Below are 71,289 nucleotides of genomic sequence, written 5' to 3'. Positions count from 1 at the left end.
AAAGGACTGCACACAAAGACCCTTAAGAAGGAAAGAAGAAAGCTGTAAAACCCCCTACACGTGTTCTAGGTTTGAATACAATTTAGAGGCTCAGACTGTTTCCTTTCCCCACTTTTGTCCTCATTTCTATTATGCATCACTATACTTGCAGACATCACAGGAACGGCGACAGGGGGCACACAGATGGAAGAGGACAGGACTCCCAATCCTTCCCGTTCATTCTGGTCCTGAACAAGTTAGGGCATTCTGAACTTGGAAGAGAACTGAGAGACCGTTTGACTGAGATGGCTGCCCATGAGAGGGATGCTGTGGTTTGAAGGTGTGTGTCCACCCTAAAGTCATAGGTGGAAATCCTAATCCCCGAGGTGATTGTATTGGAAGGTGGGGCCTTTGGAAAGCGGTTCGGTCAGTGAGGGCTTAGCAGTCATGATTGGGGGATTAGTGCTCTTACAAAAGAGACCCCAGAGAGCTCCCTCATCCTCTTCTTCCATGTGAGAACAGAGCAAAAACACTGTGACCCAGAAGAGGGCCCTCACTTGACCATGCTGGCACCCTGAACTTGGACTTTCAGGCTCCAGAACTGGAGAAATAAATTTTTGTTGTTTATAAGCCACCCAGTCTGTGGTATTTCGTTACAGCAGTCCAGATGGACTAAGACAAAGGATCGCTGCCAGAGGCAGGCTCCTAGAGGGGGTGTGGTCAGCCAGGGCCTCCTGACTACTTCCTCACTGCCTTGCAGAAGGGATCAGGAATGATCACAGGCAAAAGTGAAGAAATGAGAGTTCTAGTCTTGCCTGCACTGCTGAGTGGCTACATGACTTCTCCTCTCTGGACCTCCATTTCTGCACATGTCAAATCACAGGGTTGGACTAATTGATAAGAATAATCTAGAAGTCATTGTTATTTGGGTGCTTTGCATGGACTAGATTCTGAGTTAAGTGTATCATATAAATGACCTGTTTTTATTCTCCCACCAACTCTAAGTTTCTTTTGAGAATCCAAGTGTCAATAAAGATCATATTAAATCTTAGGTCTTTTGTGTATCTGAAAGTTATTCTAGGCACACCTTTATATATTTGCAGACATCAGCCTTTTGATAAAGAACAAGGAATTTCCAATTAGATACACTATCAGTTAGGATTAGATGTTGCTGTGTGTGATGGAAATCCCAAACAGAGGCTTAAACACACAGAGTTTACTTTATTGCATAAAAGTCGTGCAGAGCTGGTATGGATGCTCCAGGAATTCATTAAGGACCCAGGTTCCTTCCATCTTTATGCTCTGCTGCACAAAGCTTCTGTCCTCAAGGCCACCAAATGGCCCAAGAAGACTCCTGGAGCTCCAATTCTCTTGTATTAGCATTGGCTTCATCACAGGCAGCTGGCTACAGTGGTTCCAGGAATCACAACCGGACTCAACAACTCCACTGGAGGCCCAAGAAGAAGAGAGGAAGGGCTGAAAGGTGTGTACTTTGGCTGAGTCAATGCCCTTTAGGCAGTCTTCCTGGAATGCTTACAATTTGCTTCCATTTGCACATCATTGGCCAGAACTCAGTCACGTGGTTACACCTACCTGCAAGGGGGGGATGGGAAATGTAGTCTTTTAACTGGGCACATTGCTACTCTGAATAAAGTGTGGGTTTTGTTTGCAAGGAAGAATGGGGGAAGGAACCTTGGCTGGCAAATGACAGCCTCGTTGCAGATCCTTATGTGCAAAGGATTGTATCACAAACCAAGTAGACTGTTTTGCAGATGTATTAATGTAGCTACTTAACATAAAATACCAATGTCTGTATCAGTTAGGATTCTTTTGATTGCACGTGATAGAAACCACATCTCTAACAGGCTTAAACAATAAGGACATTTATAATCCCACATATTTCACTTACAGAGGTAGGGTTAGCGTTGGGGTTGGTTGATTCAGCAGCTCAACAACATCATCAAGCCAGGGGTCTGTCCATCTATCATTTCTCTTATATTAGCATTGGCTTCATCAGAGGCAACTGGCTACAGTGGTTCCAGGAACCACATCGGGACTCAATAATATCCAGGCAAATACAAAGGCACATTATTTATAGTGACTCTCTCTTAGAAGTCAAAAAATGTCTCTCATGCCTCAGTGGCCAGCACTGGTTTATCATCTTCTCCTGGACAACTCATTGGCAAGGGAGAAAGGCAATTAAGCCACCTCTGGAGCTGGAATCAGCTTCCATGAAGCTCATGGCTACCTAGGGGTGTAGTAGATACCTGAATAAAATTGGGGCTCTATTTGTTGTAACCAAATACCACAGACTGGGTGGCTTATAAACAACAAAACAACAAAACTGTGGCCCCTACTAGGAGACTAGTAGGGGCCACAGAAGAAGCATGCTGGTAGGCAAGTGTCATCTCCATCTCCAGGCTCAGAGAGGTGAAAGAATTTGTTCAAAGTTCGACAGCCAGTGAGCAACAGAAAGAGAGAACCTGAGCCAGGGTGGTCGTCCACGGTTTAAGACGCTTAGCCTCCTGCTCTGCAACCAGAGAAGGGAGGGGTTCCAGAAGTCAGCTGCGTCGGTGCTTCCCGAACTTCAGCCATTTGGACAAATGCCACCACTTTTGTGGTTTCCCCCTCAGATTGACTCATACCCACATGATGATTTACTCAAAACTTTTTTATTTAGCGAAGATCGCCTTTATAATTTTCGTTAAGATAAACTCATGATTTTGGCATCAACGATTGCATTCAAAAAGGACAAAACCACTGACATACATGGGAAACTAGTCTTGCTTGACAGAAGTAGAAGATAAATCCTCAAAAGAAATACAAAGCAAACCGCCCTCTTCTCCTTTCCAGAGGGATGCCGTTACCTGACGGAATTCCGGAATTCCAAGTGTGCTCTGTCTCCCTTACGAGGAATGACCAGGAGCGCGGAATGCATTCGAGACTTACTGGCACCAAGCTCGCTCCTTGACGAAGTAAGGACTGACAGAGAAGGGGCAAAGCAGCCAGGCTTCCTTATGATGCAGTTCGGTGCCATGGAAGGCTCCTCCATGTCCGCCTGAAATCATCCCACGTATCCGCCTTGGAGGAACCTTACCTTAGATCGAAGCCCGAAAGCTTTGTGACTTCTGCACTGCACGTAACAACACAGTCTTGGCGGGGGGGTGCAGACAGCAGTAAGCATGCCTCCCAGAGATCGGTGGTTTCGTTGGCACTCAGCTGAGCCGGGTGAGGACTGACTAGGCGACCCTTCTGTCTAGTCGGGGACAGGGTTGGCAAACTCTTTCTGTAACAAGTCAGGAAGTGAATGTTGTAGGCTTTGCGGGTCACACAGTGTCGGGCGCAGTGACTCAAAGCTACTGTTGTGGTGTTTCAGCAGCTCAGACAAGATGTAAGTGGCTCAGTAGGGCTGTGTTTCATAAAACTTTAGGAGTGCTGAAATTTTAATTTCACATAATTTTCACACATCACGAAATAGTGTTCTCCTTTTGTTCGCCATTTAAATTTTTTTTCAAGATTTATTTATTTGAGAGAGAGAGAGAGACAGAGTGAGCAAACAGGGGGGAGGGGCAGGGGAGGGGGGAGAAGAGAATCTGAAGCCGACTCTGTGCTGAGCGCGGAGCCTGAAGCGGGGCTCGATCTCACGACCCCAAGATCACCAACAGAGCCTAAACCAAGAGTCAGACGCTTAACCAATGGTGCCACTCAGATGCCCCCTTTTCGACCACTTAAGAATGTAAACATATTCTTAGCTCTTGGGCCATTCCAAAAACAAGTGATAGGCCAGATTTGACCTGAGAACCATAGTTTGCTCACCCTGGCCTGAACCAAAAGCTGTCCCTGCCTCTGTCAGGGCTGGCGGCTTCCTAGGTGTGGGATCTGCTAGAATGCACGTGGTCCTGCACAAAGATGGGCCCCCACTTGGTTGAATGCTCCACTACAACCATCTTGAAAGCATGAATAATTTTTGAATAAGGGACCCTGCATTTTCATTTTGCGGTGGGACCTGCAAATTACGTAGCCAGTCCTGGTGTCTTCTCATAAGCTGTGTAGAGACATGGAGAATTATCCCCCAACAGTGGCCTTACTGGAGCATGTCCTCCTTATGGTGGTGGCAGAAGTACAAGAAGCTAAGTGGAAACACCTAGGTGTCTTAAGGCTTACGCCTGAAACAGGCTGACTGCCACTTCTTTTTGCCTTCTGCTGGCCAAAGCAGGTCATATGGCTGAGCCCAAAGTCAGGAAAATGGGAAACATACTCTGTTCTTTTAATGAGAGGGACTCTAATGTCACATGACAAAGGACTTGGATACGGGAAAAGGTGATGAATTGGGGCCAATAACGCCATCTATGACCAACTCTGTTATGGTCTGTTAATCATTCTGGCTGTTTGCATACCTCTAGTGTCAAAGAACTCATTATCTGGTCCTCTTGTCTGTAAGCTTTATTAGTCCCTTGTTCCATCTGCCCAGGCAGAGGCAAGGACAAAAGAGTTTTGTGTGTCCTGAGGTTGATTTCGGGGGGCAGCATTACACAGATAGTCTTCCTTCCCCCTCTACGGGATCAGAGAGACTGACAGCATGGAGACTAGAACTCGTTGGCATTTTGAATGTACAAACCAGCATGCCAGTCTCCTCCTAAACATTCAGGCAGCTCCCTTTCCTGGAAGAGTCCTCTTGGGGATCTCAGTAGCTTGACTAACACCTTCGTGCTGAAAACCTGGAGAAGAAAAATGGCTGGCTCATATTCTACTTGGTGAATTCTTTCTAGGTTTTAAACACATTTGAATAAACAGAGTGAGGCCACAAACACAGATCTGACTCTATCATTCCCCTGCTTGAAGTCCCTTCCGGGCTCCCGCAGCCCAGCTTGGCTTCACCGCACGGTCTTTGTGGCGCGGCCACAGCTGCCTACACAACTGCATTTCCCGCACATTCTGCTCACGATAAGCATCTAGACTCACTGGACATCTTCCACCTCTAGGCCTCTGCACCCACTGTCACAATCTTGGAGGTCACCGGTGAGATAAGCCATCTCTACTTTTAAACAAGAAATGGGAAATTGTTGGCACATGTAATTGAAAATCCAGCGGTGGAGGGAGTTTCAGGCATGCAGAGGTGCTTAAATCATGCTGTTTAGAATATGCTTTTCTCTTATTCACTCCATTCTCGGGCAGGCACTCCCCTCACCGTGATCAGTAGGAGTAGCTCAGGAGAAAAGAAGAGTCTCTTTTTTTGGGGCGCCTGGGTGGCTCAGTTGGTTGGGCGACTGCCTTCGGCTCAGGTCATGATCCTGGAGTCCCGGGATCGAGTCCCGCATCGGGCTCCCCCTGCTCGGCGGGGAGTCTGCTTCTCCCTCTGACCCTCCACCCTCTCATGCTCTCTGTCTCTCATTCTCTCTGTCTCAAATAAATAAATAAAATCTTAAAAAAAAAAAAAAGAGTCTCTTTTTTAGATATTCCAGCAAAGGTCCCAGGGCTGACTCTCATTGGCTGATTGGGGTCACGTGTCCATCATTGAACCAATGGCTGTGGGAGCTTGAGTGCACTGATTGGCCAGGCCTGGATCCTCAGCCTATTCCTGCATCTAGGAGAGTGGCATTAGCTCCACTTAAACCACAGGGACCCAGAGTGGGGATTTCCCAGGGGAAGATCAGGGGGTGGTTACCAAATGAAGTGCTGAACAGAGGCGGGGAAGCCGAGACAACAGACGTCTCCACCCTCTGGTTCCTCCATCTGAAATGCTTCCTTCTTCTCTGCGTAGCAAACTCCCACTCATCCTCCTAGCTCCACCTCTGGTGTCGTCCTTCTTGTAGACCCCTGAGCCCACCCTAGAATGAAGCCACTCCTTTCTCTGTGGGTCCCTCCCATCACTCAATGCTATGCTGCCAGGGGTCTCTTGGGTCAACTGCTTCTGGAAAATGTTGGTGAACTTGGCCAGACTCCTCAGTTTCAGAGGCTGTGCCAGTTCACGCCTTCCCTGATTTCCACGCGTCCTTGGCTTTCCTCCTCATGACACTCGGCTTCCACATCTGTGCGTGTCACCTCAGGTTGGCCACTGGTGTGCACTCCTCGACACCCTTGCCATCTCAACAACAACAAAATCCCATCACACCGGTGATTTTGTGAGGGTTCTAGCCTGACTGAAGACCTGAGGGTGACAGAGGGATCCCATGCCTCTCGCAGAGCCTTCTGCCGTTAGGTTGGCTTCCCACTTAGCCCCGCCCCCTTCTAAGAACACCCTTCTCCCCAGGGTGGCCCCCCACTGGGCCTGGCATTTACTCCTCCTGTCTCCCCTCCCCCAAGGCACAGACCTGTCAGTCTGGTCTGCACTTACCTACCCCCCTTCCTCTCTTCCCTGCTCCCCACTCCTAATTCTGGCGAATACTCTACATCGGGACAATTCCAGTGGTCTGTCCAGTCTCCCTTCTCCGCAGGATCTGAGCTCCTTGAGGGCCCAGGTCCAGGTCATCTCTACGTCTCCAGTGCCCAAGACAGGGCATGGCACCGAGTAGGGACTCAGTGGAGGCTAAATTCAAAAACTAGTTTCAACAAGAGGCTGCATTTAAAAAAATCAGCAAGAATTTCTTTGGCCGCTGCAGGAAGCACAGAGCGTGTGGGTGAGTGATGATTTCAGCAGAAATGCCACAGGACGCTCGGATTCTCAATTATTTATGGACCTAAGGAGACACGTTCCCGGAGCGCGGCAATATATTCTGAAGATGTCGGGGCAGAATGTGAGTGACTTTGTTCCTTAGAATCCCTGCAGCCCCACTCTGCACCTCCCAGGGAGGGGGGCTTTTAGCTTCTTTTTTTTGCAGCAATAAAGAACTGTTTTGGAACTCGGTTCTGCTCCTGCCCAGTTACTGTTTCTCAATGTGCTGGCAAAGATCGAGAGATGAGAGCAGGACAGCCTCTGGGAACAGAGGGGTCTGGGTTCGAGTCTCGTTCTGCCCTGGGTCACGCTATGCTGCCCCCTCTCTGGGAGGCCGTTTTCTCCTGTGTGCCGTGGAGACCAGCACTGCTTCCCTGCCAGGTGCCTGGGGGCCTTCAGCGAAACAGTAACCTGTAGGCCTACAGCCTGCCCTGGGTGCACACAGCAGGCGCTCATCTGATGCTGGTCCCATGCTCTGTCCTGGCTGAACTAGGTCCAGCTTCACCCTGTGTGGCTCTGAGTTCCTGGAGTCCCCCATCAGGGGCAGAGTTTGTGGATGGAACTTTAAAAAAGATTTACAAAGCATATGCTTTTCATTTGAACCAGGGAGTAGAGATGGTATAATTAGCTGCAAGGGATTTCTTATTTGTGGAAGGAAGAGTTGAAGGATTTCCAGGCCAGACTATTAGTGCTTTTCTCAAGAGCAGAGGGTATGTGAGTTCCAAGCACAGGAGGTGTGCTGATCCTGGAGACAGAGGGTGTGCTGGTCTTAGGGCCCAGGGGTGTGCTTGCCCTAAGGGCAGGTGCAGACTCTACAGTCAGACGGTCCTGAATTTTCACCTTGTGTTTGGTGACCCAGAAGTGAGTGGGGATGGAGGCAGCCTCTGGGGCCTCATCCCCATTGGTGCTGGCCCTGATTTTCACAATGGGTTTCCACTGCTGGCTACCTTCTATAATGTTCATATGGTGACCAACGGAGACTGTGATCATAGAGATTTCCTAGGGTCTGGTATTCCACAGGTGCTTAATGAATGATTGCTGAATGAACTGTTTGACGAGTTAATAGCCTCAGACTTGGGGTGAGATGGAGCTTGATACAAATTTTATGTGTTCCTGGTTAAGTGTCTATTTCCTCTGAACATCAATGTCTTCATGTGAGAAAGTGGGTGTAAAACCACCGACTAGGCTGGGCTTTTGAGGATGGAATGGATCACAGCTGGAGAAGCACCCAGCACATAGTTAGCACTCAGTCCATGATGGATTCTCCCTCTGAGTGCCCAGCTGCCTTCTTTAGAATTTCAGAAGTCTCCACTTTCCCCCCTTATTCGTCTCTAAATAAATAATTCTCTCCTTAAGTACTGCCTTCTAGATAAAGAAAACTCTCTTATTTAATTTGATTGTTTTCCTGTTTGTTTAATTACTACCATTAAAACGTTAATGTTTTCTTGTATTTTTTCATGGCAAATGTGATATTTTAACTCCACTTGGGGTTATTTTATTTGTCAAGCTTCTGCTGTTGCAAGTATCAGAAACCTGATTCGAAGGGGGACTTACGAAAAGGCAGACACTTACTGGTTTCTGTAATTAAATATCGTAGGGGGTTGCTTCAGCCAGAACAAGGCTGCTTGCAGACAGTCAGACGGCGGGTCAGGATGCGGTGTCTGGTTCTTGGCTCTGCTCTCCTGCGTCACCCTCACTCTGGGGCAGGCTTCGCCCCTGTCCTCTCCTCTCAACAGTGACATTGAAAGAGCTTTCCCTTCCCATTGGACACACCAAGCATCTTGGGACTTGGGTCCAAATGTTGCAGCTGGGGGACTGGCCAGCCCTGCTGGGTTCCATGCCTGGAGCTGGGGGTGGGAGCTTGGTCCCCTCCAAACCTCTTGGGCTGCGAGCGGCAGGGAGTGGGTCCCACAGGGAAGCCAGGGTGGTTTCTGCTCTCTGAGGCAGGGGACATCCATAAGGATTATTATCATTTCTATTTTACAAGTGAAGAAACAACCTATGTCTGCCACTATTTCATTAGCAGCTAATTCAACCCCCTCTAATAAACTTATTTCCTCTGAAAAATAGGACCTGGCTATCACATAGTCAACTTAAAAGACCCTTGTGGAACCAGGGTGCTTGTGTCGCCTTCTAGAGATGTCCGGGGCCACATGTGGGGCCTGGTTGCAGAGGAGCTCATGCGGAGTGCCAAAGAAGGTTGAGGGTGGCCTTTGTCATGGCCCCCCTTGGCGATCTTGTGTATGGCCTTTGTCATGGCCCCCTTTGACGATCTTGTGTAGGTCCCCATCCTGGATCTTCATTCCTTCATCTGTGAAATGGAAACAATCAACTCTATCCTCTCAGAGATGTTTGGAGGATGCGCTGGGGTGACGAGCATGGAGGACGCGCTCAGTGAACGCAGAGCTGGCTGTGAACCCGTGCCACCTAGGCCAGTCCCTCCGCCACCGGAGCCTGAGCATCTCTGTCTGCAGAATGGGACGATGACAATCTCACATCCAGGGTTGGGCAGGCAGGAGGCACTTAGTGAGTGTCTGGAGACTGAGAGGAGAGAGGACTTTGGGGACTATAAATTTCTACCAGGTTCCAGGCATCTTTACCCACATGACCTTGCTGGGACTAAGTCCCCTGCTATTCAGATGAGGAAACTGAGGCTCAGGGAGGCAAACTTCCTCCTCACACAGCTGAGGGGCAGAGCCAGACTTTTTTTTTTTTTTTTAAAGATTTTATATATTTATTTATCAGAGGGAGAGAGAGACTGAGAGCACAAGCAGGGGGAGTGGCAGGCAGAGGGAGAGGGAGAAGCAGACTCCCCACTGAGCAGGGAGCCTGATGCGGGGCTCGATCCCAGGAGCCTGGGATCATGACCTGAGCCGAAGGCAGATGCTTAACCGACTGAGCCACCCAGGCGCCCCCAGAGCCAGGCTTTGAACCCGTGTCTTACCACTGTGCCAGCTGCTTCTTGAAGAACTGGGGGGCTGCTTCCACATATAACCCTCATCCCTCACGGCCTGGCTAAGAAGGCCTCTCCTGTGTCTCCCCAGGGCTCCCCAGTCTGGGATAGGACCCTCCGTGGTTTCCCACAGCTCCCTAGGTCCCCATCACAGCTCTTCCTCCCTGGAAGTGCTTCTGTCTGTGTGTCTGTCTTCCTCCACCGGACCGGGGACCAGGCCTGAGGTGCCTCAGAGCCCCTGATGTGCCGCTGGGAGTGACGGGGGAGCCCCTAAGTTTGAACACAATGGCGTGGCCTAAAGAGCTTCCAGCTTCACCTGCAGCCCTCCCAGCCGGACCCTGAGCAGGGCGGAGAACCTCCCCGAGCCTCAGGTTTCTCCTCTTGTGAAATGGGAACACCGTCTAGCTGTGTGGTTGTCAGGAGGCAAGGAGTGCGACAACTGTAGCTAACGCTCTTTGAGGACTTCGTCATCTCATTCATTCCTTCCAACCATCTTTTCAGGCAGGACTAGACTCGAGCACATTTTACCGCCAAGAAACAGACTGAGAGACGAGAGCTGACTTGCCCGGAGCTGCGCGGCGGAACCCGCGGCCCGCACGGTGGGGGCTCATCGGTGGCGTCTGGAGGAATCACACGCGTTCACGGGCGCCCCGAGCGCACCGTCGCCCTGCCCGCCTTGCCCGCCCCGGCCGCCTGGGCCGCCTGGGCCGGGTTAAGTGCCGCGCCGTGTCCCCGCCCAGCTTGCTGGGGAGGAGAGGCCGGCCCTGCGCGCCAGGCCTGGAGCAGCTTCTGGAAGGTGGCCGGCTTGGGGCAGAACAGAGGCCTCGCCCAGCCTCGCCGAGAAGCAACTGGCCTCTCGAAGTGTCAGGTTCTGGTCGGGCAAGACGGCGGCGCGCCTCCCCCAGCCCCCACGTTCAGCGCGTCTTCCTCCCGCGGGAAGGGCTGTCGGGGCCGCGCGTTCTCCGCAGGGGCAGCCCCGGCAGCGCCGCGACATTGACAGGGAGCGCTCCTGTCCAGGAAGGGCGGAGGGGGCGCGGCGTGAGGCGGCACAGGACCCCCTGTCAGAGACAGAGAATGTGGGTGGAAATGTGGGTGGGGCCGTCAGTGGTGGGGGACCCGAGAGCCGCTCCTACTGCACAGCCAGTGAGTGTTGGGGCTGGGGCCAGCCCTGGAAAGTGGGGGGTCAAGGCCAGGCGGAGAGGTGCTCTGTCAGCTTTCCCAGAGGCCTGGAGGGAAGCAGGTTTAGAAGGCAGACTTGGACGCACTGTCCAGCAAGAGAATCATTGGCCAGAGAAGTGGTGAGCTTCCTGTCTCTGGAGGTATTCAAGTAGATACTCGAGCAGAGATATGGAAGGATTAGGGCACCGGGATCTCCAAGGACCCTTCCTGATTCTCTGTATCTGGGGGAAACGACTGATGATCTGACTGCTCCTCTGTTGCGGATGACCTTGGGCTTGCAGAGAAGACCTCAGGCTGAAGCTCTGAGCTGGCTCTTGGGGCCCTGTCAAGGACAGGGCACAGCAACCCTTGGCGAGGGACCAGTAATGCTTTTCTTTCCCTGCTCTCAAGGATGGCATCTGTTGATTCTCCTGCAGCTTAGCCTCTGGTTCTTCTAGATTGGTGGAAGGTCATGTTCCAGCAGATGTAAGTGACCAGAGGGCAGACAGGCAGCTCATCTTGAAGGCTGAAAGGACAGGGAAGGTCAAGGGGGCTACGGGAAGGCACCTGGGTGAGATGGCATCCGGAGAGGCTGGGATCCTATGGGGAGCATTCTAGGTATGGGCAGGTGAGCTGCGAGTGTGGAGAATCAGGGATGGCTTCCTTGCAAAGGTGGTGTGAAACAGTCTTGAAAGATGGGCAAGACTGGGGGAAAGGGGAGGGACATTGCAGGCAGTCCCTAAACCTGAGACTAGAGCCAGAAGCTGGGTTCGTCAATACCTATTTGGTTGTAATTGCTAGAAATGGAATTAAACCCAAATGGATTTTTTTTTTTTTTTTTTTTTGGTTCATGTAATTGAGAAGTCCAGAGGCAGCTTCAGGCATAGCTAGATCCAGATTCTCAAACAACGTCGTCCTCTCTTTCCATTACTCAAATCTGCTTTCCCCATGTATTGTCTCAGAGGGGCTCTCCCAAAGATGCTCACTGGCAGCACTTCTCTGCTAGCTCTGCATAAGTTCCAAGAACAGTCTCATTGCTCTGACTTGGCCATGCCCAGCCCTGAACCAGGCATGGAAGCCTGTGGCTCACTTCGACTGGGTCATGGTCCAACTCCTGGGTTAAGAAGGTGCAGAAGTATTTCCATAAGGAGAATTGGGGTCCCAGAAGAGGGACAGTGGATGGAGGTGAGGCAAAACCTGTCTGTGGCTGGGGCCTGATCCTGACGATGGGCTTCCTGCTGCCTTTCCTTCTGACTTCTGAGCACTCCTGGCTTCCTTATCATGATGCTGGGATCCTCTGCCCAGATGCTCTTTTTCTTGTCTGAACACTCTCTTGGTGATGGCCAGATGTCCACATCTTAACCCCCCAAGCCTGTGAAGATGTGAGCTTCTGTGGCAAAGAAGTGATGAAGTTAAGAGCCCTGAGACAAGGAGACAATCCTTAATTATCCGGGAGGGCTCCGGGTAATCACAAGCACCATTGTGCATGAGGGGAAGCTGGAGAGGCAGGAGGAGGGGATGTGAGGGCAGAAGGGAGATTGGAGGGATGCCATCACTGGCTGGGGGCCATGAGCCACAGGATACAGGCGGCCTCGAGAAGCTGAAAAAGCAAGGAACAGATTCTCCTCTGGAGCTTTCTTGAGACTTCTGGCCTCCAGGAATGGTCACTAATACATTTGTGTTGTTATAAGCCATGAAGTTTGTGGCAATTTGTTACAGTGGCCAGAGGAAACTGACACACCCCTGTGTACTTGGTATTTCACCTTCTGGATGCCTTGCTTTGCACTGGCCTCCCTCCATCATCCAGAGAAAGAGTCATCTCCAGGGAATCCCTGCTGAAGCAGGGTTGGGAGTCAGGTCCGCTCCTCTCAACTAACCCCGCACTGAGCCCCTCTCACCCAGGCTGGCTCCCTCGGGAATCCGTGGCATGGGTCTGCAGCAGAAGGCTGAACTCAGGTGGCTACAGGACTCCCAATGGGCCAGTCTGCAAAATGCAGACAGAGACAGAAAGGGCTCTGCTACTCCCAAATAAAAGGCCCTGGGCTTTTGCCACTGAAAACTAGAATTAGTTCCTGGGTCACCAAAGGCAAGGGCAAAGTTAACAACTTGGAAATAATTTCTTGTATTTGCTTAGTTCTATAATTTACAAAGTCCTCCCACATCTGTGATCTCATGGGATGTGCCAGACCTATGAGGAAGGTGTTATTCACATTTTTCAGCAGAAGGACACTGAAGCTTCAAGATTAATGACTTGCCCCGGGTCACACAGCTAATGAGCGAGGGAGCTAATTCAAGGCCAGCTTCCCATCTCTAGAAATTTGCTGTTGAATGACTGAGATGTGGAGGGGCCTCTTTAATCCTGGGGCCTGGTGAGCGTGTGTGTGTGTGTGTGTGTGTGTGTGTGTGTGTGTGTGGTCGAAGACAGGGGAGTCTTTGAATTTCTGTAGGCCTCAGTGATCCCAAGTGTACTGGGATTCTGCTGGACAGAGGGACCATGGAGGGCAGGTATGCTTGCCCAGAAAAATCTTTCCTGATGATACACCTGAGCCCCGCCAGGGAAGCCAGACGAGCTGTGATGAGCACCCAGGACTTAGGTCTGTAGTGAAGGCCTCTCTCTGTTACTCACTCGCTCTGCCCCGCCCTCCGTGGGCCTTGCCTCCTTGGCTGGCCCTCCTACACCCTGAAGGAGGAATTTCACCTGCCTCCCCCCACATCGCCACCTTTCCATGCCCTGGGCTGCAAGGCTGGGCTCTGGGAACTGAGGGGGAGTTCCAGGGGCTGGACTGCCAACCTGGACTCGCTCTATTGGTTTGCATTGTGGACTTTTGCTGGTCTTTGGCCCCCCAGCCTCCCCGCCCCCTTCACTGGGGAACCGTGGGCAGGGCTATCCTGGGGTTGTCTATGGAGGTGGCTGTGTTCTCCAGACCAGGCCAGGGGCGTGGCCTTACGCCACCGGTTTTGAATCATAGGGAGAGACCACCAGAGGTCATTCATCACAGTGGAGGCAGCCTGGCGGAGAGAAGAGTGTATCCCCAACCCCCCGCCCCACCCCGAGCTGCTCTGGCATTTGCTGAGCTCAATCCTTTGGCTTTCCCTTCATTTGGGGAGCTACCTGACATCCTTCCAGTAGATTAAGTTCCCTCACATCAGGGTTTAGGGCTTGCGGCCAAGGACTCTTGATGATGCAGACAGAAACCCAAGTAGATAGTAGGAAAGGAAATATTTTCTAAAGCCTTCTTTAGAGCAATGCAGTGCACATTTGTCGAGCACCAACGGTGTGCCAGCCCTTGTGCTGGGCACCCGGGCTCCAGAGAGGTCCGGATCTCCTTCACAGCCTGGAGGAGCTCATGGTTTGTGGCAGGGGACAGCGAAGGGACAGAAGCCAGTGTCAGCACGCTGCTGTGCCGTGTCTCCCACGTAATAAACTCCCAACTGCTAATTCAATTGGCACCCAGAAGGGTTTGCTCCTGCTTCCTCTCATTTCCCTTAAAAAAATCAATAAACTGCTCATAATGTCTTTTTTTTATTAGATTTTATTTATTTATTCGACAGATAGAGAGAGAGAGAGCACAAGTAGGCAGAGTGGCAGGCAGAGGGAGAGGGAGAAGCAGGCTTCCTGCCGGGCACGGAGCCCGATGCGGGGCTCGATCTTAGGACGCTGTGATCATGACCGGAGCCGAAGGCAGATGCCCAACCAACTGAGCCACCTAGGTGTCCCTCATAATGTCCTTAATAAAGACAAAATCAGAGCTTTTTATAACCTTATTATAGGGTTGGCATTTTCAGCATTTTCCCCCAAAACTGAAATCAAGTTAATGTGGCATCATCTGGGAATCAGACAGTGGACTGAGACAATTGTTTATGATAAATAAACCAATAACCAACCTGAGTTTGGCAGTTTACCATTTTCAGAGGCTCCCCTGGGCATCACAACAACCCAGAGGTTAGAAGACTAGCTCAGAGATGGGAAGGAACCTGCCAAAATTCACACAGTGAGATGGAAATGGTAGAGCTGGGGTTTGATCCTGGATCTGCCTGGCTCCTCAGCCCCGGTTTTCTTCTGTGAGCAGTGCGGATGAGTAGCTGGAACTGGGAGCTGCAGGATGGTGGGGCTGGGTGGAGAGGCTTTCTGCAGGGAGAAGGCTTGGCAAGGGCTGTTGCTGGCCGGTGCCGCGGCGTGAGCATCCATGTTGCCGCACTGCCCCCTGGTGGACTCCCCGAGCCTGGCCTCCGGGCTGTTGGAGGGTTGAGCTGGGAGTTTCAGGCTGATTGTAGCTATGGGTGGGCTTGGGGAAACCTTCCTGGTGGAATGGCCTCTGCTTTTGGATGGCTGAATGTTTAAGCCTTCCAGAAGAGATAACAGATGTTCATGTGTTGGCTTGTTTGTGTGAAAAGTGTTTATTCATGAATGCATTCAACCTGTCTCCAGAGACACCTGCCTACCCCTGCCCAAAAGTTGATGACTTGGCACCACCCTTGTGCTCAGGGTCAGGCCCACAGGTAGATGCCCATGATGCGGGGTGATGTGGAAACCGTGAAGCCATGCCCAGGGCATCCTGGGAACCCTAGGCTGGGCAGGAGTGGGGAGCGGTGGGAGGGGCGAGGGAAAGGTTGGTCAAAGAAGGTAACAGGTCGGGTGAGTGTGGAGGGGAGCTGAGCTAAGATGGGTACAGAGGGAGCAGTATGTCCTCTGTGAAGGGAATGGCTCTGATTTTATGCTGTAGTCATCGTTTTGTGTTCTTTTCCTTCAGGAGACCCAGCCCAGACTGTGTGAGCTGCAGGGGCTCCACCTTACCTGGCTCTGCCCCCAGGCCAAGGAGGAGCTGTGAGCTAGACCAGGCCAGGCTGGTGGTGTGGCCAGAGCCCTGGAGGAGGGCCTTGGGGCAGCGGGGGACTGCGGGAGGATAAAATGATAAGAGACAGAGAGTAGCCTGTTGGCTCAACTAGAAAATTCAGCTCTGTCCTGAGGGCAATGGGGTCCTATTAAGAGGTTCTGAGTAGGAGAGTGGCTGAGCTACCCCCAAGTTAGAAAATTTTTGACAGACCAGAGAGCTCTCCCAGAGCAACCCCCTGACCCAGGCAGAGGGACCCCCACCATGGTTCCCATGCTTTGGCAGACCCTGCCCTGGCCTTCCAGCCATGCCGTTCCCCAAAAGCAATGAGTCCCTGGGCCAGGAGGATGTGCCCACCTGGAGCCCACCCCCAGCCCCTCTTCCAAAATACACCTGGGGGAGCTGGGACCTGACTCCACAAACTGTGCAGGACTTGCCCAGCTCCAGCCTCCAGAGGGTGGGCCATGCTGATGGTGTGTGCATGGCTAGACCCAAAGACAGCCATTTTGGGAGTGTGGAGAGGGAGTTGGAGGGTGCCTGATGGAGGGTAGCAGGCAGCTGGAGGTGCTGCAGGGGAGCGGGGGAGGGCATGCCCATGTGGTCTCTCTTTGTTGCCCTTTGTTCCCTCCACAGAGACTTACAAGCACCTGCGTTGTGCCCTGTGTTGGGCTCACTAGGCCAGGCCCGGTGGTTTCCTGGGCCAGATGTACTCTGCAGGCCTGGGTATACTGCTGGAACGAGGTGCCAGGAAGGGGAATCCAGAGGCTGGTGGCTGCACACAGGCATGAGTGTGTTCTTCTTTGTGGGGCCAAGCTGAGGACAAATGTCAGGCCAAACAGGGAGACAGTCCCAGGGCTGATGCATGCCTGATGTAGTGACACATGGGGGAGGGAAGGGCAAGAGAGAGGGCTAAGGCCCAGATGCCAATGCCAGGAGCCCTCACTTCCTATTTCTTGGCTCTTGGTATGTAGCTCAGGAGTAGGTCAAGTGGCTTAAGAGTTCAGGGCTGGGGCAAAAACACAAGGGGGGGCCACTGGCAGGATTGGGGAGCCTTATCTTGGGGTTGGGGGCAGGTGGGGGCCTATCTCTGGCAATCTGGTCTCTGGGACACAGGCCAGACCTCCTGTTCCCTCCAGAACAGAATTCCCACCATGTCTGCAGCCCTCAGGAGGCAGCAGGAGGCTCCCCAAAGGCGGGGAGGAGGCACTAGTCTGGCCCAGCCTGGTAATTAGACCTTTCAATTGCAATTACTTTTGCAATTAGCTCAGCTGGTAATTGGAACAGGAGGTGGTAATTTCCATCCTTCATGGTAGCTCCCTCTGAACTGAGTTTTGCTCGTCTGTCCAGGGTACAGGGTAGAGCTCTGGGGAGAGTGCTGGGCTCTTGGGTGGGAGCAGTATGCACACAGCCTGTGGTGGGCTCAAAGTGAAGCATTTGGGTTCTCCCGACCCCTGCAGTGGGCCATTCAAGGCACAGCAAGTGGGTGCTTGGTGCTCTGCCCTTGAATGTGGGCTGGCCTAGTGACTTGCTTCTAACTAGTAGAATATGACAAGGGTGATGGATGTCCCTTCTACATAGATTACAGAAGATTGTGACTTCTGGTTTGCTAGCAGACTCTCTTTACTGCCTCTGACTGGCACACTCCAAGGAAGTCAGCTGCCATGTAGGAGAGGCCCGTGCAGGAAGGAACTGAATGCTGCCAACAACTGGCGAGTGAGCCTGGCAGCCAGTCCTTCCCCAGCTGAGCCTTCGGATGAGACCATAGACTCTGGGCTGACACACCTGATCACAACCTCTTGAGAGACTGTGAAACAGAACACCCAACTAAGCAGATCCCAGATTCCTGACCCTAGAAACAGGGAGACAATAATTGTGTGTTGTTTTAAGCTGCTCAGTTTTGGTCTAAGTTGTTATTCAGCAATAGGTAACTAGTACATGGACAAACTATTAAATTAAGTATGTTCTATCCTTTGACCTTGACAACGTATACTTTAAAAACTACCTGAGAGGTCAGGTTTAAATCTAGAATCTTTGGACTCCTTGGATTTCTGCACCAGAACTTGGTGGCGGGTGCGGGGGGGGGGGGGGGAGTGGACTATGGCATGAGGACACCCCCCTTCTCTTCACACCCTGGCTCTATCCCATACACCCCAGGGCTCATACACGTGAGAGGGTTAAAGCTCCATACACCAGCGCCCCCAACAACTAGCCAATTCTGGGCCCAGCCATGCTCACACCATTGTCACGGTCTGCCTCAAGAGGTTGGCTCTAGGGAAAAAGCCCATGCAGGCCCTAGAATTGGGCTTTAGCGCTATTTAGCCAAGGAAACCCAGGGTCTCAAGTGTGGTTTAGAAGGGAGGGTTGAGCTCCTGGTGGGCATATGCTCTTGGCCCCACAGACTCCTGACTCTGTGAGGTACAGCTGGAGGTCCAAGGCAGGACTGTCTGAAGCTCAGGAAACATAGTGGGGGCCCTTCTGGCCGGAGTCTGAGGGTCTCCCTGGGAGGGCCCTTGTTCCAGCCTTCTCAGGCAGTAGTGAAGCACCCCCAGGGATATGCCAGAACAAAAACGACCCTGGAGAGACAGGAAGGGGTGGGGGCTTTAAATAATACCGCTTCAGTTCTCACCAGGGTCCACTCTATGCCCAGCACTTGCCAGGCTCTGGCAACCAAAGATTTGAAGGACACAGCCTCTGCCTTTGCAGTTAGTAGGGGAGGGCATACCTCAAACCAGACCCAGTCCTTCTCCCCAAGCATACTGGTTCTTGAAAACCTATACATGGGAGAGGTTTTTTGTCTTACAGGCCTTCATTCAATTAGAATGGATTGAGTACCTATTACATGGCAGGAGCTGGGTATTAAGCAGGAGGGCTTTATTAGCATAGGGGTTATTAGGAAGCTCATAGATCCTTGCCAGAACTGGCTGCCCTCTGAAGCTGGCCCTGCCCACCAGCCTGATGCGCTGCTCCCTGAGCCCACCGCTTTCTGCAATGAGCTTATTTCTCAATTGAAGGTGCTTGTTGCCTGTGATCGGTTAAAGTCACACGTCTGTACCCGAAGGGCAATGAGGCCGGGAAATGCAGATGTTTGCATTCTATACTGGGCAGGAGGAGTTCACAGTAGAGGAAACCCTGGACAAGCGGGAGGGCGCCCGCAGGTGTGGGCAGCTGTGATTGATAGCTGCCTGCCTGGCAAGGGGCGCACGAGGACCGACCAGTTGTGCGGGAGGAAATCCAGCAGTGTTAACTTAGCAACTCACAACAGCGAAGCCTTAACGTTTCCTGCTAGTAACGTGCCACTTGTTTTTGGAGACCGCTGGTTTGAGGAAGAAGAATGGATCTGATCTTGCCAAATAAAGGATTTTCAATCCCTTCCAAATTTTTTTGCAAGTCACATTCTATTTAGATTTGGGGTAAATATTTAAACCACCCCACAGATGAATGCTCCCTATGGCAGTTGCTGCAGTTTATAACCTCTAGCTCGGGACTCCCTCCTCGTTCTCACAGGGTTGTCACCATCCCCCCTGTTTAGCTGTTGCCTGCATATTGCCAAAAAAAAAAAAAGTTGATTTCAGAATATAAAAATAAAAAAATAAGACTGCAAAATCAAAACCTATCAATGTTTATATTTAAACATATTCTGCAAGCGGTAATATTATGCTAGCTGGTGAACTGCAGGTGAATTCAACACTAGAGTCATTTAAGGTGGGGTCTGAAAACATTTTAATACGTGAAGATATGGGGTAAATCCTCCCAGATTAGCATATCTGTACAGGAAGGCCCTTCATCAAACTTCAAACTACATGATGTTTAAAAACTTGTAACTTCATTTGGTGACATGTAAAACAGTTATTTACTTTAAAATTGTAGGGCTTTTAAAGCAAATATTTATTAGGTATCGAGTAGGTGCTGGGCACTTTGTATATATTATCTCATTCAATCCTGATTTGATCCTTATACTCATGGTCACTCCCATTTCACGGATGAGGAAACCAAGGTACAAATGAATGAGTACCAGGCTTTCTTAGGACTTGAACTGGAGCCAGAATTCAGATCTTAGAGTTCTGAGATCAAGACAGGAGTGAGGGTCCTTCTCAGTAAAGGCCTCAAAACCTTGAGACCCACAATGTGCCTATTTGCTTTCTCCTCTTATCTTGGGTTAAAATAGAACCTGGCTTTGTTAACAATGATATGGTGGGCCTGACCACAGTTTCAGAGAAGTGAGGACAGGAGCTTAATCCCCACCCCATGGCCGTTAAGAGTGAGTTTCTTGGGCTTGAAACAGACAGTAATGCCATTTTGTAACCTCACTTGCTATCCCTGGTGGGTCAAAATCGATACTTCTAGATTATCGAAATCAAAATTAGGAGAGTTAAAAAGATCATTTGTACCTTGTGGACATGGAGATATGAAATCCCTGTTAAGACCTCTTCTTTGCCTGGAAGGGTTACCATGGATACAAACTGGTGAATTGATTACTTGGAAGACAGCTCAAACCAGAACATTCTTAGTATTTCTTAGTGCCAGGTCCTCACAGACTGCAGCAAGGAGTCCACGAAACCACAATGGTTGGGTGGCTGTTGTCACCAGGTAGGAGAAGGACACCCACATTAGTGTGCCTTCCCATGAAGTTCAGTGGGTCGAGCAGAAGGGTGATGGGTCTCCAGTTGCCCAGATCAATAGCTGACTGGCATCAAGGCCCAGGCCCACCCTACTGGTCCTAAAGCGTGACAAAGGACCACAGAGGCATAGAGTCTCGGGAATATAGGGCCGGAACTTTGCCCACCCTCTCCATCAGATTCTAGGGGGCCCCCGTGGGCTTGGCAGGTGGATCTGGGTTTCTGTAACAGAAACTGATCCCCTCTCAGAAATAGGGCATGTGGGAGAGGCTGCCTCTCCAAGAGAACGTCCCCAGGTACATAACTATCTTTATTTCCATTTTACACCTGGTGAAACCGACATAGAATATACCTTCCTCTTTTCTTGAGGGATTCCCAACATCAGAAATTGTGACCACTGAGAATACACCATATTAAAAATCATTTGTATGTAATCATGAGTCGAGCTGAGCTATGGTTGACAAGTTATACTTAGTAGACATCTAAAGTGTTGTATTTTGTAGTTATTTAACAAGCATTTGTTCATTTTTTTAAAAAGATTTTTTTGTTTATTTTTTAACAGAGAGAGAGAGACAGCGAGAGAGGGAACACAAGCAGGAGTGTGAGAGGGAGAAGCAGGCTTCCCGCCGAGCAGGGAGCCCGATGTGGGACTTGATCCCAGGACCCTGGGATCATGACCGGAGCCGAAGGCAGATGCCTAATGACTGAGCCACCCAGGCGCCCGCATTTGTTCATTTTTTTTAAGTTTACATTTTCTTATATTTTGGAAGCTCTGACTTTTTTTCAGTTCCCAAATATCTCTGGAGGTCTCGGAAAGTGTTTTTACAGTGTCTAATGGTTAGAGTAACCCTGCCAGCAGGGGGCACCCCTGCCCACTGCTGTGGTTAGAAAAACAAGATTTTTGTCGAAGCGTAATTTTCAAAAGATTAAAAACATAACTCGTACAAATGTATAGTCAACACGTGACAGAGTTTAATTTAGCCCATTCGTGGGGGAACAAGCAAGATGATAGAGCCGGCTCAAGGAAGTATCTGAGAGGCAGCTGTACATCTGGAAAGGAAGAATCTTGAAATAAGACTGCTGAGACATAAAACTGGTCGGTGTCCTACAGGACAATAAACTGTAACCTTCGGAGTTACCTTTTCTACTGAACAGAAATCATTTGCATTTCTATTGGGCCACAAGAAAATCATTTGCAACTTATCAGTCTTGTATAAATTAACATGTAACTGCAGAGTCTGGTCCCTGATCAATACTAAATAGTCAACAAAAGGACTTTCCGCTAGAGAACCATATAATACTGGTCGGGCCTGCTGGCTACACTCCCATATGACCCTCAGAGGACATGCCATCATCTTTAGCCCTATTTCCAAGTCTTAGATAAATTTTGTTAAGAACAGATAAGGGTTTTGGGGGGGGCAAGTCCTTGCCGGGGTCACGGCGGACTGTAGATGTGTGGCTCCCAGGGCAGATAAATAGTTTGGCACCCCTCCAGGTCTATGCCTCTCAATTTCTGTTCAACACTTAGTCAGTAGAGCCGAGGGAAAACGGATTTTTCTGTAACAAAAACTAGATACAGGAAGAAAGTCAACGCATTCACGCCTATGGTCCCAGCGAGTCAGTTCTGAAAATACTCCAGCAAAACATTTCCTGTTTTTTGGTGGTTATTTTTCCTTCTTTAGCCTTTCTTTGGGAAGATCCAAATCAAATAACTAGTGGGAGGCATAGTAAAGAGTTTTAATTTTAGATAATCCTTTTTTTTAAATTGGTAAGCAGCAGGAACGACTGGGTTTTGGAATTTCAGCAGCTGTCGCTGTGGACGCCAAGCTTGCTCTGACAGCACGTGTATGCAGCCAAATGTCCAGAACAGGCAAATCCATAGAAACAGAAAAGAGACTGGTGGTTGTCAGGGGCTGGGGGAGTGACTGCCGATGGGTAGGAAGTTTCTTTCCGGGATGATGGAAATGTTCCCAAATCAGACAGTGGTGATGGTTGCACGACTTTGTGGGTATACTAAAAGTGCTGAATTGTGTACTTTAAAGGATGAATTATATGGTCTGTGAATTATACCTTAATAAAAAAAATACCCACAGAAGGATCAGCACAGCAAGGTATTTTTAAAAATTCCACAATGGGGTGCCATTTTCTTTGTTGGAATTGTAGGGGTCAATGCACAATTTGCCAGCTACAATAGAAGAATGGTTCTGGAAACCTGAGTTAACATATTTGTAGTTATCTTCATGGTGTTTCAGGGCTCCTACTCTGGCTGGCTGGCTGGCTCAAGCCACAGTTCACCTTGGGCTGGGTCTATCTGTAGTGACATGTTTTAGGGGAGATGTAAGCACAGAGAACTTAGGAGATACCCCTCCTCCTCTACTCATTTGTGATATGAGTCAAAACTGTTCCAGACTGTTTGAAACACCTGCTTAGACCCACCCAGGGTTTAGCATTTTATGCTGTGGGAGACATGATCTTCAAACTGGAAGACCCTATCATGTTGTGTGTGGCATTTGTGAGACAACCATTTTCTGAGGATGTAACCATGAGGAAAATTCACCTGAAATAATCGTTGTCTCTGTGTATTCATCGGATGTCTTTATTGATCATATCTCTTAATCCTTAAACCTTAATCCTTAATCTTAAACCTCAACATGCAAGGTAGATTTTATTACCCCTGTGTAACCAAAATGACATATGGGGCCTCCCTATCCCTTGAGATCTGGACAAGGTTGTTTTGATACACCCCCCCACCCACCGCCCAGGAAGTCTACAGCCTTCCCGGAGACTCTGGTGCCTTCCCAAAGGGCTCAGATTCTCAAATTCTCCTCTGCTCCGGGCACCTGCTTCCTCTGGGACCCCTTCCATTATGTTCTTTGTGGACCCACATGTGAAACTCCACTCCCTTCCTAAATTCCCCCCAAAAGCCACTCACACAAAATATGCGTGAGTGCAGTGAACTTTCCTGGAGATTTCTTTTGTAGGAAGAGAGATGGAGAATGGTTTGCATCACATCAATGTGTACAACTATAAAATGAACACTAGGCATTCCCCTTTCCTCAAAATGGCATTTGAGAACGTGCCTGATTAACATCACCCTGTCCCCATTTTAGTGGCTCTTGTTTTTTTCCTCTTTTCCCATAGCTTCTCTTCACCATCTGCCACCCCAGACTGTGCCTCAGGAACTCCAAATTTTTTCCCCACTGTTATGCAGATAAATGCATTTTCAGATTCAACTAGGTGCTCAACAGAACAAAGGGGACCCATTTATCAATAAAGGGACCTTCTCTTGAAAAAGCAGTTAGGTTATAGATAGCATAAAGAAAAATGTCCCCAGTACCACCACTTCATGGATGAGAAAGTGAGGGTCAGAGAGGACTGTGTCTGTCACTCCCATTGCCTTGTCTGGCTCAGCCCCCCAGATCAGAGGCACACTGTTTCTCTGGGAGAAGAGTCTGGAGTAAAATCAGAATGAACCCTGTCCCTAAATCTCTATGAGACATTGGGTGCCCAGGACAGCCCTGACTTGGATCTTGCATCCTAGATTGAGCTCAGGGTATGTGAGGCTTCCCTTTCTCCTCCCTGTTGGGGCATGACATTTGGAAGTCAGTGCCAGGGCCCAGATTTGAGTCTTAGACATACTGTTGCAGGCCAGGGTAGAGAATGAACATAGGGTGTGTAAGAGACTGGAAGCAACTGTATTACTAGGGAGTAGGGAAGCTTAGAGAGCTCCCAGGAATTGCCAGGCACTAGGAGACCCATGTCTCCTCTATCTGAAAGGCCCTGGCTCTGCAGAGCTCTGGAGTTGGGCTGATTTCAGTTCCTATCTAGGCTCTGCCGCTGTGGTGGATTAGATGGTCATCTAGTAACACTCAACTCCACCTCTACCTCAATTCCATGGGAGGAGTAAATTTACTCGCTCTATCCACGACTTGGCCATGGGACTTGCTTTAGCTAAGGTGTTTGTAGACAAGATGCTTGGGAACTTGAAATGCACTTGTGCTGCTGGGCTTGCTGTCTTGTGTGCCCTTGCCATTTCCATGACAAGAACATGCCTAGGTGGGCCTACTGGTCCCAAGAGAGGATGGGAGGCATGTGGAACAAAGCTAAACCACTGAGCAGAACACATCCTAGATTAGCCAGCCTACAGATTCATGAGCTAAGTAAATGTTTATTGTCATTTTCTGGGAGAATTTGGGCATGCTTCTTATGAGCACTACTGTGGACATTGTGAGTTAATACAGTCTCTCACCAGCTGTGTGACTTGGGAAGGCTGGCTTCCTCCATGGAGACCCACAGGAGGAAAGCAAGATTTGGTAGAGCCCATAGAAAGCCTGGGGTGAGCCCAAGGAAAGTTCTGGGAATTTCTTCCAGTTAAATGTCCTGTCCTGCACTCGCTGGAGGTAAGGTATCTCTAGGAGGAATATTCTAACTTCTAGGGGATGAAAGAAGCCACAGCACATGATAGAAAAGACCCAGGTGGGTGGGGCTGTAGGGAGCCAGGCCCTCCACCTCCAAGGGTTGTTGGTGGGAGCTTGGATGATCTGTGCTTCTCTGAAGGACTACTGGGCAACATGTATACTCCATTTCCAGAATTACACCTGTCGGTATGCTAAACACATTCATACACCACCACCACCACCACCACCAAAACCTACTTGCATATGTGCACAAGGAAATCTTGTCAGACGATCAACATAGTATTGTTTAAACAGCTACAAGTTAGAAATGACTCAAATATTCCTGGCTAGGGGGACACCATGGCACACTCTCTGATGGTTAACAATAATGGAGGAGCCCTTTATGGGTTAATGTGGTTGAACCTTGAAGACACATTGCTGAATTCAGTTCGTAAAGTAGAGCATAACGTTTGTGTTGAGAAGCAAACAAAACGGAACCGAACACCACGCAGCCAACTGGATAGCAGTGGTTTCTCAAGGGGAAGTGCTAGGGAAAAGCACGGGAAGGGGTGGTCAAAGGGACTCTGGCTTTCTCTGTAGTGTTACAATTTTGAAGACAAGTGGGTCTGAATTGTAACCTCAGCTGTGTCATATAATTAGGTTTTTAACTCTGGGCACTTTGTGTTCCTCTTCAGGCCCCAGTTGGTGGGGATGTGAGCCTCTACCTGCCAGGGCTGACTGGTGGAAGAAATGAGCTGGTGTCTGTGGAGGGGCTGACATCATGTTTGGGCACAGGAAGGGTCTCATAAATGTCAGTTGAAAGCAAAGGATAGGGTCATCCGTGAGGCACACAGCCCAGGCTGCTGGTCCTTCTGGGGCTCTATTTCCTTGGGCATCCTGCCGGGACTACTAGGCACACAGAACCCTGGCCAGGCCCCGGCAAGTGAGGGCTCTGGTCCAGCCGGGCCCATGCTCGGACTTGTGCAGTGGCATCTCAGGGCATGAGAGAAGCCATGTTGTGTTGTGTGACCTCGAGTGGGGAGGTTGGGGACATGACACCAACATCTGCAATGATCCCCCCAAATAACAAATTATGAACGCCTTAGAGCTGCTGGCTGGGTGTAGGGGAGCTTCTCCCAGTCACCCTCCAAGCTGTTAGTGACCACTGAAGGCTCCTGAATTATCACTGGAATGCTTGGAATTCTGAGAGATGTGTGTCCTTGGCTATCATTTCCTGCTTGGGTGGCCTGGGAAGAGCTCCCTCAAATGGACAGTGAAGATGATAAATTCGCCCTCCAAGCCCCAGATGGAGTTGGGTCAGCAAAGGTGAATTGCTGGCTACTTAGCTGAGATGAGACTCCAAATGGATTCCCTCAATCTGGGCTACTGAGCACTCCCTCCCATCCACCACACTTCTAAGTTTCAGCACAGCCCCAGCACGCCCCAGGAATGCATCCCTTCAGACAGTCACGGCTGCCGTGGCCACGTCCTCCTACACTCTGCACCCCGCACCTTGGCCACCCCAGCACTGGCCCCCATATCCCATTCTTTGCATGATTCCCTGGTAATTTTGGTACAGGCCAGTCTCTCTGGGGGGTGGGGAGGGTCCGTTCCTTTGGGTTCCCAGCATGGAGCCCACAGTCTGCAGTAGAACCTGTAGTAGATCCTAATAAAATGCTACAGTCCACCCTTCCCAGCAGTGGGGCTGCTCCCTCAACTGGAGAACGAAAGATTGTTCCATAACAGACCTCCTCATTCCTGAATTTCCAAACTGGAGTCTGAATGATCTTTCCATAACACAGACCTCATCATTTTAGCCCCTCCTGATGAGGACCCTTCCAAGCCATCTCATTACCCATGCTCCCAATGCAGCTGCCTCGGGAGCCTGCTCTCGCTCTCTGAGGTAAGCCCTTCTAGACTCCCTGGTCTTCTTTCCCTCCCCCGCCCTCCCGTTTGCCTAGTTAGCAATAATGGTTTTGCTTCTCTTCAGCTTCCTATTGGTGGAATCTACACCTGTTGGAATAGGATTCTGGAAAAATTCCCAGGCTTCCAGCCCTGGCTGGCTGCCTATATAGTGCCCCACTATTCATCACCCCCACTGCTATAGTTCACGGGACACTTCCCTGTCATTTCCTTCCATCCACATAGAACTGCTTAATACCAGCTATTGACTCCATCTGCTACTCTCATCTTTCCCAAGTCTCCCTTAACACAGCTTTGTCTTTTCTCCCCTGAAAAAACCCATATTAAAATCCACTTTGAGGGGCGCCTGGGTGGCTCAGTTGGTTGAGTGCCTGCCTTAGGCTCAGGTCATAATCCTGGTATTCCGGGATCAAGTCCCGCATCGGGTTCCCTGCTCAGTGGGGAGCCTGCCTCTCTCTCTGCCTTTCACCCCGCTCATGCTCTCTCTCTCTCTCCCTGAAATAAATAAATGAAATCTCAAAAAAAAATCCACTTTGAGCCAGTCAGTTCCCATAAGCTTTGACTGAGATGACTCACAATCTCTTCTCTGCCTCCTGTGGACATTCATCCAGGTGTGCCTTTTTGCATTCGCTGCAAGGCCCAAAGTTCAGGATTCCACAGCCTCCTCTGGCCTCCTCCCTTCCCTCCCAGGGGACACGGTTACTGCTGATCTCGACTCTGGTCAGCTCCCTCCTTCATCTTCCAAACCCTTTCCTTGGTGCCTTTGGTATTCCTTCCTGGCCCCACATCCATGAATCTCTTCTTGATCTGGTGGCCTCTTACTTGCTCCTCAACCACCTACCCTACTGCAGACTTCCTCGATTGACAAGTTTTCCATTTTGAAGATGTCTTTTTCTGTTCCTTAACACAGGCATTTCTGCGGCTGACAATCGTGGGCACATGGCCTTCTGCAAACCCTTACCGAGCGCCCACCATGTACCTGGCTTACTGGGTAAGCAGGACAAAGGCCTGACCCTTCTGACCAGCCTGTCCTTCATCACCAGTGTGGTGTTTCTATAGTCCCCTGAGAACTCTTTGACTTTTTAAGGCAACTGCCAAGTTGGCCTTTACCCCAGTATTTTACCATAACTCCTTTTCTAAATCAAGACACACCGTGTGATCAAGTTTGGGGAGTAGTCCTCACCAGGAAGTTAAAAAATAAAACCGCGAGGCAGCATCTGTTTCGATAGCTTTATTGGAACATGATGGTAACACAGAACATGGATTTGGGGGCCCATCACAGATGCTCCCCTCCTCTAGACAGCATGTGCCCCACTTCTGCAGCCAGCAGAGGCTTCAGGGAGCCTCCAGAAGGGTGGGGGCAGCTCAGACACAGACCCAAAGAGGCCCCTGCCATGGCGGGTGGTGTGTGGGCACGCTGGGTTGGAGCCCTGAACAGCTGAGACTGTGGCGAGCCAGACTGGGTCTTATGCCTCCAACTACTTGGCCATGACTTAGAGACCCACCTGCCTCAGACTCCCGGGAAAACCGCTTAGGCGGGGACTCTGGGGCTTCCAGAAGGAATCCAGCCAAGAGACTGAGCACCCCTGAGGGTCACTGGCGGCAAACCATGCCTTCAGGTGTTTTGGCAGATAAACTGCTTAAAGCCCTTACTAGGTGCCAAGCACCCTTCTAGGAACTAGACATACAAAGGTCAGCAGAAATAGGCAGGGCCCATGACCTCCTGAGTGGGGGAGACAGACAAGGGTGTGGAAGTCACACGGATGACTGTAAATTACAAACACGCAGTGGCTTCTGAGGACAGCTGTGGTGTGTGTGTGTGGGAGGCCTGACCTAATGGGGTGGGTCAAGGAAGACTTCCTCAAGAAGTGGTATTTCAGCTGAGCTCTCATGGCCAGATGGGTGGGAAGAGCATTCCATGTCATGGAAACAGCTTTGTGCGTGGCCCTGTGGCGGCTAGGAGCAGGAGGATAAACAAATAGAAAGGAGAAGCCAGGCGGGTTGGGGTGAAGAGGCAGAGGGGAACGTGGGAGGAGGAGGCTGGAGGGCCCTGTCAGGCCTGAGCTCGCAGGGCCGGTGGGCCAGGAGAAAGAGGGTCGCCTGCGTGCGCATGTGAGCACGTCCGAGTTTCGCATAGCCCGCTGTGGCTGCTGGGGGGGGGGTGCTGGTCGGAGGCCAGTGGGGAACATGGAGAGCTGTCAGGCAGCCGTCTCATTTGTCCTGACCAAGGACGGCAGTGGGGCCGAGTGCGGACAGAATCAAGCAGATGGTGGGTACCTGTGCAGCTGGGGACCGGGACAACTGACCACGAGGCGCTAAGGCTGACCTCGGGCTGCGAAGCCAGTGGCATACTTCTGTCTGAGACGGGGGACCTGGCAGAGGAACAGGTGCAGGGAAACGGTCAGGAGTGTGGCTGCAGACGTGCTAAAAGTGAGGTGCCTTCGAAACACCCAGGTAGAGGGGTCGGGTGGAAAACTCCCAAAGGAAGCCCGGGCTCCAGGCACAAACCTGGGAGTAATCTCCTCACAGATAAGTCTCCTGGTGACTTCGGTTACGAGGGTGCAGACGAGGCCACAGAGGCAGAGAAATCGCAGTGAGAAGAGAAGGCTCATGGGACAGGCACACCTGACAGCCGGGGAGAGGACAGTGAGCCGCCAGAGGGCCGAGAAGGCCTGGGTGCGAACGGAGGGGGATGCCACCGGCGGCTCTTGGAACCAAGGGAGGAGCGGGCTCAGGGAGGGGCCGGGGTTAGCAGGGAGAGTCCATGCACACCCTTGTTTCTCGGGGTGTCACCACCCCCACCTCCTTGGGTCTCTTCAACAACCCTGTAAATAGCAAAGGGGATCTTACCCCCTTGGTTGGAGGCGTCAAGAGCTGCTCAGAGAGATCACTACGATGCACCCAAGGTCACACATCCAGCAGAGGACGCTGTGGGGTCGACTCCCTCCCCCCCGGCCCCCCCCCCCCCCCGCCCCCCCCCCCCGCCGACCCGGGCACGCCCCCCCCCCCCCCCCCCCACCTGCCCCGCCGTTGGCTCTGCTCCGCACCACTTCTTGTTGATGAACAGCACCAGAGAGGGGCAGGACTGCAGCACGAAGGCGCCCCTCAGGCTCCGGAGCGGAGCCCCGCTAAGAGAAGGCTAGGCTGAGTCAAGCAAACACTTTGACCTCTCTCCTGAGCAGCAGTGCAATGTCAAGTCAAGAACGTGGGCTCGAGGCCTGGCTCTTTGCCCACGCTCCCGTTCCTTCCTTCCCTCGACAACTGTTTTTCGAGCGCTTCCTAGGAGCCAGGCTCGTGTGCTAGCTGAGAGCCCTGGGGCGGGCCCCGGTCTTCCTGGAGCCTCAGTTTCTACCTCTGTGAAGCAGGTTGGTGATTCTTACCACGTGTTATAAGGATTACGCGAGCTCAAGCAGAGGAAGTACCTGGCACACGGCAGGTGCTCAGGAAAGGCTAATTTTCTTCCTGTCTTTCCCTTCCCTTCCCTCGCCTTTCCTTCCCTTCATCCTACAGAACCCGTGAGAGAGTGAGAGGCTAACTCTTTATGGCAACACCCTCTGCTGTGCTCAGAGGGCCTGCGCATTCCTGTGTGTACAACCCCACGCACACATCTGTGCACACATCTGCCATGCCCAGCCATCTCTGCTCATGACTCAGGGCCAGCACCAACGTGAGCTTTGACCCCGTGGGACTGAGCGGACCCAGGCCCAGGAGAGTTCTGAACATCTGCTGGGGATGCTGAGCACAGAACAGGCTGCTCCGCACTAGACCCGAGGACCCCAGCACCCCGCTGTGTGCGCCGGGAGTCCCTAGACTCAGGCTAGGGTGGCTCTGGGGGCTTCTGGGACCTCCTTTGGGCTCAGGAGTCAGATCTTGGTGACCAGAAGCAGTGTCTTCTGTGTCCTGGGCCGGGTCTAGACAGCCTCGGAGGGCAGAGTCCTCACCGCTTCCTGGGGTGGTGTCCACAGTGGCTCCTCGGACAGTGGCTCGCCTGGTTGCTCCTCTGAGGGGCCTCTCGTGTGTCTCTGGAGGAACCTAAGCCCCCACAGGCTCTTGCAGCAGCTTAGAAGATTGCCGGAGCATACAGTGCAGGATAGCGCTGGCTTCCTGGGGAGACACAAGCAGAGGTCAGGGCTGAGGTGACCACGGAGCAAGGCCAGAGGGCCTAGGGCCCACCTCTGGCCTTTGCTTCTTCTATGCCAGCCTGGGGAAGGGTGGGTGGGGGGCCCTTCCTTGGCCAGCAGGGCAGCCCACATGCAGCAGGGACTTCTTCCCTCAACCCATGGAGGACAGCATTCAGGAGAGCTTTCAGATCTCAGGCCTGCTTCCAGCATGCCGTGCACCCCTCAACTCCTCTGAACCCCAAGTGGAGGAAAAAACAGCCACCTTTCCAATTCTTGGAAGGATTCAGTGTTATAAAATAGGTACAAAAGTATCCCACACCTTGCTTGGCTCGCAATAGGAGCCCAATTAATATTTGCTGTTTCTCACTCTTAGTGAAATGATTCCAGAACATCGACGGTATGCCTTGCGTGGGTTGGAGGGAGGCTGGGAGAAGACACACAGATTTATTCAGGCTTGCATTAGAATCAGTTGTGAGCGCATCTGTCTCCATCAGAATGTGTGCTCCCCGAAGGCGCTAGCCCCTGGAAATTATCGCTGGTATATAGTAGTTCCTCAGCTAACGTCTGTTGGGTCGATCTGATCAAAGAATAGATCACTGAAGACTGAGTTAGCCAAAGCTTGGTAGGAAAGTTTTTAACAAAGTATTTGGCATATATTTTTAGCAAGAAGAGGATTTCCCTCCCTTCTGGGCATACAGAGGTTCCTTTGCGCTGTTGCCTGCTAAGGTGAGGATGGCAGACCTGTTCTTCTCTGGAGCTACTTTCAGTGAGTAAGAATTCCTTTATCACGCTTATTTCAAGTCAGAGGGAAAGGCTCAGGGTGGCGCTCCTGTGTTTGCAGCACGCACCACCTGCAGATCTCCCTTTAGAACAGAGAACAGGAGGCAGGCTCAGAGCTTTAATCAGGCAATTGGGTCTGGTCAGACTTTGATGACATTGTTTTGTGTCATTGTATCTATGCTCATGGGTTCTGTTTTCCACCAGTGATACTGTGTTTCCATTTATGGGGACAATATAAAGTTTCCTCATGTATTTCAGTGAAAACAGCGAGTTGGTGTAGAGCTTTAAGTGCATATAATGCAGGTGGGAGAAGACTACGGGCTGGACTGGATGGGGAAGGCAATGTGCAAGTGGCCCTGGTTTGCGGAGTGCCGTTCCAAGTCCCCAACCCATCCCAACTTCCCCTTAGCCCAAACACAGAAGAAGCTGAGTACTACATGGTGGCCCTAGAGACTCTGTCTGGGGTCTCTGCAGCCCCAGGGCAGGACAAAATCTGGCTTCAGCTATGTCTAAAGCCACGCACGCTACCTACTTTCTGGCTTCCCTGCCTAGGCTGGAGTGGTAGCTTTCCTCGTCAGTTTCAAGCTGGGAGCCACCCGTTGCTTGGCCCTGAGACCCCGTGCGGTTCCTTGGGATGTCCTCTGAAGATCACACCTGGCCTCAGCTCCGCCCATCATCTGTTAAGGTAATCTGGCTGCCAGAGGAATCAAACTCCCTGCTCCTCCTCCTTTCTACATAGAGAGAGGTAAGAGCATCGAGCTTCCCTTTAGCATCTGTTAGATAGATGGGGGTTGTGGATTTGGACGCCTGACTTTGTAAGACACAGATGAGAGAAGCCCCTGACACCCAAGCTTCGCTCAGTGCATAGGTACGCTCCAGCTTAGCCACTGCTGAAGGCTGTGAGTGGCCCAAGCTCTCCCTGGAGGTTTGGCCAGCCCTTCCCTCCCCAGAACACGTGCCCTCACCTGGACCTCAAGGTTATACCCCTGGCACTTCAGAGGCCCCATTCTCCATGCTAGCAGTGTACATATTTGCTCAGGCAGGCAGGTATCTACCCTTGGGTTAACATTCCACATGCAGCTCTGGTCAAGCGACTTTCACTGACATCATCAAAGAAAAGCTGGCTTTGGCTAGGAAATAACCAGCTCCCTTGTAAAGAGCTTACAGGTGACTTAAAATAATATTATTATGGAAATATCACATGTTCCTTATAAAAAATTCAGGACATAGAGATTAACAAAACAAAGAAGATAAACATCTCAAATAACTCCTCTACTCAGACATATCTTTTTGTTACATATTGATTCTGTCATTAAATATTTTTAAATGAAATACATCATACATCCAAAGAGACTATATAAAAGTCAAATATGCATGGGTTAAAGACTACTAAGAAATACTAAAATGGATACCAGCATAACCACCTCTCAGGTTAAGGGACAGAATTTACCAGTACCTGACTTGTTTTAGCAAATACTTAGGTATCCTGAAACATCATATTGTGGTGTTCTGCCTGCATTTATTTATTTATTTATTTATTTATTTATTTGTTATTATTTTGGCAGAGGTGGGGGGCTGCAAATTACAGCTTTATTCTTTTTACAAAATAACAATTATTTCAGTAATATTGTCATTTTCCAAATGGGGGCTAAATCTGGATTGTCTGTCTGGAACGAGGCTGTTCATGGATGACAATCATCTTGAAATGAACCTTGATGGATAAATGTGATTTCTCTGCCCCAAACGCCTTCCTTTGGCAACCATTCAGTCCCCACAGCATCATCGGGCCCCATTCCCTAGAGGATGCTTTTGGATTCACCTCTCCATGTGGCAACAGTGACTGCTTGGGAGGTGAGTTCAGAACTCAACCCAGAAGAAAGAGAGTCCTTCCCATGACTACTGCATCTTTCTTATGAGGCAGAGAAGCTAGGAGCACAAAGGCAATTGATGGCTATCCAACTGAATTACTATCACTTCCAACCAAGACTTTTATCCAGGGGCACCTGGGTGGTATAGTTGGTTAGGCATCTGACTCCTGGTTTCCGCTCAGGTCATGATCTCAGGGTCATGATTTAGGGTCTTGGGATTCTCTCTCTCATTCTCCTTCTGCCCCTCCCCCACTGCTCTCACTCTCTCTTTACAAAGAAAAAAAAGACTTTTGTCTAATACAACAACACAGAGTATTATTTGAGGTTGACTATTTCCAGTAATAGTATATTCAGCAAAACAACCTTCTACAACAGTTTATAACTGTAAACACAACCAACCTTCTGTACTTTACGATCATAACAACCCTCTACAACACTTTGCACCTATAAACAAAACAACTTTTACAATATTTTATAACTGCAAACACAAGTTTAACATGCCTGGGAGGACCTGCCACCTATTTGACATTTTGAGTGCATATAGAGGCTTGAAAAATACTAGCTTATTGGAGTGCCTGGGTGGCTCAGTTAAGTATCTGACTCTTGGTTTTGGCTCAGGTCCTGATCTCGGGGTCCCAGGATCCAGCCCCAACCTGAGACAGGCTCCACGTTCAGAGGGGAGTCTGCTTGAGGATTCTCTCTCCCTCTGCCCCTCTCCCTGCTTGAGCACGCTCTCTCTCTCTCTCTCAAATAAATAAATAAATCTTAAAAAAAGAGAAAAATATTGGCTTATTTATCAGTTAATACAGTTTCAGATACTAAAATTTTGATTATTTAATGCAGTTAGTGGTTTTTGGCATACCTAATCTCTCAGCACACATCTCAATCATTAACAGTTAGGTAATAAGCATTAATTTATGTAATAACTATAATTTACTCTGGATTTAAAAAAAATTCACCACTTGTAAAAAAAAAAAAACAACCAGAAAAATCCAAAGAAGGATTAAAACTACAAATTGAAAGTATTTAAAATTTAGATTTTCCTTTTATATAAGTAAAACCATGTTTTATGATTTTTTTCTGTAGCTACCTTTTGTTGTTGTTGAACGCTGTATTTTTGAGATTAAACTGTGCTGACGCGTGTACCTGTAGTTCATTTTCACTGCTGTAAAGTATTTCATTATGTGAAAATACTCCAATTTATTTATCCATTCACCTGTTGATGGACATGAGTTGTTTTCCATTTTTTTTTTATCATTTCCCTTCTCATACTTGTTTTTGAATTTACACAATAATGGCCTCATCAAATGAATAGGAGAGTTTCCCTTTTTTTCTCCTCTGATAGAGTTTGTGCAGAAGTGAAATGATCTATGATCTATTCCTAGAATATTTGGTAGAACTCCTTTGCAAAACCAAGTACTACTGGTGTTTCATTCATTTTATTTATTTTTATGTTTTTAATTTTTTTAAAAAAGATTTATTTGTTTATTTGACAGAGAGAGAGAGACACAGTGAGAGAGGGAACACAAGCAAGGGGAGTGGGAGAGGGAGAAGCAGGCTTCCTGCAGAGCAGGGAGCCCGATGTGGGGCTCCATCCCAGGACTCTGGGATCATGACCTGAGCTGAAGGCAGACGTTTAATGACTGAGCCACCCAGGCGCCCCTCGTTTTATTTATTTTTAATTGTTACAGGACCATTCCAGTTTTCTGTTTCATTGTAAGTCAGTTTTGACAAGTTCTGTTTCGCTAGAAATTTTTCCCTTTATCTGAGTTTTCCCTTGTTTGGGGCATAGAATTGATTACAGCATTCTTATTACCTTTCTTAATCTCTGTAACATCTAAAATAATATCCTCTCTAAACTCTTAATATTGTTTATGATGTTTGTGATTGATTTCTCTTTGTAGTCCTTTCAAATTTATTTCATATATTTTTAAAAGCTAGTTTATTGGGTACGTATGTGTTTAGAATTATTATTGTTCCAGTAAATAGAATCTTTTTCAAAATATGGTGATGATCTTTATCTTTAGTAAAATGTTTTGCTTAAGATTCACTTTGTCTGATTGAATGTAGCTACCCAAATTTCCTTTTGTTACTATTTGTCTAGCATACTGTATTTTTGAAAGTATAACTTTCAACATTTTTGTTTCCTTAAGTCTATTTCTTGTAAAAACATTTGTTTGGATTTTTAAAAAATCATATCTGATGGCCTTTGTTTTTCTTACTTGGACATTTTATTCCATTTACACATATTGTGATTACTGATATATTTTAACTAATTTTTTCAATGTGGTTTTGTGTTTTATATTCACCCTACCTTTTCTAAATTTTCCTATCTTTTCTTGCTTTGCTTTAGATTGCCCTTTCCCCACCCTCATTCTCCTTCCTTCTTACCTTGTGGAATTTCTAGCCTCTTATAAAATAATTTTAACATGCATATTTGATATAATAAAGTCTAGTGGCATGGAGCCCTCCTCATTTACTTAGCTTGCCATCCATGCTAAATGTAAGTTGGGATGAGACATTAAGCTAAATTCCAATACTGTGTAGACGCTATTACATTACAGAGTCTAGAGACACCAGTAGGTTTAATATTCCTTGACCCCCTTCATAGCCCCATGGCCCATACTGCCCTGAGCCTTAAATCTGGAAGCGGGGGATGTTAATGGGGTTCTCCAGAACACATAATATGTGTCTGCCACACAGTAAGTGCTTATGGTAAACACCTGTCATTTTCACCTTCCCATCATCTATTCCCCTTCTCTTGGTAATAGCACTTTGATTCTTTGGGAGCCAGCCTTCCTCACTCTTTGCCCATGTGAGCGAGGTGGGGTTGACTTCTTATTCTTTGCCCTGGCTCCTGGGGTGGGTACAGAGGTAACCTCATGACCCACCCAGCCAATGAAAGCCTGAAACTTTTTTGTTGGAACAGTAGGAAAGGGACACATTTTCCACTGGAGTTGCTAAGATGGGAAGATGTAAACTTGGAGCTGCTGGTGGCACCACAGGGAGACTCTGAGAATGAAGTCAACACAGTGTAAAACTGAGTTGAGAGCTGGAGAGACAAATTTCTGATGACATTCGCACATTTGGATCTGGCCATGCTTGAAGCTACCCTGGTTTTCTTCCGTTTTATGAGTCAGTTCCCCACCTCCACCAATCCCAGCCTCTTTTATTTATTTATTTAATTAATTTATTTTTTGAGAGAGTGAGCGAGCTCACAGGTGCATGAGTGTGTGTGTGGGGGGAGGAGCAGAGGGAGAGAGAGAATCTTTTTTTTTTTTTTAATTTATTTGTGAGAGAGAGAATGAGAGACAGAGAGCATGAGAGGGAGGAGGGTCAGAGGGAGAAGCAGACTCTGCTGAGCAGGGAGCCCGATGCGGGACTCGATCCTGGGACTCCAGGATCATGACCTGAGCTGAAGGCAGTCGCTTAACCAACTGAGCCACCCAGGTGCCCCGGGAGAGAGAGAATCTTAAGCAGGCTCTACGCCCAGTGCAGAGCCTGATGTGGGGTTCGATCTCAGGACCCTGAGATCATGATCTGAGCCAAAATCAAGAGTTGGACATTTAACCGACTGAGCCACCCAGGCACCCCCCACCCACACAGCCTCTTTTAACTGGGTTTCTGCTCCTGGCAGTCAACAGTATCCCGACTAATAATACTTCTAGAATCTGAATCCCATCTTTTCACGTTGAGGGTGTCAAAATCTATCCGGCCACTCACGGTCCGGATCCAGTTTCAGTGCTACTCTCTCTATAGGAAGCCTTGCTCAGGCCCTCTCTGAACCTCAGTTTTCTCTTCTGAAATAAGTTTATAACAGCAACCTCACAGGACTGCTGTGAGGACAACAGGTAATGAGTGTCAGAGCTCTTCCCCGCTACCGTCTACTGCGTATGGTACCGACGACCACACAGAACCACGTGCGCACAGCACCTGCTGTCATTTACGTCTGTGCCTTTGCACGTGTCCCGTTGCTGGAGTCTTTATGTTCTTCGTTGCCGCTCAACTTCTACTTCTCTTTCAAGGTTCTGCTCAGGCATCGCCTCCCGTGGGAAGCTATCTCTGAGGCTTCCCACGATTGCTGATCCCCTCCCAGCTCCTATAGCCCCTCCGCTGAGGCACTGACCTCCTTGGGTTAACTATCCATTGACTTGTCTATCTCCCAGACGAAAGGCACGCACTGGATCTTTCATCTTCAGCCCCACCGTCCAAGTTTCTAGTAGGTGTTCAGTCAGTCAGGTGTGTGAAAGTGAAAAGCCCGATCAATCTCAGTTTCAGGAGTGATTCTGCCATGTTTGGACTTCCCCAATTCACAGATCATCAGAAACAGAAGCACTTCCCTGTCGCTCCGGCAGCCCTTCTGCTGTGTTGGTGACTCATGCTGGCTTTATTTCTATCTCCACCTCCCTGCTGCAGGCCGGGAAGAACCTCGTGGACAGGAACCCCAGGAGGGGCAGTGAGAGACGCTGACCATTTCAGCCAGCACCTCTGAGACTAGCCATGTGCTGGGAGGGGACGGAGAAAGCGGGAGATTTGGGACCAGGAGCCCTGAGTGTGGTTTGAGTCTTCCTCATTCCCCTGCTGTTGGGTCGCAGACACTCCATCTCTTTCTCAAGTCCCTCTCCTCATCTGTAAAATGGGGATGAGCCTAGTGAAAGGGGCTGGGAAAGGAAGCTTCCCCTCCTCCTCCCTTGTTTCTTGCAATGGGTGTGGTCATGGCTGCTTTGTTCCTCAGGGTCCCCAAGAAATGGAGGTTGAGGGGCTGTATGTTGAGGGTCTGGGCTGATCTCTGAAACCAGGTTCTTACTATGCTGTGCCCAACCACGCGGCATAATCGTCACCACTACGTGTCAGCTTCGCCTACATCCTGGGAACTGGGTCACTGAAACTCCTTTATGGGGAAAAGGAAGTGGAGGAGAAGAGAAAGGAGAAGAGAAAGGAGAAGAGGCTCTCTCGTACCCCAGGAGCCGGCCATAACCCACCAGGGCTCTTTCCCCTGCCTTAAGCTTTTGTCAAAGTCAGGGGTGACCCTCTTCTCCAGGCCAGGCCTAATTTCTGGTTGTTCTGAAATAAGCTATGAGGTGGACATTTCAGGACACCAAGCTACCCAGAGGCCATTCAGAGCGTCATCTTCATATACCCTTGTTTCCTAGCACAAATAGATACCACCCGATATGCTGGAATGACCAAACTTCAGGCCTCTGCTCATGAAAGAAATGATTTTTTCATGCCCTTCTCAGAATTTTCTGGAAGCAAACATAGAGGGTTTGCCTACACCAGCATCAGCTTTGAAGGGGTGGTGGCGGGGTCTTTTGTCCTTCAACAATAAGCATCACAGCGAACTGGGCAGAGGCTTCCTGCAGGAGTTTTGCACACACACTGCGTTCATTTTCATACCAGAGAAGGTGAAATTTATCCAAGAAGGGCACCCCAGAACTCCCTGGGACTTAGTTGAGATCTAGAGGTAATAGTCATAAACCATTGGCCTCTTTTAAGTTTTCGCTCGTGACGTAGGAACTAGATGGTGAGGGTCTGAAAGCCTTGGGCTCATCAGAGGGATTTTTATTAGGGACCTCCCAGGACATGCATCCCTGAATGCTGGAGGGTCACAGCCTGGGACCGCACTGGGAGTTCAGTGAGGGAATGGTTGGCTACCACTCTAGCAGTCAAGCAAGGGACCTGGCACAGAGCCGGCATCAGGCATTGTACTGGTGAATGAGCAAATGATTGACAAGAACTAGCATTTACCAGGTGCTCATGTGCTAGGTCTTGAGTGGGCTATTTGGCATCCTTTTTCTAGTTAACCTTCCCAGCGGTGCTATAAGGCAAGCACGGGTATCCCACTTCACAGACCAGGAAACTGAGGCTCTGGGTGATTCAGTGATGCCCCTAGGTCACTCATTAACAAAACTCAAATAGGAAACAACAGCTGTTGGCTCCCATGTGGACGATGGTGGGCACAGAACCATTTCTGGCCCCGGGGATCAGGGGAAGCCCTGCGGAGCAGGTGGCCTTTGAGTTGGGCCTGGGGCAATGAGTGGAAATGGAACGGGGATGTTGGCAGGGGGGATGTCTCTTTGGGCAGAGGGGGCAGCCTGAGCTGTGGGTTGTGCTCTGGAGCAGGGAGGTCTAGTTCATCTGGAGCAAAAGGAGCCTGAGGATGCAGTGGGAGAGGAGACAGAGTGGGGTTCCATAGCCAGAACGTGACGGGCCTGCTGGAGGAGTTTGCAAGTAACCTGCCAGGCCCCGGAGCAATGCTGGAGGCTACAGAGCCGAGGAGTGTCAGCGATCGCCGAGGAACAGTCTCAGCTTGTGGTCAGCACTGGCCCTTCTCCATGATCTTACACCTACGTGGCTCAGTGAGATTGTACCTGAGTGAGGGCCTGGCATAGGGTGGCCGGTGGGGAGGGAGTGTGACCCTTTGTCACAGGTGCTCCCACTGATGGGGACGGCTGAGGCTGCAGGGCATGGGTCCGGGCCTTTTTCATGGGTGTTCTCTTTAAGACTCTCAGTCTCCAATCATGTTGAGCATTTCCAGGGTGCTTGAACTGCCACGTGGGCATCACCCACATCTTGACGGATGAGGGGAGTAGCTCTTTGTGGAATTAAGGGACCTGAGCAAGGTCGCAGAGTTGGTGGGTAGAGGAATGGGGTTCTTGCCTTGTCGCCTTGGTCCAAAGCCTGTGCTCTAAGCCCTCAGAGCAGCCAAACGATAGCCACCATCCACGGAACGCCTCCTGCGCTCTGGGTCTCAGCATTTTGTGAGTCTGAGCACAGTTAATCCACACGCAAAACCCATGGGGTAAGTGCTATGATTCTCCCCATGTGATGGAGAACACTGAGGCACAGAGAGGTGAGAAACCTGCCTCAGGTCACACAGCTGGTAAGGGGAGTTGGGTATGTTACAGCGCACTGGGCTTGTTGCTTGAAGGAGTGAAGGTGTGGGGAGCCCTACTTCCACTCAACCCCTCCCTTGCCTCCATGTCATCCATTTCCTGGGGCTGCACGAGCATTGCCAAATAAAAAAGTGATGATAGTGTTCATGCGTCTGGCACTCAATACTGAACTCTCATAGCACCTGTAGGACACATATGATAGAGTTGTTATCTTCTTAGCGCTAACAGAGGAAGTCTGGGCCCAGAGAACTTGAGTCACTTGCCCAGTGACTCACAGCAGGTAAGTGGTAGAGCCTTGAGACAGCCCCGTTTGGCTCAACTGCAAAGCTGGAGATGCCCTGCCCACCCTGATCCCTTCCTATACACAAAGCGGCTCTCGGGGAGGCCGGGCGTCCCCCATGCACTTTGGCTCACACTTAGTTCGCCCCAGTCCCAGGTTTGTGCTCCCCCTGCCTTGCTGCTCGAACCCTCCAGTAATCCCCCATGAGACTGGATGGCTTGCCCAATCCTCTCCTTGAAACTATAGAACGTTTGGTAAACCTGAAGAAAACCCCAAAGCCCTGCCCACTTACATCAGTGGGTGCTTATGGAAAAAACCACATGGCACCCACGTCAATCTTCAAAGTCATTTCCGGTCACTCATTCTATTCTATTACTCAAGATCTGTGAGGCAGGCCAAGTGTCATGCCTATTTTACAGATGGGGAAACTGAGGCTCAGGCAGGCTTGCCATATGCCCAAGGTCAGGTGTTATCAGGTGCTGCATCCTGGGCTCAGCTCCCTGTTATCGCCACGCTGGTCTCTTCAGGTTGAGACTTGTTCTGAACGGTTCAGGACGTGGATGTGTGACAGGCTCTCCCTTCTCTGATGGCTCCTTCTCAGCCCTTTCAAAGACTCCCATCTCTTCCCTGTCCCCTCTGCCCATCCTACAGTGCTGGTGGCCCCTTCTCCTTGCATCTATGCCCTGCCTTAGCCAGCAGCGCCCCTTACAACCCTTCCAGGACGCTCCCCCCACTTGGCTTCGAGGAAGTGATACCTTCCGGAAGCCCGGCAGCCTGTCTAGAAAACAACTAAGCACAGGGTGACAAAGCACTTAAAATATCCTTCCCCTTCTACCAGTAATTCTGTTCCCAGAAATTCAGTTTCTAGGGAAATAATCTGAAAGAAACCAAATGTTCTCTGCATGGAGATGTTCATCACAGGGTTGCTTATAATAGCAAAAGAATCTGGAGACTACAGCAAAGTGCAATAGGGAAACATTTCAGTCAATCATGAGGCTCCTCATGCACTCCCCTGACCCCAGCAAACTGCCATGGACCAGTGTTCACTGGGGAACCCCCACGTGCCAAGCACTCTTCTCAGACCTTTATATTTATTCTCTCCTTCAATCCTTACAACCTTTTGAAGTGGGTCCTGGCAACGCCCCCATTTTACAGGCAAAGACACTGAGTCATGGAGAGGTTAGGTAATGTGCCCAAGGTCAGTCTGACTCCACCAGGCTCAACCGCTCCCAAAGTAGTGGTGGTGACTAGTTACCGTCACCAGGTAGATAGTTGTTAAATGCAAGCCAATGTGCCAGGTGTGTGAGATGTCTCAGGTGGGGCAGGATGGGATACTATTTTGAGATGTCGAGGGCTTGCTGTGGCTTCTCACTCCTGCTTGTCCCCATTGTCATTGCTGCCCCCCCACCATTCAGGCAGCAACTGCAGGTGTGGGCAGGGATGATTTCTTAGACTCCAAACAGAAACAGTAGTGAGAGAGTCCTAGGGTATTTGGTGTTCAAGGGCCCATGTGAGCAGTTCCCCCACCACCCAGAGAGGAAGAGGAATGACCTGGGGGCTGGGGCAGGAGGCCTAGAGTTAGGTGGTAGAGTGGGCCCCACCCCGTCACCCTCCTTTGGGGTCAGAACCCAGACTGGAGGTGAGGTGGGGGGTCACTGGAGGATGAGTGTGAGGGTCTGAAAGCACAGGGGCTTGTGCCCTATCCCTAATGGAAGCCAGGACAAAAGAAGGGTCCCTGCAGACAAGGCAGAGAGGAGGCTTCAGCTTAACCCTGTACCCCAATTCCTCTGCTCCCACAGGGGGTGCAGGAGGTCCCTCAAGTCTCCTGGATCTACAGTGAGCTCCAGCATGTGGCCGGGCTTTAATGCCTGCCTGCTGGGGGAGTCCAAGGAGGCTGGGGGCCTGCAGCCGAGGTGAAAACCCCTGAGAGAATGTGGTCGGTCCTCAGCAGTGCCAGGGAGAGCCCAGGAGCAGGTTATTTGTGTCCTGGGGCCCAACCATGGCACAAACACCAGGGATGGAGAAACTGGCATGACAAGTCTATTGTGGTCCAGAGGATGCTGTGGGGGTCAGACAGCCTCTGGGAACTTAGCTTACCCTGGAGGGAAGGAGATGCGGGGGAGTAGAGAGAATCTTGTATTGAGTTGGTTCAACTGCCAAAGTCACTGTGTTTCCAGCTGGAAGTGACCGAGCTCTCTGACCAGAGCTTCTCCACCATCCATGAAATGGTGGTCCACGGGCACCCTAAGCAGAATGAAACAAAGAATCTTACACCTGCGGGGGCTCAGGGCTGCGCCGTAAGCTGCTGTCCCAGGCACATGCATGAACAGCCTTGCTCCTTTCTCCAGCCTAGGATGGAGGTGCTGTAAGGACCAGCCCCACTTTTCAGATGGGGACAGAGTTTTGGAGAGGAAAGGACTTACTCAAGATCAACCAGCCAGCAAAAATGGGGAGGTTGGTCTTCAGCGCTCTCTCAACAGACCACAGCACTAAATGGCATCTCATTGCCTATGAGAGCGCACCTCTCCCCACGCTGTTCCTTTGTCCAGAATGGCCCTCTGCTCCTCAGCTTAGAAACTTCTTATTGTCCTTCAGGAGTCAGCTGAGACATCATCCCTTCCAGGAGGCTTTCTCTGAACTCCCAGCCCGGCCCCCCCAGCAACGGGGTCTGGGCACTCATCACATGTGTCTGTACCCCTCCCTGCTCTTCTAGGGCCTCCATTAGTGTCCCCCTCCCTCCCACCCAACCCCCTGCAGGGGAGTGGGCCCTTGGTAAAGGATGAGTGAATCAATGACTCAGTAAGACTTAGCAGCCCCTAAAACAGGAGACATGTGGCCTGCCGAAGAACTCCAAGTATGGAACCTCTTTTTTGCCATGATATTGAGGCCACATCTGCTCACGAAGAACATGAAGGGAGAACAGAGCCATGATTTCAGGGATTGCATAAGATGGCAACAGGAATGGGGTTTCTCCTCGACTTTCAATTTTAATGTTCCCCTTCCACAATAATTCAGTGTTTATAAATACTGTGTTTCCAAAGTCAGTGTGGAAAGGGGAAGTTTCCTGAATCTTCTGGTCATTGGGACTGCCTTGCCACCCACCCCGAATGCCAGTCCCTGGGTGACAATGGCACGTCTTACAGTCCTGGAATGAAGAAGGGAGGAGTCTCCTTCAAAGGCCTGTGCTGCCCAAGCCTGTGGCCCTCCCTGCACGCTGCAACCTTCTACACGATCGGTACGGAGCAGCAGACCCACCAGCGTGCTGTCAAGCCCCCTGCCACTTACGCCAGTTGGGACAAACTCCCCCGCCCCCAACCTTCCCATATCTGGCAGGGAGTAAGTGATCCACAAACCCCAGGAGAGCCTCACGGGCTATGGACACCCTGCAATGTACAGCATGTCTCGGGCGTACCCCATCCCTGTCCCCCAACACACCCACAAACAGCCCCTATGGGTTTAACAAACACCCCAAAGCAGAGAGCCCTGTGACGCATTGCTGCTTTGTCAGGAGCCGTGGCAGCCTCCAGAAGTCTGAGCTCTCTTTGACAGATGAGGAAACTGGGACTCGGAGAGGGATGTGATCTTCTCTCTCTCTCTCTTTTTTTTAAGGTTTTATTTATTTATTTGAGAGAGAGCATGAGACGGGGGAGGGTCAGAGGGAGAAGGAGCAGGGAATCTGATGAGGGACTCAATCCTGGGACTCCAGGATCATGACCTGAGCCGAAGGCAGTCGGTTAAGCAATGTGACCACACAGCGGGTTGGCAGCAGGGGCGGTGAGGAATTCAGGCCCCTCATCTGCCAGGGCGGGGCTCTCTTGGTAGCCCTGTGGCGCACCTGCTTTGCACCCCCATCTGCACTCACAGCTTGGGGCGTGACAAGGACACATTTTACTGAATTTGCCTCCATACTCAGAATGATTTATTAGTATGAAAAACATGTTCTTTGCTGCCCTTGCCAGAAGATTCTTGACACAAACACATTGGGGGTTTGGCATAAAATCTCTCCCTTGTTAAGCATGGTTTAAATTGTCCCTTGGGACTGATCCAAGTCCCTCATTTTCAGAGGACAGATGTGAGACTCAGGGGTCAGGGCTGGACTTGAACAATTCAGTGGCACAGCTGCAACATGAGTCCACAAAGCCTGCCTCGAACTTCCCAGCCGCTTCTGTACAGAGGGGAGGAAGGAAGGACGGAAGGAAGGAAGGAAGGAAGGAAGGAAAGGGAGGAAGGAAGAATGGGAGAGATAAAGACTACCACTTATTAAGCATCTACTCTGTGCTAAGTGTTTTGCATAAATTGATGCTTAGCCTTATTGCTATCTTCGCAGGGAGACATTTCTATCCCCATTTTGCAGATGAGCAAGCTGAGGCTCAGAGAGCACAAGCCACCTGCCCAAAGTCACAGAGCCAGCAAGTGCTGGGGCTGAAATTGACACCCATTTCTTTCCCCTACATCAAGGGTTGGCAAACTACAGCTTGTAGGCCAAATCTAGCCTACCACCTATTTCTGTTGAAATGGTGGTGGTGATGGGGGGGGAATAAACAGAAGAATAACATTTCGGGGCGCCTGGGTGGCTCAGTCGGTTGAGCGTCTGCCTTCGGCTCAGGTCACGATCCCAGGGTCCTGGGATCGAGCCCCGCATGGCGTGGAGCCTGCTTCTCCCTCTCCCTCTACTGTTCTCTCTGCTTGTGCTCTCTCACTCTCTCTGTCAAATAAATAAATAAATAAAATCTTTAAAAAAAAGAAAAGAATAACATTTCATGAGTGATGAAAATGAGACAGGATTCACATTTCAGCAACCGTAATAAAGTTTTATTAGAACACAGCCGCCCCCATTCATTTATGTACTGTCTATGGTGCTTTCACACTCTAAGGGCAGAGTTGAGTAGTTGCAAGAAAGAACATATGGGTTGCAAAGCCCAAACTATTTACTATCTGGCTCATTGCAGATAAGATTGGCTGATTCCTGCCCGATGCCATGCAATTTCCCAGGGGGCCTGGAAAGTCTGCAAGGCCTCCCTTGTCCCTGCACAAGCACATCAGGGGTGAAACCCAGGCCTCCTTCTGCTTGCCAAGCCATGTGCCCTGGGGCTGGATCCCCCTGAGAAGGGCCCTTCTCTAATTTGTTCACTTGGAGTGTTCGCCCCTTCTTTTATGGGTACAAAGCTACTAGCAGTGGCCCGAAATGCACAGTTCCCCTTCCTTCCCCATCACGGCCTCTGGGAAGGCAGCCCCAAAGTATGTCCCATCAGATCTGCAGCAGAAGGAGTGGATAGTGAAGGAAGAGAACAAGCAGGGGCAGGGGTCTGCGTGAAGCTGGGGTGGGTGGGGGAGGGATGGCCTGGGCAGAGCTGGGGCCTCTAGCTGGCCTCAAAAGGCACAATCACCAGGGAGTTAAATGAGGAGTTCTCTACCTTTCAAGTGACTCCCGGGAGGCCACTATTTATTCTCTGTGACTTTTAAGGCTGTAAAAGGCTTCCCACCTCCTCTTTCTCTGTTCTCCTTCCCCTGACTTCCCCTCTGGGGGTGGGAAGGAATCTCATTCCCCAAACTCTCAGAAGAGACAGAAGATGAAAAGGATTAGCTCTTTGCTGTAGCTTGTCTGCTCTGCCCGGCAGCTGTGCATAAATGTGCGTGAGCCCTGCAGGCCTGAGCACAGCGTTCTGGGCCTCCCCTGGGCCGGAGGCAGGGATGGGCACCTGGGGAGTCCTTGACATAGTCTCATGCCTAGAGCTCCCCACCCAGGGCCTACAAATGGCCAAAAGCTTCCATAAAGCCCAAGCGCTTGGTAAAGGAGAGATCGGACCACGGACGAAAGAGGGGAGGAAGGAAGAAACAGAAGGAAGAAACGAAAACACAAAATAGAATGGAAGAAAGAAAGGAAGAGAAAACAGAAATAAAGAACCTGGACAACATTATGCCAAGTGAAAAAGCAGGGCACAAAAGACCATATATTACATGAAATGTCCAAAATAGGCAAATCCGTGGGATAAAAATAGATTAGTGGTTGCTTGGTGGAGGGCAGGCAGGAATCAGGGTTTGGGAGATGATCACAGAAGGCTACAGCGTTTCTTCTGGGGGGTGATGACAATGTTCTAAAATTGGTTGTGGTGATAGGAGCACAATTCTGAATATACTAAAACACAGTGAATTGTACCCTGAAATGCTTGAACTGCATGGTATGCGAAGTATATCTCAATAAAACCGTTACATGGAAGGAAGAAAGATTGAAGGCGGTCCAAGATGGTGGCATGGGAAGACCCTGAAATCACCTCCTCCAATGGACACACCCAGTCTGTAACCCATAGTTACATATGGAACAATTCCTGCTGAAAAAGATTGGAAAAGTAGTAGAACATTTCCCTCTACAACAAGGGACAAAAGGGCCACATCAAGACAGGTAGAAGAGGTGGAGATGCGATCTCACCAAAAACCTCAGCCCTGGTGAGATAATTCACAATAAGGAGAGATCTTGTGGGTCTGGAATCTCTCTCTGAGGAGAGAGGGGTTTGTGCCCCACCCTGGGCACCTCAACCCTTGGTACCCGCACTGAAGAGATGAGGCCCCCAAAACATCTGGCTTTGGAAGCCAATGGGCCGTATGTCCAAGAAACCCGGGGCAGGTGGTCTGTGGAGATCTGAGATATTCCTTCTGAGGGGTTCTTGCACAGACTCGTCCATCCTGGGACCAGCGGGAAGGAAGAAGTTTGAGAGGTGACTGGAGTATATGTGGAGGAGGTGCATTTACCAGAGCGGTGGAGGACAGTTGGGACTCTCTTTGGGGACAGAGGTGCTGGTGAGCAGCATTTTTGCACTCTCCCTTTACCTTGCTAGCACAGGTAGGTATGCACAGACACAGCTTTGCTAAAGCCTTGGGTGCGCCTGGCCCCCAGCACTCTCTCTCTGCCTCCCTAGAGCCATAGGCATGCCCTGGCCTCAACGCTATCCAACAGCCTCGCTGAAGCTGGTGGGTGAGGGCAGCCCACAGGGGACACCGATGATCCCCTGGCCCTTGTGGCCTGAGGTGCTTGTGTTTATTGGCCCCCCCCGGGACCATAACAATTGGAAAGACAGTTCTGGGCAGGCTATCACACCCAGGGCACTGCACAGATAGCAGACTGATAGCAGTTGTGTTTCAACTCCCGTCTGCCTCTGAAAAAGACCTATCTCCTCGTTCTGGAGCTTCAATCTGAGGGACAGGCTTCAGGTTTGTCAGACATCTAGAGGCTATAGAGGCACTCTGAGGGAATGTAGGCAGGGAAATAGCATCTTTGAACCTTCCCTTGGCCTTCACACAGCTCACTGTTATCTCTTAGAAAAGAGCTTATACATTTGCCTGAAGCCCTGATTTTTCTAAGAGTTGCCCACAAGACACCTCCAGATTTCCTGGTCTGGAGGCTGGCAAAGTTTACAATTGCAGTCCCATGGAACTATATATATTTGCATACTTAAAAAGCTGCTACCTGAGGATCTGGCTTCCAATCAGACTGAAAGTAGGTGCTGCCTGTGATTACTCCCTTTGGAACACTGGCAGGTCTTGGCACACCCTCAAGCACAAAGGTCTATCAAGAATAAATCAGCTACTCAGAGAGTCACAAAGGTGTGAGGGACAACAAGAGCTAGGGCAAGATTGAATGATAAGGTTCATCTCCTACACAAGGCCACTCTTTCAAGACTGGGGGAGGTAGTTGTTTTGACTAATACATCGAAACAAACACAGAGAGGCAAGCAAAATGAGAAAACAGAGGAATATGTTCCAAATAAAAGAACAAGACAGAATCTCAGAAAAAGATTTTAATGAAACAGAAATAGTAATCAACCTGTTAAAGATTTCAAGGTAATGGTCATGAAGGTTCTCAATGAACTTAGGAGAAGGATGGATGGACACAGTGAGAACTTCAACAAAGAAACAGAAAATGTAAGAAAGTACCAAACAAGTCACAAAGCTGAAGAATACAATAATGGAACTGAAAAATACACTTGAGGGGCCAAGAGCAGACCAGATGAAGCAGATGAATGGATCAGTGACCTGGAAGACAGGGCAGTGGAACTCACCAAGAGCAGCAAAAAGAAAAAAGAATTTTAAAAAGTGAAGATAGTTTAAGGCACTTATGGAAGAACATCAAGCAGAATAACATTTGCTTTATGGGGGTCCCAGAAGGAAAAGAGAGAAAGGGGCAGAAAACTTACTTGAAGAAAAATGGCTGAAAACGTCTCTAACCTGGCAACAGAAACACTTAGTTCAGGAAGCCCAGGGAGTTGTTTTTTTTTTTTTTTTTTAAGATTTTATTTATTTATTTATTTGACAGACAAGGAGAGAGAGTACAAGCAGGGGGAGCAGCAGGCAGAGGGAGAGGGAGAAGCAGACTCCCTGCTGAGCAGGGAGCCCAATGTGGGACTGGATCCCAGGACCCTAAGATCATGACCTGAGCTGAAGGCAGATGCTTAACCAACTGAGCCACCCAGGCGTCCCATGAGTCACCCAGGCGCCCCTGCCCAGAGAGTTCTAAATAAGATGAAACCAAAGAGAATAACACTAAGACACATTATAATTAAAATGTCAAAAATTAAACAGAGAATCTTAAAAGCAGTAAGAGAAAAAAAAAACTTCTTTTAAAAAAAATTTTTTTAAAGATTTTTATTTATTTATTTATTTGAGACAGAGAGAACGAGAGAGAGAGCACATGAGAGGGGGGAGGGTCAGAGGCAGGGAGCCCGATGCGGGACTCGATCCAGGGACTCCAGGATCATGACCTGAGCCGAAGGCAGTCGCCTAACCAACTGAGCCACCCAGGCACCCGAAAAAAAAACTTCTTGCATACAAGGGAACCCCCATAAGATCATAAGCTGATTTTTCAGCAGAAACTTTGCAGGCCAGGAGAGAGTGGCATGATATATTCAAAGTGCTGAAAGGAAAAAATCTTCTGACCAAGATTACTCTACTCGGCAAGGTTATCATTCGGAATTGAAGGAGAAATAAAGAGTTTTCCAGAAAAGCAAAATCTAAAGGAATTCATCACCACTAAACTGACCTTACATGAAATGTTAAAAGGGATTTCTTCAAGCTGAAAAGAAAAAGCACTAACTAATAATGAGAAAACATATGAAAGTAAAAATCTCACCAGTAAAGGTAGTAGATCAACCACTTATAAAGCTAGTTCAAAGGTTAAAAGATAAAAGCAGTAAAACTAACTAAAACTATTAATGATTAGTTAAGGGATACCAAAATAAAAGAAAGTAAATATAACATGAAAATCGTAAAACATGGGGGGAACATAGAGTTTTTAGAATGCATTCAAATTTAAGTTGTTATCAACTTAAATAAGACACATATATATATACACTGTTCTATGTGAACCTCATGGTAGCCACAAAGCAAAAACCTATAGTAGATACACAAAACATAATGAGAAAGGAATCTAAACATAACCCTAAAGAAAGGCATCAAACCACAAAGGAAGAGAACAAGAAGAAAAAAAAAAAAAAACATAGAGGAACTATGTGCCAGAAAACATCTGACAAAATGGCAATAAGTACATAACAATAATTAAGTGTAAATGGACTAAATTTTCCAATCAAAAAACACAGAGTGGCTGAAAGGATAAAAATAAGACAACTATATATGCTGCTTACAAGAGACTCACTTCAGATATAAGTACACACACAGACTGAAAGTGAAGGAGTGAACAAAGATATTCCATGGGAATGGAAAGAAATCTGGTTTAACTATATCTGACAAAATAGACTTTATTTTATTTTTATTTTAGAGAGAGAGAGCACGCATGCCTGAGTTGGGTGGGTGGAGGGGCTAAGGGAGAGAGAGAAAATCTTAAGCAGGCCCCACACCCAGCATGGAGCCTGATACGGGGCTTGATCTCAAGACCTTGAGATCATGACCTGAGCCGACATCAAGAGTTGGACGCTTAATCAGTTGAGCCACCCAGGCGCCCCAAAATAAAATAGACTTTAAAGCAAAGACTGAAATAAAAGACGAAGAGGAGTGTTACATCATGATAAAGGGGTCAAACCAACAAGATGATAACATTTGTAAATATTTATGTGCCCCTAAATATATAAAACAAATACTAACAGACCTACAGGGAGAACAGCCTGTTCCCCTACAGGGAACACAGCCCCTAAATATATAAAACAAATACTAACAGACCTACAGGGAGAAATTGACAGTAATACAATAATAGTAGGGGATGTTAATACCCCACTTTCATCAATGGATAGATCATCCAGACAAAAAACCATTAAGGAAACACTGGCCTTAAATGACACATTAAACCAGATGGACTTAAAAGATATATACGGAATATTCTGTCCTCAAACAGCAGAATACACATGCTTTTCAAGTGCATATGGAATATTTTCCAGGTTAGATTACATGTTAAGCCACAAAACAAGTCTCAATAAGTTTAAGAAGATTGAAATCACTGTTAACAATAGAGAACAAACTGAAGGTTGGAGGGAAGGGGGGTGGGGGATGAGCTAAATGGGTGATGGGTATTAAGGAGGGTGCTTGTAGTGATGAGCACTGGGTGTTGCATGTAAGTAACAAATCACTAAATTCTACTCCTGAAACAAATATTACACTATATGTTAACTACTAGAATTTAAACAAAAATTTGAAGGAAAAAGAAAAAGATTGAAATCACATCAAGCATCTTTTCTGACCATGGTGGTATGAAACTAGAAATTAATTACAAAGAAGAAAACTGGAAAAATCACAAATATGTGGAGATTAAACAGCATGTTACTAAACAGCCAATGGGTCAATGAAGAAATCAAAGGGGAAATTAAAAAAAACAACAACCTTGAGACAAATGAAAATGGAAACACACAATCCAAAATCTGGGGGATGCAGCAAAAGCAGTTCTAAGGTGGAAATTCTTAGGGATACAGGCCTACCTCAAGAAACAAGAAAAATCCCAAATAAATAATCTAACCTTACACCTAAAGAAACTAGAAAAAGAAGAACAGATGAAAGCCCAAAGTTAGTAGAAGGAAGGAGATAATAAAGACCAGAACAGAAATAAATGAACTAGAGACTAAAAAAATTAGAAAAGATCGATGAAAATAAGAGCTGGTTCTTTGAAAAGATAAACAAAATGGACAAACCTTTAGCTAGACTAATCAAGAGAAAAAGGGAAAAGGCTCACATAAGTGAAATCAAAAATGGAAGAAGAGAAGTTACAACTGATGGTGTAGAAATACAAAGGATTATAAGAGACTGCCAAGAACAATTATATGCCAACAAATTGGACAAACTGGAAGAAATGGATAAATTCCTAGGAACATACAATCTTCCAAAACTGGACCATGAAGAAACAGAAAATCTGAATAGACCAATTACTTTACCAATTATTAAAGAGATTGAAACAGTAATCAAAAAACTACCCCCTGCCCCCCCAAAACTCCCAACAAACAAAAGTCCAAAGCCACACAGCTTCACTGGTGAATTCTACCAAACATTCAAAGATTTAATACTTATCCTTCTCAAATGCTTCCAAAAAATTGAAGAGGTGGGAATACTTCCAAACCCATGTTAAGGCCAACATTATCCTGATCCAAACCCAGACCAGGACACTACAGAAAAAAAGAAAATTACAGGCTAATATCCCTGATAAATGTAGATGCAAAAATTGTCAACAAAATATTAGCAAATCCAATTTAATAATACATTAAAAGGACCGTACACCACGATCAAGTGGGATTTATTCCAGGGAAGGAAGCATGGTTCAATATTTGCATATCAATCAATGATGACACACACACAAAAGTATAAAAGTCATATGATCATCTCAATAGATGCAGAGAAAGCATGTGGCAAAATTCAATATCCATTTATGATAAAAAAAACTCTCAACAAAGTGGGTATACGAGGAACATACCTCAACATATTAAAGGCCATATATGACAAACCCATAGCTTACATCATACTCAACAGTGAAAAGCTGAAAGCCCTTCCTTTAAGATCAGGAACAATACTAGGATGCCCACTCTTGCTATTTTTATTCAACATTATATTGGAAGTCCTAGCCACAGCAGATAGGCAAGAAAAAGAATTAAAGGCATCCAAATTGGAAAGGAAGAGTAAAACTGTCGCTTCTTGCAGATGACATGATAACGATATACAGAAAACCCGAAAGATTCCACCAAAAAACTGATATAAATGAATTCAGTAAAGTCACAGGATATAAAATCAATATACAGAAATCTATTGCATTTCTATACAGTAATAATGCAGTAGCAGAAAGAAAAATTAAGAAAACAATCTATTTAGGGGCACCTGGGTGACTCAGTCAGTTAAACGTCCGACTCTTGGTTTCAGCTCAGGTCATGATCTCATGGGTCATGAGATCAAGCCCCGAGTTGGGCTCTGTGCTCAACGTGGTGTCTGCTTGGGATTCTTTGCCTCTCCCTCTGCCTCTCCCCCCACTTGCATGCACATGTGCATGCACGTGCTCTCTCTCAAATAAATAAATAAAGTCTTTTAAAAAAAGAAAGAAAACAATCTCTTTAACAACTGCATGAAAAAGAATAAAATACCTAGGAATAAATTTAAGCAAGATGGTGAAAGACCTATACACTGAAAACTATAAAATACTAACAAAAGAAATTGAAGAAGATATGAATAAATGGAAAGATATTCCATGCTCATGGATTGGAAGAATTAATATTGTTAAAATGTCCATACTACCCAAAGCAAGGCACAGATCCAATGCCATCCGTATTAGAATTTAATGGCTTTTTTCACAGAACTAGAACAAATAACCCTAAAATTTGTATGGAACCACAAAAGACTTTCTCTAGCCAAAGCAATCTTGAGAAAGAAAAACAAGGTTGGAAGTATGACACTCCCTGATTTCAAGCTATACTACTAAGCTATAGTAATCAAAACAATATGGCATTGGCATAAAATTAGACACATAGATCAACGGACCCAGAATAGAGAGCCCAGAAATAAACTCACACCAACCCCTAAGCAGTGGTGGGGCAGGACTCACACTGGGGCTCCCTAGTTCCACCCCAGAAGCAGACCACCCCAACAGCCTTGTGGTGTGACAGCCAGGCACAGAGGGTAGAGGTGACAAAGCGGCCAGTGGGATTCCAGTGTGCCGGGGGGTGCGGCCAGGGCCCTTCGTTGGGGGTGAGCTGCTCCAGGCACCTTCGCAAAAAGCACCATAAAGGCTCTCAAGAAATGTTGGAATCAGTGTGCCGAAAGGTTAGACTACTTTAGAACCCAGATGATCCAGGGAAACAAATTTGGGCTCTTAGCTAGGCAAGCTATGGGAAACTTCCTGCCTGAGCAACACTCCTTCTTAGGAAGAGTGTGTGCACGGCTCATGGGGCTCTTTCACTCCTGTGGGTACTGCAGCTTCATCTGCAGAGGCTGGGCTTGAGCAGCAGATGAAGTCAGCCCCGCACTCCCCTGAACCCCCAACCTCTGGCCAAACCATGACATGCTGTGGAGGCCTAACGGACAGCATCGGGTTGTCAGGAGCTGTGGACTCCCCTCCTCCCCCTCAGAAGCTCACTTTCTGTGTCCTTGGCACAAGTGATCTCACCTCTCTGGGCTGGTGTGTGACACAGCCGGGGGGCGGGGGGGCAGGTTACTGTTCGGGGCCTCTTCCCTCTCCAAGACTGATTCAGAGCCTGTGGTTGGGGTCTGTTGTGAGGCCTGCCCCGACGCCACTGTTTGGAGGGAGGCCCGCTGTGATGTCCAAATTAGAAAAGGGAACCAGGGATTTCTGAGCTCCCACTAGTTCCTGCAACTTCCTCACTGAGTTTTGGTTTCCTGATCTCTGAAGTGGAGGCAGTATTATTTACCTCTTAGGGCTCTTGGGGACCTAAAACTAGATATTCACTCACGCATTCATTCAACAATATTACTGTGCGTATCCTAGTAGGGATACAGCAGTGAACAACACAGGCATGGGCCTGCCCTTGGGGAGCGTACCCTCGGGGGTGCAGACCTGAAACACAGAATGCATCAAGAGGAATAAGACAGTCTGGGCTGAGGCCAGGGGGCGTGGAGGACAAGGCCTGGGAGGTCAGGATAAGAACTTGGGAGCATCAGGAGGGACGGCACATTGTCCCACTTCCACGTGGAAACCTGCTCTCTGGCTGCAGAAGGAGAGCAGATAGGAGGGCTCGGGTGGACAGCTGCCACGGGACCTCTGAGGAGAAAGCTGGCTGGAGGGGTGGGGGCCCCCTTGCCTCCCTTTGCACCCCTTCTCCCAGGGTCTTTCCTGATCTCTGGCTCCAGCCTCCAGGCGCTCTGCAGGAATGCGGAAATGCCACGCCCATGAGCGACTGCTGATACTCCAGGTGCTTATGAATATTATCTCCCCGCCCTGGGAGATTACCCAGAGCAAGCCAGTGTGTGGAAAAAGGACCCAAGAGCCCTGGGCAGGGGTCCAAAGTACTGGGTTTACCGGCCCCTCCTGAGCTTGCCGTTGTGCCTCAGATAAGTCACTTGCTTCCCAGTGATCTTAGTTCCCTCATCTGGTATCAATGGGACTAGCACCGAGTCTGGACTAAATTCAAGTCCAGACAGTGTTTTACTGTAGAAAGACCCCAAGCTTTAGGGTCAGACAGGCTCAGACGGGAATCCTTGCTTGGATTTGAGGCTATGTGGTCCGACGCTGGCCACTTTGCTTCTGGAAGCCTGCAGCTGGCTGGGGGCCCACACTTTGAGAAGCACTGCCCTAGAATAACATCCCTCAGGGAGGACAGCCTCTGATCTGCTCACTTCTATGCCCCAAGCAGGGCTGGGCTTATAGCAAATCCTTGCTGGGTGCCTGGGGATCCTGGGCTCGGAGTGGTCTGTTTTGGCTGTGACTGAAGTGGGTGGAGGGCAGGTGTGGGTCAGGGGATGTTGGCAAGAAACAGATCAGGAGGAGGGTGGGGCTTCTAATGCCAGGCAAGGCGCTGGGACTTGGGGTCGCTGAACATAGTCCCCAGAAATGTCCACATCCTCATTGCTGGAACCTGAGCACGTTACCTTCTGTGGCAAAAAAAAAAAGGACTTAGTAGATATGATTAAGTTAGGGAATGTGGGATGGGGAGATGATCCTGGATTATCCTGGTGGTCGCTAAATATAGTCACAAGAGCCCCTCTAAGAGAGTGGCAGGAAATTTGGCTACAGATGGGAGAAGGAGTTGTGACAAAGGAAGCAAGAGGGGCAAGATGTGAGAAAGGGCTCATGAGCCAAGGGGAGCAGGTGGCCCCCGGAAAAGGCACGGAAAATGCCCGGAAAGAGATTCTCCTCTGAAGCCTCCAGGAGCAATCAGCCCTGCCAGCACCTTGGTCTCAGACTCCTGACCTCCCAAACTGTAAGGGAATCCATCTGCCTTGTTTTTGGCCATCGAGTATTACAGCAGCCCTAGGAAATGAATGCAGGCCGATATCCAGCAGGAGCAGTGGAGGTCACTGGGCGGGGCACATGGCCAGAGAGGTGACAAGGGCCACTCTCTCCGGGAGTCTCCCCTTGGCTGGTGCCACCATGCCCCTGACCCAGCCCCACCCTGCCCCAAGGGCAGGCCCAGTTAGGCCCTTCAGAATTTTCCACTCAGAGCAACACCTCCACCACCACCCCCTCCCCCCGCCCCAGCAGGGATAAGGGCCTTCGGTCAGGTCAAGGCTGATTTTTGTCCCCAGACGGAAAGCAGAAAGGACATGTTATCAGTCATCAGGGAAGCTGGGAGCCAACCTCATGGAGGGCCACATGAAGCCCTGATGCCCTGGCAGTCTCAGTGGGAAAATCAACCTCTGGCTGTTCGTGGCCTCCTTCACCCCCCACCCAGGCCCCCACCAGTCCAACTGGTTCACCATCCTCCTCTGCCCAACCCCTCTGCCCACTGTTTCCGGGGCCTGGAGGACAGAGCACGGCCACGGCCACACAGGACGTGTGCTCTGAAGGCCCTGGCTCCGTGGCTGCCGTGTGTGACCCAGGCAGGCCCAGCCTCTCAGCTGGCCTCAGCCTCATAGCCCCCACTCCCAGGGTGGCCATGAAGATCGGAAGAAAAGGTGGGCATTCATGGTCCACAGTGTGCCCCGCACCCAGAGGACAGCCAATCAGGGGGGCTGCTATTTCTGTTGTTGCTCAGAACGTGGCTTTGGCTGACTTACTAGCTTGTGTCACTTGGGTAATTTACTTATCTTTTCTGAGCCTCAGTTTTCCCATCTGTGAAGTGGAGCTTAAACAAGCATAGGGTTGTGGGGAAAGTGGAATGAGGTCATAAGTCCAAAGGGTCCAGTACCACCCTGGATGAATAGGGTGTTTTCCCGTCTGCATTTAAGGCTCAGCTTGGAGGTTTGCTCCCTGGGATGGGCTCCCTGGGCCATGAACCGCCTCCTCTGGGTGCCCAGCACACTGGGTTTCAGTCCTTGGCACCTGCTGCACCAAGCTGCTGCCCATCTACTCTTAAACTAGACCATGAGCAATGACAGGTGATGAGACCTGGGGTGGGGGGCTTGCTTTATTTCCCTTTGCACCCTTAGCACCCAGCCCAAGGATGGGGATAGGATGCCCACAGAATGATTATACATGGAAACAATGGCCAACGTGTACAGCGGGCACCTAGTGGGTGCCCGAGTAGCGTCAGCTGTTGTTGCTAAGTGCTTATTGAATACAGTTCCCTACGGACTAGGGATGAAGGCAGCCTCTTCACCAGGGGGTCACACAGGTAAGAGCAGCGGGAAGTGGCATGCATGACTAGACTGAATCGTGTCAACAGCCTTCTACGGGGTCTACTCTCTGTGCTTTGTTCTTTGTTTTTTTTAATATTTTATTTATTTATTTGAGAGAGACAGAGATAGTGAGAGAGAGCTCGAGCAGGAAGGAGGGGGAGAAGCAGACACCCCGCGGAGCAGGGAGCCCTATGCGGGGTTTGATCCCAGGACCCTGGGATCATGACCTGAGCCGAAGGCAGAGGCTTAACCATCTGAGCCACCCAGGCACCCCTGTGCTTTGTTCTTTGTTTGCTTCGTGATCTAACTTAGCTTTGTGCTCGAGGCTGCTTCCTGAATGGGGGAGGGAATGGGGAAGGACACGGTCAGAGGGGGCCTTACCCATCAGGACCGGATGTGGAAGGCTCCAGATCTCCATTTTGGAGAGACATTGTTCGGTGGTTTGGAAGATGGATTTGAGAGGGAGAGTCTCAAGGTTAGGAGCTGGAGGCAGGAGCAATGAGGCTTGTTCCAGAAGGCTGGCAGTGGAGGGGTGGAGGGCCCAGGACCCAAGTCTATGGCAGGACACTCCACACCTGGCTGCTGCAAGGACCAGAGGGGACATGAGGCCCAGGGGTCTGGCTGGGCAGTTTTGCTCCCACAACGCTCCACAGGGACCAGAACCCAGAAGGTGTGGGGCTGCGGCATCCGCCCAAGCTTTTCTCGAGTCTGATGCTCAATTATTGAGAGGAGACAAGTGTCCCATTGGGGCTGTAGAGCCTGTTCACATCTCTTGACTCATGTGGGCATCAGGCAACCCTGGGAGGTGAGCAGGGCAGGCTGCATGAGGACAGACCCCACCCCCTATGAGATGAGGAAACAGAAGCCCAAGAAGGGCAGGGACTTGCTCACACCAAGGAGGGAGGGAGAACAGAGCTGAGAGCGGGGCTATGCAGTTGACTTTCCATGCCTGTGCATCAGAACAAATGCCCAAAATGTCATTCTGCATCCTCGGGGCCCAGCACAGTTCCCAGCATGTGGTGGGAAGTTGATAAAGGTTTGCAAATGAATGGACAGACGGACAGACGGGCGGACAGACGGATGGATGGGGGGGAGGGGTGGGTCGGTCACACAAACCTGCATTCTGGGAGGCAAAGGCATGGTCTGTGGGAAGAGTAAGGAAAGCAACATTTGTTGAGCACTTCCACGTGCCAGGCGTTCTACCAGCGCCTTTCACTCAGCCCCCTCCGCAGCTAGAGTGCCCACAGACCGGTCAACGTATTCTCCATGCTGTGGGTGAGCTTCCTCAGCGCCACTCAGGTCTCTAGTGGGGTTTCCCTCAATACCCGGCATTGACTTTGCCATCTGTGCATGTATCTACATCTCATTCTGATCCTGTTTATTTTTTCAGCCTGGATACCTCTTGGGGGTAGATTCCTGGGGCATCCTCTCTCTCGCATCTCCTGTACCCCAAACATCCAATGCTCTCCAAGCCTATTTTTTTTTTTTTTAATAGCCTCCTAGATTTTGCTCTATTCCTTTCTCTTCTCTCATGGGCCAGTGCACATCCCCCTTCACCGATGGCCCCATCTCATCCTTCTGGTCCACGTCTTTCCGGGAACCAAAGCTCTCTTTCCAAAGCACAGAGCTGCCTGGCTTCCCTCCACCCTTGCTTCTAATCCTTCCATCTTCCCCTGAGACCAATGGTACAAGGTCCAAGCCCCTAGCCTGACCTGCAAGGCTCTGCCTTCCCAATTTGGCCAGTCCTCTTTCTCCTCTGACCCGAGCACCCCTAGCATAAGAGCGGGTGCATCAGAGGGGCTCAATGAACGTGGACCGAGCTGGGTTTGCGGTTACTCCCCCGGCGGCAGCATCAGTGCCTGGCCATTTGAGGGCTGTCCTGGAGAGCTTGGGTGAACACCTCACATGACTAACCAAATGGCAGAGTTGGGCCTCGAACTTGGGATTCCCGATTGTAAGGACAACGTAGCTAGAATAAAGGGCCCACAAGTTCTGGAGTCAGAGATCTCTGTCCAGGTCCCAGCTGTGTGGCCCTGGTCACGCGCTCTGAGATTTAATGTGGTCCTTTAAAAATGGAAGTCAAAGCGTCTACCTCGGGGGGCCGTTGGGAGGATGGAACAACATGAGGTTGGCAAAGTGCTCATGAAGACTTGCCAGCACAAAATGTTCGACCAGCACCTGGGGAACGACTGCCACCTTCACGGTCGCCATTACTGGGATCCCCCTCCCCGGGGCGCTTGTCCCGCACAACACACACACTCAGGGCGGTTACCTGTCTGAGGCTCCCCTCGGGGCTGTGACCTCTGTCCCACTCCACACCTGCAGCTTCAGGGGCTTCTCTTCCTGCTGCATGGGTTCTCGGCTTTGGTTCCTGGTCAGCTGAGAGCTGCCAGCCCTCCGAGTAGTCTCCTGGGCACTGTGGCTGGTGGGCCCGCAGCGGAAGAGCTGCTGGTATGCTGTGCGGAAGTCTCTGTTCAGCGTGGCGTACAGGATAGGGTTCAGGGCCGAGTTGGCATAGCCCAGCCACAGAACAACAGCTTCAATGGCCTCGTTGATGTCATCATCCCCTACCAGCCCCCGGTAAACAAACACGGTAAAGTAGGGGAACCAGCAAATGATGAAGGCTCCCATCACGGCGGCCAGTGTCACTGTGGCTTTGTGCTCCCCGATGGTAGCCGCCTTCCAGGAGCCCATGTGATGGATCCTCTTGGCCTGATCCCGGGCAATCTTGAAGATGCGGTAGTAGGTGATGCACATGACCAGCAGTGGCAGGTAGAAGGTGACCAGCCCATCCACCAAGCCGTACACCAAGTTGACCTGCACTTTGCACTTGGGGATGGTGTGATTGAAACTGCTGTTCTTACTCCCGCTGTTCCACCCCAGATGGATAGACAGGAAGGACAGGGTGATGGAGATGACCCAAATTAAGACAAGGGAGACAGCCACCCGGACTGGGGTGACCAGCACGGGGTAGCGCAGGGGGTCCGTGACAGCGCAGTACCGGTCGAGGCTGATCATGAAGAGGTTGAGGATGGAGGCCGTGCAGAGCATCACATCCAAGCTGGTATAGATGTTGCAGAAGACCTTGCCGAAGCTCCACTTGCAGGATAGCTGGTAGAAGGCCGAGAAGGGCAGCACCAGGAGGCCGAGGAGCAGATCGGTGATAGCCAAAGACACAATGAAGCAGTTGGTCAGACTGCGGAGCCGGCGGGTCAGGCCCACAGCCAGGCAGACCACCACGTTGCCGGCAATGGTGATGAGGATGAGGACAGTGAGGACCACGCTGACAGTGATCTTGCATGGGGGAGAGTCCAGACAAAATGAAGAGGCTGTGCCATTAGGTACCATCCTGGGACCCTACGGCTCCGTCCTTTGCCGGCGGACTCTGGCCACTTCTTGCCCAGCTTCCCAGTGTGTCAATTATGTCAACCACTGGGCTCTAGGCTCCCAATGGAGCCAAAAGAAAATGTCCAAATGTGGGGAGGTGACAATGACTGCCCAGTGCCGTTTTCCTAGAAATAAATAAAGCAGTCTCCTGGGAGGTATCGAGCATGAGTATGAATGAAGAAGAGCAAAAGGAGAAAGCTCCTGGTTAAAATTCCAGTCCTCAAATCACCCCCTGCTGAGCCAGCTTCCTCCAGGGACTGGAGCAGGTCTCTACTCTCCAGGTTTTGCATAGAGAGTGAGGCACTGGAGCATGTATCTGGAGGTGGCTTTCGTTTTATTCGGGAGGGATCATGTGGAGATGTGGCCGCATCCTTCTCCATAGCTGGTGGAGGCTCCCACCCATGTGATGGGGGTCAGGGACTGCTGCATCTGCCTCTTAGGACCACTGGCAAACAGGAGCTGAAAACGCAAGCATCCAGTGTTGAACACTTTGAAATCAGACCAAGAGCATGACCGATGCGAGATGAATCCTTCTAGACCTTCTACACCTTGACCTCCCTGGGAGACACCAGGAGACACAGGGTCAATCTGGATGCCTCTCTTTAGGAGGGACTGAGGCAACCAGGATGCACAGCGGGAGGAGGAAGGGAGGCAGGATGCAAGGGGCTGGACCACTGTGTCACCCTGTGAGATACGGTTGGAGGGGTAGGACTATTTATACGGGAGAAAGGAAGAACTAGACACAGACTCTAAACACCACAAGAACAGGGGCTGCGTCTACTTGTTCACTGCCGGTTCCCGGTCCCTGACCCCACAGGTAGGCAGTAAGCATCTGATGGATAAATGATCAAATGAGTGAATAAATGAGCAAATGTAATGGCTTTGCTCTGATGAGGCACTGAGAGCAATGTCTGACACTGTTGGTTTCACAAAACGTCATCGTACCATAAAGCAGGAGCTGATCAACTTTCTCAGCAGAGAGCCAGGTAGTAAGTACTTTCTGCTTTGCATCCCCCAAGGTCTCTGCTGGAATGACTCACCTCTGTCCCTGTAGCCCGAAAGCACCTACACGGACAATGTGCAAATGAATGAGTGTGTCTGTGCTCCCATGAGACTTTACTATGGGCACTGGCATTTGAATTTCGCATAGCTTTCACGTGTCACAAAATAGGACTCTTCTTTTGATTTTTTCCAACTCCTTAAAACTATTTCCAAACGCTTTAAAAATGTAAAAGCCATTCTTAGCTCATGGGCTGTGCAAAACCAGGCAGAGGGCCAGATTGAGTCTGCTGGCACAGTCTGCCAGTGGCAGGCCCTGCCCACACCTGCTCCAAACATCGCTCTCAATCTTTTCTTATCCGGCTGCACATGTGGTCGGTCAGCCGGCGCAGAACTGACTCAGTCTCTCCGATGGCTGCCTAGCAGCCCACGGGGTGGCTGGCCACAGTTGGTCCTATTATGCCTTCATCAGGGGTATTTTGGTGGTTTCCAGCTCCTTCCTCCCTCCCATCTTCCTACCTTCCTTCCACCTGTCCCAATGCAAACCTCACTTTAACAGAAAGGCTGCACACACAGTATGTCTTGGTTAAACCCCAGAGATCCCCTCCTACTGGTGATATTCTGTGATTCCAATCCATGAAAAACAAGTGAAGGCCCTGCCGATTCCCTTTCATGCCAGCCGATCCTGGTTTTTCAGAGAACAGCTAGCAGGCAATGTACTGGGATCTGGGAGCCTGCAGAAATCAGGATGACAGTGGAATCCCTCTCAGAAGCAAGCTAATCGCCATGTGACATGAATTAAGCCTCTCCTAGGCTCTGGCCTGGAGCGGTTTTGCAACCTGAATATGAGAAGCATCATTTAATCGTAACCACTGTGTTGGTGCAGGGATCACGGCTCCTGGTCACCTTCTGCCGCTCCAGCTGGTTCAGCCACCGTGCTTTGCGAGCCGGGCCTCTGGGTATTATTTTTAGAAGATCTTTTCATTACATAAATAACGCAAGCAGCATGGTTCTCACTGGTACATTTAATTAACTGTGGACAAGATAGCAGCAAGGCTATCTTTTTTGAGAATCCCTATTTCTGATAACAATTTTTTTTTCTGAGTTTCTTAACAGCCCGGTGTAGGTATTTTGGCCCCGGACCAACGTTTTAGCTAATGTTTGGGGTTTTCAAATCGGAACGAAGCAGCCTTTCACATAATTTGAAATCCATCCTCCCCTCCCTTCTTCTTTCCTTCCTTCCCTCTGTTCTTTTCGGCCCGTATTTCTTTCAGAGCTTACAACGCGGCCAACGCTGTTCTAGGTCCTGGGGGCACAATGATGAACAGAGCAGTGCTGGTCCCTTTTCTCATGGAGTTTCAAAGAAGAATCACTTCTGTCGTGTTTCTCTTTTACAGCCCAGGTCCCAGAGTTCCTGGTGACCTTCCGTGAAGGCAGGAGCTTTCGAATGGAGCTTCACCCACCCTATAGCCTGTGGGTAGAGTGACCACCCCAGAGCCACAGCACCGCAAGATCACTGTCACTGTTTTCATCATCCCAGACAACATAAAAACACTTTCTCGAACTTTCCTTTCAAACTTCCGAAGCAATGACAAGCTTATTACAGTAAACCCAGTATCCCGAGGGATACAGAAGAGGCCAACTCTTTGTGTGGTCACACGTCCAGGCCCTCCTGCCTGGAAGGTGCCTGCTGCTGATGGTTTGGTGTGATGGGGGCCTTCCCTTCTTTCCCTGTGCTTCTCTGTGTACACGCTCTCCACATTACGGAGCAGCTCGGTTTCCCTAATTCCTTTATTGTATAAGGACACCCCTCTCGGTCACTTAGGCCTCACTCCCTCTTTTGAGAACCTATGCTGTGGCAATCAATATAGCCTCTGTCGGGCTAAATGTGTGAAGGACGTCTGTGACAGCAGGTTTGCACGCAGCAAAAAGCAGGAACCCACCAGAGTGTCCAGCAGCAGGGGATGGCTTGAGAGATCATGGTGCATCCTCACTGCAGGATCGCTCTGGGCATGCTGAGATCGCATATTAAATGAAACATCATCTCATCCTCACAATAACCCACAAGTGAGGGAAATCACTGCTGTATCTAGTGCCTGGAAGAGTGAGGCTCAGAGAGGCCCAGTGATGTCACAGGCCTAGTTAGTGGTCAGAGAGTCTGGATTCACACTCAGCTCGCACTCCTTCAGCCTGCCTTAATGCCTGTGCTTGGATCAGACTTCACCCCGTCCTTCTAGCTGGATCTCACCAAACACTTCTATACTTGTCCTCTAACTCTGCCATTCAGTTAACCCAGCTTTTCCCCCAAACGTATCACACCCTCTCACTCTTTGCCTTTGCTGTCTCCCTCACCTGCAGCTCTGCTCTTCCCTCTGTTCACTTCGACTACTCTCCTTTCAAGGCCCTGCTCAAACACCTCCATCTCCCTGGAGCCTTCCTGAATGCCTGGAGGCAAAAGCATTCTCCCCTGTACTTTGCACCGAGTTATACTTTGGCACCTACTGCCTTGCAGTGTTAATATGGCTCTGTGTCTGCCCTCCCCACAGGGCCTGGATCTTGCCCACCTCTCTCCACCCCCCATCCACCCATCCACCCACCCATCCAGCCATCCAGCCACCCACCCAACCATCCATCCATCCACCCACCCACCCACCCACCCATCCATCATCCACCCATCCATCCAGCCATCCAGCCGGCCAGCCAGCCAGCCAGCCAGCCAGCCAGCCAGCCAGCCAGCCAGCCACCCATCGATCCATCCATCCACCCACCCATCCATCCATCCAGCTAGCCAGCCAGCCAGCCAGCCAGCCACCCAACCATCCATCCATCTACACATCCATCCATCCAGCCAGCCAGCCATCCAGCCAGCCATCCAGCCAGCCAGCCAGCCATCCAGCCAGCCAGCCAACATTTTCTGTTGTCTATATAACAGGAGAAGTACAGGGTACCTGGAGTGTGAGTGAGTGTGTGTGTGTGTGTGTGTGTGTGTGGTTTCCCCACCTTGGAAATATATGGGTACTCCCCTTGGGATTCAATGGGTCTGGTTAGTATCTGAATTGATATGTGAAAATGGGCCTATTTTCCCCAGCATTTTATGGTGAACGTTTTCACACACAAAAAGTTGAAAAACAACAAAATACACGGTAGATCGTATCCAACTGTCCATGAAGATTAGATAATTGACTGCTCACCTCTCATTGTGTGAAAATCACATGAAATTCATTAAAAGCCTTCAGCCACTTCCTCCCCCAATCCCGTAGGCTAACCACGATGTCACAGCTGCACATGTCCCACTGCTCATCTTTGTCTTAATAGCCTTTCAAAAGGCACCTTCTGGAGAATTGGCTCAGGGTTGCAGTACTCCCCGCTGCCCCCTGGGGAGGCTTCTGACCTTTACCTGCGTTATCACCTAGCAAATGCAGCCCTAACAAAGAGCAGGGACCAGCTCAGAGTCTGCTCATTGCGGGCCTCTGTGAGGCCATGCTGGCCAATTAGCCCCCAAGAGCAGCCCCGGCCCAGCGTGATAAGTGCACTCACTGCACTCTCTGATGGGTTTTAAACCCGCCGTGCTGGGCTCTGTGCGGGGGAGGTCTGATCCGTTTTCCATTACTAGCTTTGGTTGGTCTCTAAGTTTAGATCCTTGACGTGCCATTCAAGGTTCTTTGTGACCCGGTTCTGTCTCCTCTCTTTCGTCTCAGCTCCTGCCTGCCATGTGCACTTTTGTGTCCTAGGACAACACTTTGAGAAACACGACACAGGTGACATTTCATTCCTCTGGTTTTGAGAGTGCCAGGCCCATTCTGACTCTGTGCCTTCACATATGCTGTTCCTCCTGCCTGGAATGCCCCTTCTCCTTTCTCTTGGCTGGCGAGCCATCATTCTTCCTGTAAGACCTGGCCTCCTCTGCTAACTCAGCCAGGAAGGCTTCCAGAGGTACTTGCTCCATTCCCTCACTTCTACCTCCCACTTGCACCCACCTTTGGCACAGGCTTGGGGTTTCTGGGGTGCGCTGGGTAGAATCCTGGGTTTCCGGTGCCCCAGGAAAACTCTCCTCCTTGGGGGGTCCTTGGTGATTCATCATCAGAATGTGTCTCCCCAGGAATGGAGTTGTGGTGGCTGGGATCCAGAATGTTATTTCCCTCCTCACTCCTCCCATGCAGCACAAAGAACACAGGGGCTTGGGGGGGTCGAGGGTCGCCCCACCAGCACAGACGTAGCCCAGAGGCAAACCCAGGTCTGCCTCATGCCTCAACTTCCCTCTCACTAGTCTTCACAGACAAAATCCCAGAAGAAATGCCACTGGTGGTAGATTCTGTTTGCTAACTAGAAGGGTGAGGCCTTCTGGAAAAGCCACTAGTCTAGGGGCTCGGGCCTCCTCCCTTTCAAATCTTATCAAACTGAGTCCAGCACTTTCTTTTCCCTTTTCACTGGGAAATGAAATGAAGTTCCCCTTTCAAGGTTTAAGAAACTAAGCTCCAGGCACAGGGAGCTGGTACTGTGCAAGCAGCCCGCAGTTTGGGGGGATCAGTTAAGGCTGGTGTGATTGGGTTTCTCACTGGGCCCGACAGATGAGTCTGGTTTTCCAAGCAATAATTTACACTAGGAAAAGAAAACGGGATTCATCAGACAACGCCTGTGTGCCAGGTACCTCCTGGGTGATCCAGTAGGAAGTCCTGTGAAGGAGGTGATTCGATGCTTATTCTGCAAACCTCGGCACGCAGGGAGGTGAAGGGGAGCACCAGGGACTGAAAGCAAGGACTCTGGACAGATCTGGGCTCTAATTCCAGTGCTGCCACTTAATAGCTTTGTGAGCCTGGGCACTTTACTGCCACCTCCCTGAGCCTTAGTTTCCTCATTCGTAAAATTTGTAAGATAAATATGCCCTCCCTCACTTGGTGGATGTGAAAATGCAGAGTAAGGGTCTGGCACATGGCAGGTTCTCTCCGAATGTTATCTGTATTATTGTCTAAAGCTATCCAGCCAGGAAATAACATTCATGAGCACTCCATATATTTATTGAGTGCCTTTCAGGTTCTGACACCGTGCTGGGCTCTTGGAACACAACAGTGAGCATGACAGACACATCTAGAAGCTTCTAGTACAGTGGGGGAGACAAACATTAAGTAACTCATGGTAGAATTGCTCATTTAATTACAGTTGTATTAAGAGTTCTATATATAAATGGGAAGTATAGGGAGCCAAAAGATTATATAATGGGGGGGGCCTGACCTGGTCTCGGGGTTACTAAAGGCTTCTCAAGGAAGGGATATGTGAGTTGACACATCGGTACAGATTGGAAACTCAATGACAATGGGGGACAAGCAGGTTCCAGGAAGAGGGAAGAGCTCACACAAAAGCTCCACCAGGAGGGAGATAGTGGATTTTAACCCCAGAGCCATGGGAAGCCTCAGGGGTAGAGGGGGAGTGTGAGCAAAGGGTGATGTGACTGGAGGGAGGAAGGGGCCCCCTGCCCTGCTGTCCATACCAGGTGGGCTGTGGCAGTGGGCGTAGGCCTGAGCTGGGCCCTGCTGACCACCTCCTGTAATCACCATAAGTTATGAGACAGAAGTCACTGGGTCCTGGAAAGGCAGTTCCTTGTCTTTATGAGCCGTAATTTCTTCAAACCTCCCCCCTATAATTGGCCATTGCAAACGTCCTAGGTACCTGGTGAAGAACACATTAGAAAGTAGCCCCAGCAACAGACCCTCAGGAACTCTGTCCCTGTCAGGAGTCCCAACCGTCAACTGGGCAACTTTTCATTCCTTAAGGAGGGAAGACAAGCCTTTGCAAGCTCCAGAGTGGCCGTACCCCCATGGGGTGCTGGGCAAATGTGACCAAGGCTCAGCCAGTCCGTCGGAACTGAAATGACCTTGGTCTTCCCCAGCGTCCTTTCTTCCCACTTACAGATGCCAGCCAGGTCCACTTAGGAAAGGCTGACTGCCTGTTATGCGCCAGGATCTCTGAGGCTCCTAGTTACCATCAGCCAGGAGCCTGGTGCAAGCTGTGAGGCCGGGGATATAAATCAAGTGCACAGGGCGGTTCAGACACAGCCAAGGGATGGCTAACAGTGGCCGCAGTGGGGACAACGAGGGGCTGTGGGAACTCGGAGGAAGGAGGTGCGACTCTGCGGCTGGTAGCAGGTGTGTGCATGCACGCTTTACTGAGTCTGAAAAATCCCATGAATGTTATGAACACTCAGACTCCTGACCCAGCAGTTGAGTTTCTAAGAATTTGTCCTGTGACTCCCCACAGCACTGACTGTGTGAGCAAAAGCTGGAAATGGTGTAAAAGTGCAGAGGACACAAAGCAATGAAGCCGTCAAAAAGACTGAGTAGGTTGCCTGGGCCCATGTGGGATGGTCTCCAAACATGTGCCGAGTAGGATAGGAAAAGGGGAAATGTGTGTGTGTACCCACGCATCCATGCGTGACTGCTCAGGAAGGATACTGGGACTTGCCAAAAGGGGGTTGTTTCCTCTGGGGACCTGGGGGTTGAGCCATGGGTGGGAGAAAGACTTTTTTTTTTTTTAAGATTTATTTATTTGAGAGAGAAGGAGAGAGCGAGCGAGCATGAGCAGGAGGGGGAGAGAGAAAGAGAGGAAGAGGGAATCTCATGCAGACTCCACGCTGAGTGCAGAGCCCAAGGTGGGGCTTGATCTCAGGGTCCTGAGATCATGACCTGAGCTGAAACTAAGAGTCGGATGCTCAACCAACTGTGCCACCCAGGCGCCCCATGAGACTTCTTTTACTATATGCCCTTTGGGACCTTTTGAATCTTTTTACCTTGGGTATGTATCACCGATTCAAAGCCTAACAGCCACACAGTTTGACAGGTGGACAAGGGAAGGGCAGAGATTTCCTGGCAGAGGGATGGAAGCTGGGTGATCAGATCACACCTAGGAGCAGGACCAGCCATGTGGTTGGTCAGGGCTCCAGGCCAGGGCTGGCACTGGGTCCGCTCAGCCCAGGAGCCCCTTATCAGAAATCCTCCACTCCGAGTTCATTGCCCTCAGGCACCATTCTCTCCCCACAATCACTGCACAGGTTTGGGGGTCAGACTGGTCATGCCATGCCCCTCCAACGCTTCCCTGCTGTTCGCATAAAGATGACCGTGCCTGCCACACCCTGCAGGATCTGGTCTCCACCAACCTCTCTGGCTGATTCTCCAGGGGAAGTTGGAGCTGGGGATGGAGTGCTAAAGAGTTTGGACTTAGCAGTAATACCATAGGATTTCAGTCATGTGCGGAATTTAAGAAACAAAACAGAGGAACATAGGGAAAGATAAAATAAGACGAAAACAGGGAGGGAGGCAAACCATAGGAGACTCTTAACTCTAGGGAACAAAGTGAGGGTTGCTGGAGGGGAGGGGGGTGGGGGGTTGGGGTCACTGGGTGATGGGCATTAAGGAGGGCACATGATGTAATGAGCACTGGGTGTTGCATGCAACTGATGAATACTGAATTCTACCTCTGAAACCAATAATGCAGTATATGTTAACTGAATTGAATTTATATAAAAAATTTTTAAAAAGGAGTTTGGACTTAGTTCTGAAGGCAATAGAAAGCCACTGAAGCTTCAGTCAGCAGGCCCAAGATTACCCAGAAAACTGGTCGCAGATCTGGGAACACGTTCTCCTGGTCCCAGTCAGCCAACCACCAGTGAGGACACTCTTCTTACTGGTTAGCATGTATACAACTCTTACTTCACAACGGGCTGGGGCTCTCTCTCTAAACATCATCTCCTTTACACTTTACCACAATATCTTGAGGCAAGAAATCTCTTCTGCATTTTACAAATGTAGGAACCAAGGCTCAGACAAGTTCAGGAACTTGCCCAAAGTTTCAACACCGCTAAGTGGAAAAGTCAGGATTTGAATCCAGGTCTGTCAGACTCCAGAGTCCGTACTGGGCCACTGCCTATTTATCTTATCTTTTCCTGTAGAGAAAGAAATGACTGTTTGGGCTTTTCAAAGAGATGGTGTGATTGCCTGGGCATCTGCAACACGAAACACTTCCTTCTTCGCAATAGCATTAATGTTAGTCTTTTATCTTTGTGGTTGTAGACTTCTAACCCCTTCCTGGCAGTGGACTGGACATTTGGTCAAAAAAACATCCAGCCCACTGCCGGGAAAGGCTTTTGGTCGAGGCTGTTCTTTAGAGAGAAAGGTCCCAGATCCCAGTCATCTGAACTTTGGTCCCACCTTTCATTTCCTCCTGGGGCCCAAAACCACGGATTGTGTTTGCTTCTGTCCTCAAGTGTGTCTTGTTCCAAGCACTGCAGCCCCCTTGGTGGGGCCCCTCTGCACAAGCTGAGAGGTGAACAGATCTGAAGGTCGTCTGGGATTTGGGGTCGCTCGGCACAGGTTGGGGAGAGCCCCACCCACTCCTTAGCCCACAGTGGGGAGGTGGGATCAAAGTGGACATTCTATTGTGATGAATGCTATCACCTTGGCATCTCACTGAGGGGGACACGAGGTCCACACACTGGACCACAAGCAGGGACACTGATCTCTTCTATTTGCTGAGCACCTACAGATAGTTTACTATCTCTGTGAGGCCAAGATCATTATTATTCGTGTTTGACAGATGGTGAAACTCAGGTTCAGAGAGGTTCAGATCACTTTTCAGGTGCACACAGCTAGTAAAGAGGCAGGCAGGGCTTGGAACCAGGCCTGGCTCCACAGTCTCTGAGTGTCCAAGACATGCATCTGGTCTAGCTCATTCCCTATTTGTGTGACCAGTTCTCACTGAGGTGTCTTCTTATCAGTGAGAGACCCCGCGCTGTTTGCCCGGCCTCTGCTAATGGTTGATGTGGGAACCTGAAGCCACATCTGGTGACAACAAATTCCCTTAGTTATTGTTTGTCTGAGAAAGTCTTTATTTCTCCTTCATTTTTTGTTTCAATTAAGGTGAAGATCACATAACAGAGAGTTAACCATTTCAAAGTGTATAATTCAGCAGCATGCAGTACATTCACAATGTTGTCGTTCCAAAACATGTTCATCACCCCACAGAGAAACTCCATGCTCATTAAGCAGTCACTCCCCATCCCCTCTTGTCCTGGTCCCTCCCAACTACCAACCTGCTATCTGGCTCTTTGGATTTGCCTATTCTAGATATTATGGGCACGAAGGGCATGTAAAATTGGGAAGTGTGGGGCTAGGGGAGACCTCTGATTCTCTTTTCCACCCCCTGGCTCCTTTTCATCCGCCTAGATGCTCAGCTAAATCCTTAGGCATCACCCTTGACCTCCAACCTACCAGCAAGCCTGGGGACTCTGAAATGTGTGTATCTAGGAAGTGGCTACTTTCCTTGGCCTCTGCCACCATCCCAGGGTTAGTCTAAGCCAGCATCATCTCTTGCCTGGACTTTTGTGACCGCTCTCCACTGGCCTCCCTTCTCTCTTGCCAACGCTGTACCATGACACCTCCCCTTGGCCCACAAGACCCCATGGGCCCTGTGCCCTACCTCGCTGGTCCCCTACATTATGCCCGAGGCCTCAGTGGGCACCTGACTATCCTGACCTCGCTCCAGTGCCGTGGGCATGCCCCTCGCTCCTCCTTGGGGCTCTGCTTGTGCTATGCTGTTGACCTGCACATTCCAATCACAAATGTCAATTCCACAGAGGGGCCGTCCTTGACCCCCCGAAGCAACTCTCTTCACCTCTATCATATCCCTCCATTCCACTTCCCACAGATTTTTTTTTTTCCCCTGGAATTTTTCTTGCTTTCCCTACTTGTTCCCTATTTC

The 71,289-nt window shown here is 49.7% G+C and overlaps 1 protein-coding gene across 1 annotated transcript; it reads right to left on the bottom strand.

The window, feature by feature from the left end:
• Positions 1 to 29,584: 29,584 nt before the first annotated feature.
• Positions 29,585 to 60,762, bottom strand: HRH2 (histamine receptor H2). Its single transcript, XM_035012561.1, has 2 exons — positions 59,429 to 60,762; positions 29,585 to 30,614 (listed from the first exon to the last, which is right to left on the bottom strand). The coding sequence occupies exons 1-2, from the start codon at positions 60,502 to 60,504 to the stop codon at positions 30,422 to 30,424; spliced, it is 1,269 nt and encodes a 422-aa protein (XP_034868452.1). The 5' UTR covers positions 60,505 to 60,762; the 3' UTR covers positions 29,585 to 30,421.
• Positions 60,763 to 71,289: the final 10,527 nt, after the last annotated feature.

This window comes from Mirounga leonina, unplaced genomic scaffold, assembly GCF_011800145.1.
Source record: "Mirounga leonina isolate KUSES-001 unplaced genomic scaffold, KU_Mleo_1.0 Mir_104, whole genome shotgun sequence".
Classification (NCBI taxonomy): Eukaryota; Metazoa; Chordata; class Mammalia; order Carnivora; family Phocidae; genus Mirounga; species Mirounga leonina.
Note: the sequence above shows the minus strand (reverse complement) of the source record. Positions and strands in the feature narration are given on the sequence as shown.

What these genes read in the sequence shown, in the direction of transcription:
- HRH2 (XM_035012561.1), bottom strand. Translation starts at nt 60,504, where the DNA reads ATGGTACCTAATGGCACAGCCTCTTCATTTTGTCTGGACTCTCCCCCA. An exon ending in CCGAGGGGAGCCTCAGACAG is followed by an intron (nt 30,615 to 59,428) that starts GTAACCGCCCTG and finishes GTGTCTCCCCAG; the next exon opens with GAAGCCAGCGCTATCCTGCA.